This window comes from Durio zibethinus, chromosome 6 (assembly GCF_047325235.1).
Source record: "Durio zibethinus cultivar Kanyao isolate XHJ-2024 chromosome 6, ASM4732523v1, whole genome shotgun sequence".
Classification (NCBI taxonomy): domain Eukaryota; kingdom Viridiplantae; phylum Streptophyta; class Magnoliopsida; order Malvales; family Malvaceae; genus Durio; species Durio zibethinus.
The window spans coordinates 9465038-9532903 of record NC_143167.1 but is presented as its reverse complement, the minus strand read 5'-3'; the positions used below and the strand labels follow the sequence as shown (position 1 = coordinate 9532903).

Below are 67866 nucleotides of genomic sequence, written 5' to 3'. Positions count from 1 at the left end.
TTAACAGAGAATGAAATTGTATGCTAACAGAAAAAAAAAAGTAGAAAAGAGTTCCAGGTGGGAAATGAAATGTGTTTAAAACTCCAATGCTATAGACAAACCTCTTTGACCCTTTGAAAGAGTTTAAAACTTTCATCCATATATTATGGTTCATAGCCAAGATTGGTTAAGTTGCTTATAAATTGCAATTACCTCCTACTTTTAAGATTCATCCAGTATTCCATGTTAGCTTGTTAAAAAAATTAGAAAACAAAGTAGTTCCCAACTAGCTCTACTAAAAACTAATGAAAATGGGCAACTGTTTGTATATCTTATTGCTATGATTGATAAACAAATGGTTAGGAGGCACAATAGGGCTATCACCCAACTCTTGGTTATATAATCTAATTTAGGGCCTAATAATGTAACCTGGGAAGACTATATAGTATTGAACTCACAGTTTATAGATTTTGATCCTTGAAGACAATGATCTGGTAAAGAAAAGGGTATTGTGATAAGCTTGATGAAAAAAAGCAACAGTAGCATGAGTGAGACTATGGCAAAGAATCACTGAAAGATAAGCTAAAAACTTACAACAACATGGATGAATATGAGAAAAAATATAGTGATGTCAATTATTAATCTATTAGTGTCAGTTATTAATATATTGGCTAGGAATACTCTACAACTTTGTATTTTTTACTATTTTAAATTATAGTTCTACAATAGCTGTATTTAAATAATTTCTTTTCTATAATTGATTTTCATAAATGGAACAGACATTTTTTCTTCTTAATCAGTCTTTGTTCTCTTCTTAGTCTCTTCAATTCTCCTTTATTCTCTTCTTAGTTTCTAAAACCCTAACCAAGTCACAACTAAATCATGATATCCTAACACTAGAATAAACTCCGTAATCCTTTTTTCCCTAAAACCCAAAAAAAAAACTTTTTTTTTTGTTAAGTGGTTTATGTTGAATGTTATTTGTTGCTTTTAGGTTATGTTATATTGACCTGGATTGATTCCTCTACTTATTTTCTACATTTTCTCTATGTATGCTTGATTGCTTTTGTTTGCACTTTGTTGTAACCGGATTTGGGTTTGCTAAGTTGATTACATTTCTAGTTTGATTTTTGTCTCTAAGTTTAAAAAAAAAAAAAAAAGAACTCACTACCAAAACTTTTTTTATTTTCAGTTTAATTTTTAGAACTGCTTCTATCCCCTCTATTACTTGTGTTTTTGTTGTTTAAATAGGAGTTTTACTAAAATAAAATTGGATTTTAATAAAATGAAGAAATTATAGTTTGTCAAGACAAATTAAAAGTTAATATTTTTCCTTTCCTGATTTTTTGATTTTAAACTTTGATTTTTTTCATGAGTTTTTTTTATTTGAGAATTCTAAATTTTTCTGATTACGATTTTTTCAAAATTTTCTAGATTTTTTGTTTTCATTTTCCATGATTTTGAATTTTTTTCCCTTTTTAAAGTTTTTTTTTTGCTTTTAAAAAAAGTTTATTAAAAATAAATACTTAAAATAAAATAAATAAAGAAAGAAAGAAAAATAAAATAAAAAAGTAAAAACAATCAAACAGGCCAGTTTTATGTAGGGCTTAAGTTAGCAATTTCGATGCCCAAATAAATAGTTCAAAGCAAATCTTAAAAATTAAAAAATTTAATTTTAAGCTTAATTGAATAAAATTTAATTCTAAATCATGAGAGCCGAATTTAACTTTGATTCTAGATCAAAATAAGCTTGAATTAAATACAATTAACTTAAAATAAAATTGATCTAATCTAATTTAAATTAATCTAAAATTTTTGAAAACATTTTAAAATATTTCAAATAAAATAAAGTGTTTATAATAAATTAAGTACAAGTAGGATTCTATTAAATATATTGCAAAGGCATTTTATTAATCTCCTTCTAAGTATTCCATTTGGGAAAAGTTCTTCTCTATTATTTAAAAGTTAGTGGAAGTTTTCACTGTTTTATCTAAAGGTGATAAATGAATTTCCAACTAAAGTTGTGGTTAAAATTTAATAATTTAAAACTATATATAAAAATTAATTAAATTGATTTGAACAAATATTCACTATAATGCATTTATCTCCCTTAGATGAAGTAGTAGAAGCTTCCACTGATTTGTAAGTAATGGAAAGGATCCTATCCCATTCCATTTATACTTGCATGACATGTTTCTCTAATTACTCTTTCTTTCAATTGTTTGATAACACTAATTAGGCATCATTAATGATCAACAAATTGACCAAAGCTATCAAACCACAAATATCCTTTTAGAAGTATTAATGACAATGCAAGACATATAAATTGTATATAAATGTATGCCATTAAAAATAAAATGGAGAGATTTGCTCTTAGATTTGTAAGCTAATCGGGGTATGATTATAAGTGAAAAAGTGGAGGCTAGATTTATCACAGATAGGATTTGGAGCTTTGATTCTTCCAAATTTTTGTTTACTTACTAAGAAGTAACCTTAATTTCCATGCTCCCTAGTATTTAGACACATATAATATCTTTTATCCTTTGTAACCTATGTTTTTCAAACTTTTTCTCATATCCCTATAAATCCATCCTTCACGTAAAGATTACATTTCTCTTATTCATCACTTGATCACCAATAAGTATCTTCACGAATCCCATAAATATCTGAAAAATATTATCAAATTTTTTGGTATTTAAGTCAATAATCTCAACAAGTAGCACTTATGTTAACTAGTTAATCACTTGGTGATTTTGCTATGGAAACAAGGTGAGTTGCAAGTTGATTATTTCTAGACTTAATCTAAAGCAATTTTTAGCTATTTCACCAACTTTGTCACAAAATTAATAGCCAACCTTGGTTGGAGTTTGAGGATTAGTAGCAAACTTTTTACGTAGCATATCACCGAGAATTTTTTATTACAATCCTACAATTATACAATCATAATAAAAAATTATGTAGGGGTCTACAACTTATGAATGTGAGTTTCACATAAATTTAAATGGTGCCCACACAATTTTAAATTGCGATTGGTTAATTATATTACAATAATTATAGTTGAAATATTCCTTTTTTAGGTACGCTTAAAGCAACAACTAATTAGAAATTAGCAGAATGATCATAAAAAGGTCAAGATTATTGTAGACACTAGTTTTGTCCGGGTCTACTGTTTTCATTTCAATTTAATAATAATAATTTTAATAATAATAATAATAATTTTAAAAAATTAATTTAAAAAAAAAGTGGAAGAGGAGATAAAAACCAAAGGGCTAGTATGGCACCGTTGCCGTCCCGACTAGCCCTGACCAGCTCCCTGTTCAGCCCACCTACAGCCACCCTACAGCCATTCAGATCTCCCTATTTGAAGCTCTTTAAAATCCCAAGCCCCTTTCCCTTTCAGACTCTCTCTAGGAAAAAAAAAAGACCTATTCAACTACCCCCACAAACCCTCGAGCTCAGACGATCTACCCCCTTCAAAACACTCTCAATAGCCCCAAACAGAACCTCATCCCCACACATAAAAAAATATAAATTTCAAACAACCCCCCCAAATACCTAAACAAAAAAATGAAATAGATTTACAAAAAAAAAACACAATCCTCCCCGCAGGGAGAAACCTCAGTGCCACAGCAGCCTGAAACAAAAAGGAGAAGTCATTAGTTTAAGCTGTCCGAAAAAAAAAAAGAGAGATAAAAAACTTTGAAGATCGATTCGCGACTATCAAGGCTCTTTTAGGCCAAATGAAGGTCGGATTAAAAAAAAAGGCATCGAGAGAAATTTCTGACGACTTTCTGACCCTTTTTCAATCACCGACGACCACCAGCGACGATGACCCGCACGACGACTGGTGCAGTGCTCGGCGTCGGATTCTGGAGGAAGCCAGAGAACCCCAAAGCTTTGAAAAAAAAATCTGATTTTTATAAAAAGCATAAGGGCAAAACGACATCGTTTTGAGCATAGGACCAAAACGACGCCATTTCAAGCGTAAAGGATCCGCGCATGGATCGAACCCGACCCGAGATCCGCTTAACCCGACCTGACGATTCGCTTCAGCCAGCCTTGAACCGGTTCAGATGAACTGTCAGTGAATCAGTTCGAACAGTTGGATCGTTGAACCGCTTATTGAACCGTCGAATCGGTCAGATTGACCCAGACTAGTATTGATCGGACCTTGATCGGTCCGGTTCAGGTAAAAAAAATTTTTTTTTTAATTTTCTAATTTCTTTTATATATTATTATTTTTGTTATTTTAAGTTTTTATATTTATGCATGATAAATATCTAAATTTATTAGGATAAATATCTAATTGTTTTTAATAATAATAAAATGAAAACAATATAGGATAATAACTAAAAAAAATATATAAAAAATGTTTAAATAATAGTAATAATGGAATAAGATTTATTTTCCCTGCCTAGATGTTGGAAAGAATAAAAAATATTTTTCTAAACAAATAATTCCGCATAGATGTTGAAAAATTATTATTAATAAATTTTCATAAAAAGAAATATATAAGAAAATTTTAATTAGTTTTCAAAAATTATAAAAAATTGAATTGCTCCAAAAGTCCGCTTAGATGATGGGGATTTTTAGAGATGTTCGCATTTTAATTAAACCCTAAACCCTAAACTTAAACCCTAAAACTTTACGCTAAATCTATTTCAAAACTTTAAAGATACGTGTGAAAATCTCACTTGAAATGGTTTGTTCTCGAATGCTACCTAAATGATAGGGTATTTAGGAAACTTCATTTCATTAAGTTATTCACATGAGTTCTTAACTCACATTAATAATAAGATTAATAAATAAAAAGTATAATAGAAAATTGGGATCTTAAATATAAATAGTCGCACCTAAGCTCTGCCTAGATGTTGAAGAGTCGGGGTGGTCTCATTATACTTAAGAATCCAACTTTTAAATTACATTTCATTTTACATGACATTCATTAGCATACATACGTTAGCATGTTATCATCAATAATTGTCTGCATTATTCTCTATTTAATTTACTGTTTAATGATAAAATATTTTATAATAAAAAAGAATAATACTTTTAAAACTTTTTTTATGATATTATAAAATAAAATAAAAATAACATTCCAAAAGAAATAATTCTTGGTACTTTGCTTAGATGTTGGAGAGTCACTAACAATTATTTTCTATAAAGATTGTTATTTCATTTTAAGGATTATTGTGTTAAATCTTAAGCAAAAATAGTTATTTTAAATTCTGCCTAGATGTTGAAAAATTTTAAGATAATTCTTTAACTTAAAGATTTTCTCAATATTTCTAAATAAAAATTTTAGCAAAATTTTATTTTTTCAAATGAAGGGAATTAATGTTAACTTTCAAATTAAAACCATTTTTATCCAACACCGACAATAACGTGTAATTAAATGGTACCAATTTATGGGCGTTATGGGGGTGTTAATCCTTCCCCAGATGTAACTGACTTTCGGACCTAACCTGATTTTTCGTAGATCAAAATTTATCTTTTTGATAAACTTTAAATCCGTTTTTATAGTTTTATTAAAAAGATAAACTTTTAGGTGGCCAATCACACCCTAACAAAGATTGGTGGTGACTCTCCTCATTTATTTTGATTTTAAAACTTATTTACGTCTGGCGGTCTCAAAACTGTTACGACAATTATTGAAACTTATTGAGGAAAAATGATGTTGTTTAGCAAAATAATGTGCAAAAGGAAGCAAACTATCATAAACAATGTCTTGGTTGTTGGAAATCCTTATAATTTCTTTCAAAGTTCTTTATAGAAATATTGGTTTCCCTAGAATAAACAACAACAGTAATTTCCTTATAAGGTTTTGAAATAATGACATTCAAAGCATGGATAAAAAAGATCATCCTCAGTGGTAGCTGAGTTAACTAATGCCTATTATAAAAAATAGTTTTAAGGTTTTAAAAGTATTTTGAAATAGATTGCTTACCTCTTGGTTAATTAAGCTTGTTTCCAAGACTTATCATGTGAAACCTTGCCTTGTTAGCATATAAGCTTTTGAGTTTCTAACCCCACTTAAAAAGATGTTTAAATAGAATCAAGAAAGGCAACTACAGTTTCTAAGACAAAAGAAATTATTCCAATTAGAGCCAAATTATCTTATCCAAAATTCAAACATGAGATTAGTGTAAAACCAATTTTTGTCATGGTAAATTTTAATTTTTGTTTGGGATTTTGACTTGCGTAATCAAGGCTTGTTTAAATTTTTAATTGGGTTTTGCTAGGCTTAGTTTTATTATGACAATATTTTCAAGCCTAATGATAAAGCCTAAAGCTTTTAAGCTCAAATTTATTAAATTTTATTATTTAAAAATTCTAAAAAAAAAAAAAAAACAGTTTAGTATGGTACCATGCACCCCTATATTGCTCAACCACTTTACCCTAATTTGTAACCAACCTAATATTTCAAAGCAATAAATTTAATAATTTTTCCATTGGCAATAGCATTTCAATCCCTTAAACTAAGGGATTTGCTAAAAAATCAACTAAATAAAACCCCAGCCAAAAATCAATAGGAGAAAGAAAAATGAAAAACGGCTTAGCAAAAACCTGCCAAAACCCATTGCAAACCTTCCATTGTTAAGCAACCAAAAGCCCTAGTATCCTTGCTCAAAAACCTATCATTGCCTTCCATTGAAACCACCAACAACAACACCAAAACCACACAACCCTATCTGAGCCCTAACTTTGCCCACCGAGATCTTCACAGAAACTAGCCATCACTACCCATATCCAAAACTACCACTAGCAGTGTACGCCACCAGACCCAAACTTAAGACTTATCAAGCACCATAACAAAAAAAAAATTCACATCCCCTGGAATTGGGAGAAGTAATGTAGAACAATACTAAAAAACAAGCAAAAAAAAAAAAAGAGGAAAGTAAAAAGAAGGCCAACACCATAGTGACGACAATGGCATAAAGAGAGATAGATGCTCAATAGGCTTTTGAAAGAATTTGTGTAGGTGAAAAAGAAAGATATAAAGAGGAGAATAACAACTAAAAAAGCAGAAGGATCGAATGATTGAAAAAGGAGATTTCATAGTTAATTTGAAGTTTTGGTCTAAATTTTCAGCTCTAGGTAGATTTAGGTCATTTTAGAGAACTCTATGCTCAGATCCATGATGAGGAGGCTAAAAAGAACTAGTAGTGAAAATTTGAGGACGAAAAAGTATCGATCGACAATGACTGATGGTAGCATACAGCAACTATGTGTGGCGGCTCGTCAAATTCTGAAAATCAAAGAAGCTCCTATGATTATGTTTAAAAAGAGTTTTGGAAAAAAATTTTTAAGGAAAGAAAAATTGAATGAATGAAAAAAAACTTTGGATTTTATAGTTTTAAGATAAAAAAAAAAAGAAAGTGAATTGGATCAGATCGACCTGCCCACCTGACTAACTCGATCTTACCCACTATCACTAAACTTGCCTTTATCTCAGCCTGGCATTGATTGAGCCCAGATCAATCGACTTTCTTTGGGCTCTTTTATTGAATTGGGTTTGAACTAAGATTATGGTAAGTTCAATGTAACCCATTTAGGTATTTGTTTATTTTTGCATGCATTTTTTTTAGATATATTTAATTATTTTAAATTATTGATAATAAAATATATATTTTTTAAAATACATATTAAATGGCTAATTATAATTATAATTTTACTTTGTGTAAGTATAATTATTTTAGCATATAAATTCAAAAAAAATGGGTGAAAATCTTCCAATGATGAGATTCAAAGGAAATTCACATATTAATTCCTATGAAATATCAGGTAAAAAGGATTTTTTTTTTTAAATACTATAAACATATTGGAGTATTTGTAATAAATTTTTAATAATAAAAAATTCTTTTTTCTTCAATATAAAGAATGTTTGCATGTAAAAAAAAATTAATAAATAAAATTTTCTAAAAGAAGGATAAATAATTTATAAAAAAAATAGATAAAAATAAAATAAAATATAAATACATAAATAAAAAGTGTACACTAATGCATGAATATGATATTTTATTGTTTGCAATTCATATATATCACTCAATCAGGAAAATATAAATGCAAACCTCTGAAAATGGGATTCTAAAAAAATCCAAGTAACGATTCCTAAGAAATTGCTAAGTGAAATTTTTTTTTTTAATGTTACAAACGTACTGAAACATTTTAAGAGTTTTTCAATAGCAAGATTTTAATTTTTTTTTCAAATAAAAATAGAATAATATTTAATTCAAAAAGGAGAAAATTTTGTGAAAAAAAAATGAAATAATAAAAATGAAAAAAAAAAGCCAAAATTGTGAAGAATAAAGGAAGTCAAGGAAATTATTTTTTAAATACTAAACTTAAGACCTGTTTTATCAGGATTAAATAATAACATATAATTAATTGATACTATTTTTAAACGAGTGTTGTGGGGATACTAATCATTCAGCACACGTAACCGAACACCTAAACCTAAATTATTTTTATAGATTAAAAAATTATTTTTTTAATAAGTTTTAATTAATTTTAAATTTTTATTAAAAAGTTAAGTTTTAATAGATGGTCAATCACACCTAGCTAAAAAATATTGGTGGTGACTCTTTATGTTTTAAAATTCATTGGACGTCTCCAAAATCATTATAACAACTTGTCTACCCCATTGGGGATGCAATTGTTTTTTTAGAGTCAAGCTCAAATTAATATTGTGTTGTTAGCTCAAGTGTAGATAATAGTTCAAGAATGAGGTGAATTGGATTGTTTTCAAATTTTTTCTCAACATTAATTTTCAAGTAAATGTAAATAGGAAATTAAAAATATAATAAATATATGAAAATAAGGCATAAATAAATAACAATGAATATAAAATAGTAGGGATAAAGAAATCAAACACAAAGATTTATAGATGTTTGATTATTCTCCAAAAGCATCTGTGTCATGTCCTTTAGCCTCACTTGCAAAGAAGTTCAATTTACTAATTGAATAGCAATATACAATCCTTGTCTTTCAAGGACAAGATAACAACCTCTTCCTTTTTGTCGGATTCTACTCAATCCTATATAAAACTTTTAAGAGGATACCACACCTCTTGCTCTCTAATCTCCTATACAAAGCTTTTGCAAACTATGAAATACCTCTCAAAAGTTTAGTGTTTATCTAATTTAAGTACAAAGAATGATAGACAAATATTGCTTGGATACAAGAAATATAAACGATATAAAATTTGAAGCATAATTGACTCTAAAACTCTTGATTTATTGAAAGAATGACTATGAGACTTGGTGGTGCTTGCTCTCTTCTTTCATAAGTGTGTTGGAATGCCTAATTTATAGAGAAATTGAGTTTATAGCCATTAGGGATTGATTGAATAAGAAAATACATATTGATCTTTTAAAAAATAGCTGTTGAAAGCTTTTTAGGCAAAAATCGATCAATCCATTTTGCCAAGGGATCGATGCATTTTTGTACCTAATCAATCCATTCTTCTAAAAGATTAATCCATTTTGCAATTTCTAAAGTCTCATGGCTTTTTGCATAAAGAAAAAAAGATTGATCCTTTTTCATACAGGATTGATCCATTTTTGTAATCCTAAAACTGATCAATCCATTTTCAAAAGGGATAGATCCATTTTTGTATTTTCAAACTTGGAAACTTTCTTCCTAAAACATCAATTGATCCCTTTTTTTAAGGGATCGATTCCTTCTTTCTAAAATTGTATAAAATGTGTTTTAAAAAAAAATTGTTTTTGATCTTTGAACATTTATCATGAAAAAAATTACTGAAAAAATTTTCTTTTTGAGTTCGAAGCAATTTATTCTAAGTTTTAGCAAATCAAATATTATTTTGAAAAACATATTATTTATTTAGTACCAAAATAATAAATCATAAGAATATGTACTAAATAAGTCTTTTCAAGTCAAAAAACATTTTTCATTTCAAATTTCACTAGTATTTATTTAGTATTAAAAAATATATTTTAAGAACACATACTAAAAAAATTTTAATAAAAAAATCTTAATCAAGCTTATTTAGTTTAATTTTTTATCATTTAGTAGTAGTAGCAATAATAATAATAAATCACTTGCATTTTATTTTTAACTGTGTCATTTATTCATAATTTATATTATGTTTCTATATATATTATTGTCAATAAATTGTGGGCCATTAGGATATGGATTGTGATGCTATTTTCCTTCACACAAATGATAACAAGTTGTATTTCATACATGAGTTCTATGCCCAAGCTTCGTCTCTTATAGGGAGAAGTAAAGTACCTATGCTTTCATGAGGTGATAACCTTTGTAACGGCAAATGAAATACTTTCACTTAGATTGAACCCTTTCTACTTGTAATTTATCATGAATAGGGATCAGGGTGCGTTATTAGTTCTCCATGGACAATAATGATGAATAATTTGGGAACCTTTTAGTTTCTATCAGATCTTAAACCTTATATATAGTGCACCTTAGGCGTACATCAGATAAAGCTATGGTGGATTTTTAATGAACCATGATTAAGATACATGAAATGCTTTGTTGTATTTGTTTCTGTATGTTTCTTATTAGTCTTTTGTCTCTTTTATATGATGTTGAATTGATTTTGTTTATGATTGTATAAAAATTTTATTTTAATAAAAAAATAAAACAAAAAATAAAAAAACAAAATATTTTCATTATTAGATTTCTATATATCCTTGTCAATAATAAAAAAGGTTTTAGTTTGAAATTATTCACTTGCTACAATGTACAGATTTTAAGTATTTTTACATTCTATAAAAAATGTGATTTTTCTAATTACAAATAAAAGAAAAATGGTTGATTGTATGTATATTGGACACAACACTTTTTTGTGAACATTGTCACATTATTGTGTGAATATGGTTGAAATTCATGTGTGATATCAATCATACATATATGTTGTTGCATTTAACATGCTTCAGTGACCTTGCATACACAATATTTGTCATTCATCATGAACTATGCAAGCCTAAATGTGTAGCTGCCTTTGTAAATAATTTTTGCACCCATCCTGATGAAGGATGATATATTGGTCAATGTATATTTTAAAAGGTAATGAAAATTCTTTTATCTTTTAGAAAAAATGAAAAATTTTGATTTGGTTTAAAATGATTCATTCAACTAACTTTTCTTTTTCATATAGTTTTAAATTTAATTTTTTCCAAGTTGTGTTAATGAAGGGATATTTTATTTTTAGTTTAAGTTTTATAGATATTTCACATTATTTCATGGAAAGACATCTGCATTTGCATGTTAGAAAAGACATTTGCATTTACATCTTAGAAAACACATTTACATTTACATCTCTGCATGATGCATTTGTATCTTTGCAGGTTGCATTTGCATCTTAAAAAGAAATTCACCTTTGCTTAAATACATTTGCATAGTCCATTTACATTGGCATAGGGCATTTACATGAAAAAGACATTGGCATTTTACTTAGTGGTGATATTTGAGTATTCAAGTCTAGATTTCATTAAATTTTCTAGGTTATAGTATTTAAGTTCCCTTCAATGACAATATTTGAAGTCATTTCATTTCTCGATGGTGATATTCATAGACCCTTTTGTGTAAATCCTCAACCTTCGATGTAATCTTGAAGACTTTAGACACAACTCTCGATATGAATCTCGAGAACCTTTTGGTGTAAACATCGAGCTTTCTATGCAACCTCAATGCAAATCTTAAAGACCTTTCAATGTGAATTCTAACCTTTCGATGCAAATCTCGAAAACTTTATATGCAAAAAACTTTGATATGAATCTTGAAAACTTATGGTGCGACTCTGGATGCAAATCTTGAAAACCTTTTGGTGTGAATTTTGAACCTTTGATGTGAATCTCGAATACTTATGATATAGATCAATACGAATCTCGAGAAACTTTTGATGTGAATCTCAAATCTTCAATGTGAATCTCAAAGACTTATGATAATAATCTCGATGCAAATCTTGATAACCTTTTAGTATGAATCTTGAATCTTCGATGTAAATTTTTGAATGAACCCCTAATCTCTTAAGATAATTCTCAAGATAAGAATTTTTAAAATTATCGAGCTTCTATTTAAAGGAGTTTTTTCAAAATTTTAAGTTGTTGAGCTTCTATTTAGAGAATTTTTTTCAAAATTTTAAAATTATGGAACCTCTATTTAGAGAAGCATTTATTGTCAATATTTGTAAGTCCTCTGAGTAGAACTTTTTAAAATTTAAAAAGTTGTTGAGCTTTTGTTTAAATGAGCTTTCAAAATTTAAAGTTGTTAAGCATATATTTAGAACAGCCTTTCAAATTTCAAAAAGTTATCGAGCCTCTATTTAGAAGAGCTTTTCTAATTTTCAAAGAAAAAAGTTTGGGTTAATGGATTTGGACAAAATTGCTATTTATATCTTTGCCTTATGCCTAATTCTTATAAATGTGTAAAAATGGTTAGCTATAGACACCAATTTTTTTGAATAAATTTTAATTTTTGTTCAGGATTTTGATTTACACAATCAAGGCCCATTTAAACTTTTTAATTGGGTTTTACTGGGCTTAGTTTTATTGTGATCATATTTTCAATGATAAGGCCTAAACTTTTAAGCCCAAATTTATTAAATTACATTTATTTAAAAAATCCAAAAATAATAATAAAAAAAGACAATTTAGCATAGGGCCATGCACCTCTATATTGTTCACCACCCTACCCCTATTTGCAATCACCTTAACGTTTCAAACCAACAAATTCAACAAAATTTTCACTCAAAATGAGATTTTAATAATTGAAACTAAAGGATTTGCTAAAAAATAAACTGATAAATCTTAATAAAAAATCAACAAGAGAAAAAAAAACCAAAAAAGGCTCAGCCAAACCTTACCAAAACCCATTGTAGACCCCTCACTATCAAGCAACAAAAAAGCCCCAACATCCTTGCTCGGTAACCAACCCCTGCCTTTCACTAAAACCACCAATAACAACACCACACAACCTTATCCGAGCCCTACCTCTACCCATTAAAACCCCCACCAAAATGGACCATCACTACCTATGTCCAAAATAACCACCACTAATGTACGCCACCAACACCTAAAATCAAAACTTATCAAGCACCTCAACATAAAAAAAAAAAAAAAAATCACACCCATGGAATAGGGAAAAGTAGCATCAAACAATACTAAAAAAAAAAAAATGTATAGGAAAGCAAAAAGAAGGCCAAAACCACAGTGGTTGCGACGATGGTATAAGCAGAGATGATTGTGACAATAGGCTTTTGGGAGAATTCAAGTTGGTAAAAAGGAAGGATATAAGGAGAATAATAACATACTAAAAAAGTAAAAGGATCAGATAGTGGAATGAAGAGATTTTGTGGTTTGAAGTTTTGGTCAAAATTTTTAAATATAGGCAGATTTAGGTCATTTTGGAGAAATCAAAGCTTAGATTTATGGCAAGGAGGTTGAAGAGCGCTAGTAGTAAAATTTGGGGACAAAAAGGTACAAGTCAGTGACAGCATGTGGTAACTGTGTAGTGATGGTTGTTGGGTTTTGAAAATCAAAGGGTCTGTTAGGTTTGTCCATAAAGGAAAGTTTGATTTTTTTTTTTTTTTTTTTAAGGAAGGAAAGATAGAATGAATGAAAAAAAAAAGCTTTGGATTTTATAGGTTAAAGAAAAAAAAAAGGTGAATTGAGTCAAAACAAACCTGCCCGACTGACTAACCTAAATTGACCAAATCTTGCTCACTTTTACTAGACCTGCCTCTATCTCAACCTAGCATTGATTGGGCCTAAATCAATCCACTTGTTTTGGTCTCTTTCATTGAATTGGGTTGGAATCCAATTTATGGTAAATTCAATGTAACCTACTTAGTTATTTGTTTATTTTTGCATGCATTTTTTTATAGATATATTTATTTATTTTAAATTGTTGATAATAAAATATATATTTAAAAAATATATTAAATGGATAAGATTATAATTTTAATTTTACTTTGTGCAAGCATATATATTTCAACATATAAATTTAAAATAAAAAAGTGGGTGAAAATCTTCCAATGATAAGATTATAAGGAAATTTGCATAGTAATTCCTATAAAATATTTAAGTGAGAAAAATCCTTTTACGTATTATCAGCATATTGTAATATTTATAAAAAATTCTCAATAATAAAAATTTCCTTTTTCTTCTATATAAAAAATGCAAAACATGTAAACAAAATTTAATAAATAATTTCTTTAAAAAAAGGACAAATAATTTATAAAAAAAATAAATAGGCATAAATAAAATAATATAAAAATACATAAATAAAGAGTGCACACTAATGCTTGAATATTATTTTTCATTATTTGCATTGCATGTATATCACTTAATCATAAAAAAATAAATGCAAATCTCTGAGGATAAGATTTTAAGGAAATTAAAGTAGTGATTATTAAGAAATCTTTAAGTGAGAAATTTTTTTTCAATGTTACCAACATACTGAAACATTTTAAGAGTTTTTCAATAATAAAGTTCTAATTTATTTTTTAAATAAAATAGAATAATATTTAATTAAAAAATAAAAAGGAGAAAATTTTGTGAAATAATAAAAATGAAAATAAAACAAAAAAAGCCAAAATTGTAATGAATAAAAGAAGTCTAAAATTTTTTTTTTTTTTTAAATACCAAATTTAAGACCTTTTTTGTCAAGATTAAATAATAACACATAATTAATTTTTATCACTTTTAAAAGGAGGCTATGGGGATGTTAATCCTTCCCCACGTATAAACGAATCCTCGAATCCAAACTATTTTCACAAAACAAAAATTTATCTTTTAATAAAGTTTTAATTAATTTTAAGATTTTTTTAAAAAGTTAAATTTTAATAGGAGGCTAATCATACTTAACCCAAAAAAATGGATTCCTTGTATTTTGAAATTTATCTAACTGTCCGTAAAAGCATTATAAGAAAGAGGATTTCTGGTTGATCCTTGTTATATTTACTCATATTTATACAAGTGCACAAATAATATATAGATGTTCACAAGTTCAAATAATAAGATATCTACACTGATTTAAATACAAACTAAACACAAGATTAGGAAGATATTTCTTATTTCTTATTAGATTTCAAATTCAAACCTGATTTTCCTCCAATAAAATGTAGGTTTCATCATAAGCTTTTCTTTAGTTGGCCTATTTGTTTTCTTCCATTATACTAACAAATGGAAATGATTTTTGCCATTTCATGTAGATATTAACTATTAAAAGGTTCAGTTTTCAGAATTCAATATTGTAATACCTCAATTTCTTGTGAATTAATGTTACGAAATTGGGTTTTTAATTTCTGGTTGCTAATAATTATTAAGTTTGTATTATGTGCATTATGTTTTAAGGTTAGGATAAAAAAACTACTGAATTTTGTGCTTAAAATTTTATTTTTGCTTAAGGAAGTCAAGTTGCATTTTTTTTTTGTTTGCATATCTGGGAGCTGGGAGCGCAAGATGACACGTTATCCTTATTTGATGTGTGAATTTATCTTTCTTTCTTCTTCTTTATTCAAAGTTTGAGTTCTCTATTTTCACTTTGCTTCTTAGGTTTTCTTATTTGGCCGTTAGTTATGTTATATATTACTGTCTGAACTTCTATAAATCTTATTACTCTTTTATTTTACAAAATCCGGACACGAAACATTCAAGTTAGAAATATTGTTATCTTAAGCTATGAAAATAGTACTAACTCAATCATAATATCCAATTAAAAGCATAGAAACATGGAAAACTGTGGACATCAGCACTTTTTTATTTGGCTCACAAATTTTCAATATTAGGACTTGTAGTTAAGTTTATATTGCTCGAGTTTATGCATAATTCTCAAGTAAAATGTGTCAAAACCGTAGCTATTAGCAATTGCTCAACCATGGGAGGAATTTAAAGAGAGGGTATGTTAATGAGTTAATTATTTAGCTTCACACATTTAGACATTCACACCTACACAAAATAAAAGTAACAAACTAACAATATTACACGAATGCTAAGAAGCAAGAATTTCATAATCAAATCATGATAGAATAGATGAAAATGAAAAAAATATAATGCAAGTTAAGTATCAGTTACAAAGTAAAACCTTGACTCCTGAGAAAAATCTTCATATCAAAAGGAGCCATTTGTTAGTCCGAAACACATGACAAATCATACATCCAATGATTTCCGACCACAGTAATCCATTTTCTTTTATTCTTTCAACAATGTGAGATGCAAAGCATCCACATCAATATCAAATAAACAAAAGGAGAAAGAAACTTCAAAGCAAGTAGAGAAAATGCTTTTAGATACTATAGTCTGGCTTCCTTAAACCAAGCAAAATTCGTGATTTGGCTTAGTGAAGTAGTGGTAGTGATTTTGAAAAAGAGTTGGTTAAGACTTTTAGTAGTATTGTGGTTAAAGAGATTGAGAACGCGTGGGAAGTGGTGAAGATGTTGGTGGCAAAGACTTGTAGACATAAAGAGGTGGAAGCAAGGGAGATGAAGGAGGTGGGGATTAGTAAACATATGGAGGATGAGATGAATAAGATGGTGGAGGAGGAGACTTGTAAACATAGGATGGAGGAGGTGGGGACTTGTGGACATAGGGAGGAGGTGGTGATGGATATGGCGAGGGTGGAGATTTGTAGACATATGGTGGGAGAGGCTATGGGGATGGTAGTGGTGGGGACTAATAAACATATGGAGGTGGAGGGGGGGACTTGTACTCATAAGGTGGTGGGGGTGATGGGGATGGCGGTGGTGCTGGTGATGGTGGTGATTTGTACACATAAAGTGGTGGCGGTGATGGAGATGGTGGTGGTGGTGACTTATAGACATAAGGAGGTGGAGGTGGGGACTTATACACACACACACACACACACACACATATATATATATATATATTTGTCTCCTGCTAATTCCCAAATGAATTGAAATAATGACTAAACAATATATATTAGAAGGAAATATCACATAAGTATTTTTTTTGGGCACAAATTATCAAATAAGTAGTTATCATGTTAATGATATCCATGTATACCACTGCTTGATAATACTTATTATGTCTCCGCAAGACCATTCTTTCTTAATGAGATTAAGGTAAATTTTGTTACTATTTTATAATTAATAATTGAAATTTTATTGAATTTATCACTTTATTTTCGATTTTGTTAATTTTAGATAAAAATTAACAAAATTAAAATATTCATTCTATTAATGCAAATGTCAAAATTTGTCACTGTAGTTTGAATTTCATTAATTTTTCAGGAAAAAGTAACAGAATTGAAATATGTTCATGGAATATTATGTTAATGCATTTGATAAATTTTCATCAATGTCATTATTCCATATTAAAAAATCAACAAATTAAAATTAAATTACAAAATTCAAAGAAGGCAAATTACAATAACAAAATTCAATATTGAATCATACTGCAATAGACAGTTTTGAGCTTAATGTCTTTTTTAATTTTAGGAAGGAAGAATTAGTCAAATGATACTAACTCACTGAATTAACATAAAAACTAAATTATATCATAGTAAATGTATATAATAAAGGATATACATATCATTTAATATAAAATTTAATTATTTATTAATTTTATTTTGAAAATATTCAAACATAGTTGAAAAGCTACCCAATACTAACTGTAACTTCCTTTTTTACCTATTTTTCTTATATTTTAACTTATTTTTTCCTTTCACTCACGTAGTGTTGTGTCAAAATCTAATGTGTGTGTGTGTATATATATATATATATATATATATATATATATATATATATATAGATAAACTTAATATACCAAGTGCCTTCCAACATAATATTTAATTTCGTGTCACATCTTGATTTGTCAAAATTTTCATTAAGCTGGGGCTTTTCGTATAACCATAATATTGCACCTTGATTGGTTAGGCCCAAAACAGACATATAAGAATGAATGACGTATACAATTATTGTTTCTCATGACACATTCCATAGGATGAAAGTATTGGGTGGAGAAACATCTTCCTATCCCGTCTCTTATCGTGCTGGATATGAATTAATATCACGTCTAAATTCGAATGTCATTTAGACAAATAGTTTTATTAAATTTTTTTTTAAAGGATATCATGTTCAAGGGTCATGTCGTATTACAATCCCATGCGTATTTATTTTCTTAATTGCACAGTTTGTATTTTTATTCAAAATAATTACGTGACAATGTTACATCAATGATGGCGTAACTAGAAACTACGCCTGCAATGGTATAAATGAATAGCAACAGCAACTGCCATCTCAAACACTAAGCTTAGGATGGAAATCAGAGCTTATGAATGGTGCTTTAAATTCATCAAGACAAGCAATCTTGATTCGCTCAGGTGTTGTAGGATTATCAAGCGGAAACCACTCGGTATGCCCTGTTTCTGCTCTAGAAGCTATGATGGCATCTTTGATGGCGAATAAAACAGCTGAAGCCAGAAAAAATGGAGGCTCACCAGCTGCTTTAGATGAATAAATGGCTTTTACATTTGGATTACCCTGTCCACCAAATAAACATGTAAACAACGACTTTAAATTATCTAGAATTGAATAAGAGCTAAATCTGAAATCATATCCTATGCTGAAAAACCATTAATTCCTCCTCTTCCATCATCTACGATGTTTAGGATAATATTAAATCAACTAAGTAGTTTTTTTATCTATTTTATTATCCATAATATTGTCTAAAAAATAATAAAATTTCTTAAACAAACATGTATTTTGCGTCCACAATATGCTCTAACAATCTTTAAATTTTTTGTGTGAAAGGGAAAATTACAGTGCTAGCCGCTACGCCATGGATTGTATATGGTTAAGCACAGATAGACAACTCTCACTAGTTCTACCATCCCTTTAAACCTTTGTAGCGACGACTAGCATCCTTAAACAGTAACAATTTCTCTTGCCTCACATCTAATGGCCAGTCTGGCTTCCCGATGCAACTCATTCTTCCCTGATATCTTACTTTATACCATATGATTTATATGGTGGTAATGGCGGTAATGGTAAGTAACTCACACAACAAAATTAAAGAGAGAGAGAGAGAGAGACAAAGGGTTGGGGAGGGAACAAAGTGAACAATAATAAGATACCAGTTCATACCGACATATTAAGGCAGGGTGACTACTTTAGAAGCTGCTAGCAGCAACGTTACCTTCAATAGAGAAACATTGAACTTGAATGGTACATCATTTAAAAAAGGAATTTTGTAACTTCCAGGTCCATATGTGTACAAGCGACCAGGTGGAATCCACTTATGAGCTGAATCTCCCCACTTAAGTTCTTCCAAGGCAACCCAACCCAGACCTCGAATAAATGTTCCTTCAACCTGCATTAAAAATTTGTATAACATACAAAAACATTAGCTTGTCAAAAAGAAAAAGTTACAGACCGGAAGTTATTGACCTGTAATTAAACAAATACTCATGCCCCAACCAGACTATTTGTTTTTTGTCTCTCATTTTGATTAGGGATTTCATGCTATCCGAGGGTACTTTTTTTTAGAGATTATTATCCTAGAACATCATGTTTTAATTAGCCTGCCTTGCCAGAAACAGCATTACTAATTTTTTTAATAAAAAGAAGCACATAGAACACTAGTAATTACTTCTAGGCTCGATCCATATCTGAATGACTATTTCTTCCCTTTATACATATATAAGTACAATCATATATGCTTACATGTATTAAATTACTTCTTGAAAACAATATTCTTAATAAATGACATGAACTTTCAGAATCTCAGAACAATTACATATCTGATAAAAGCTCAGGGGACGCTCATATTAGCGTTCTTTTCTTGCAGTTCTCAAGGTTAATAAACATTACACCTTGGAAAGTACAATTAAGTTCAAATCACAGTCTAATTAAAAGGAAGAAAGGGAATAACCTGACCAACATCAATTGCTGGATTGAAAGAATATCCCAGATCCATGAATATATTTGTTGTTCTTGTGTGGAAATCTCCAGTCAATGTGTCAATTTCAACCTCAGTGAATGCAGCCCCATTTGTAAAATAATTGATTGGCTTTCCTCTACCGACGCTCCAATCAAAGCCAATATCAGGCGTAATATAAAATCCATGGGCAGAAAGGTCTATTCGCTCCAAGTAACATGCGGTGGCCAGCTAGGTAAAATTATAAGGAAAGCAAAACAATATTGTCACATGCAAAGCTCATAACTAAAGAGGATCCTATCATATTCTTGTAAATATAAAGAACCCGAGTGATGAATAGTGAAAACTTATCAATCTGTGCAATGAAAAATATGGCACTCTTTATTAAATTTATTTAAATTAGAAATAAATAACTTATGCTTTCGTTACCTTTAGACAGAAGAGCAGTTGTACATTAGCAGTTTTAATAAAATGATCAAACATATGCCACTAGCTCAGTTTCCTTTCTAAAAATCAACCACCTCAATATTGACTTGCATTTCTTTACTAAATAACCATGTCAGCCAATGTCCACTAAGGGCCAAATAACCTTAATAAACTGAAAAAAATTATAAATCCCAATGCCCACTACTCCAAAACACACATATGGATATAAGAGCTCGTACAATTTGTAGAATGATAAATGAAAGACCAAAACCAAAAATTTGTAACATCAACTTTCCCTACAAAATAAATCATTCTGGACATACTAATCTTAGCTTAACTTTTGGCCTCAATAACTATGGAATCAAGTAAAGTGTACCAAAGTTAATGAATGCCAATCATGGTAAAGCCCACATTATTAACTCCATCATAGTAACAATTTTCTTACAAAAAGCAGCAAGAGAAGGAATTAAACTATCAATTTTCTCCACAACCTCCCTCCATAAATGTTTGCCACTATTCAATGGAAGTAGTTCGGGAATATAGAGTTCTAAAGAAAAGAAACTGTGTTTATAAAAATGTAGAATGTTGACAATAATATGCAGTAATTTATATGCAGAATTACAGAAAAAACAATGCCTCACCAAATGAACTAAAATTACGTTGAGAAGCAATAGACTCCATCCGTGCCTTTATCTGCTCACATGCATCCAAAACTGCAGCTGCATACATATCAGAACTAGCAGAAGCTGTTGTTGGAGAAGCATTCGGAACCTAACCAGCAGAAGACAGATGCAATAAGACATCAGGCAATAGTTTATCATGAAAATGGTTATTTAATGTTCGAAAGATAGATGACTAACATAAACAGAAACTAATATCATCTAATGATGAGAGAACACAATTCTTAATTGAAAAGCAAAGCTTTTATGTATTCTCTGAAATTAGCGATAATGCAAATTTTAATTTTCTAGATTAGTTTTTAACCCACATCTTAATATATCATTTCATGTTTTAACTACAAAACTGGTGATTAAAATATATATGGCAGTTGATGGTAATGCAAGGACTTAAATACTCTATTGGAATGGATCGACAGAAAAAGACCCCGAAATATTTCAAGCAGGGGAAACAAAGAGAAATCTCTCTTCATATTAGGGTGCTATTAAAATTTATATCATCAATTCCTTGGTGACACCACTGACCCCTCCTAAAATATATCCACAATTTTTGCTCTCACAAACACATGATACATAGGCCTGCTTTCTAAATTGTATTAGATTCAGTCTTAGTAATTTCTTATTCCATGGTTCAATTGTCTTGCTGAGGCCAAGGAACCATGGAGGGCTACCACGTAGATAAACAAGCTTGTGAAGACCAGCCACCAATAATAAGGCAATGTTTGCACCAAATAGTTAGCAAATGGTAAATCTTCAGTAAATCACCAAAAGAAAGAAGTGCCACATTCCAATATTAGCTTACTACCTTGTCAGTACTAGTCTCTGATATAAAGACAGAACTGAGAGAGATATTGAAGGCAGTTGCAGCAACTTGAGCAACTTTTGTATGTAAACCTTGCCTCATCTCAACGCCTCCATGTGTAACTAGAACAGTTCCATCAGTGTAGACATTAACAAGAGCTCCTGCCTACAGTGATTAAGAAGATATTTACACAATCAAAATTCTGACCATTAACATGATTCTGAAAGAAATAAATTGTCATAAAGAAAACTGTAATACACAGAAAACACATCTGGCATCTCTCGTATATTATGTAAATATATAGCTTTTTTATTTTGTATATCGTTTTCCTTTTAAGCAGAAAAACTGTACTCTCATGCCAAGAAACAGAAATACATGTTCGTGTACATCAAAACAGATGGGACAAAGACTAAGTTGTCCATTGTACACTTACCATATCCCTGAAATGTCTAAAGTTCAAATCAGGAATTCAGGACCCAATCATATTTCCAAGACATTGTAAGCCTTTCAATTCTATTATTCCATTTAAAATTGAGCAAAAAATAAGAAATTATCAGGAATGAAACTTTGAAAAGTTGCACTGCACACAAAATTATATTTCCTAGCTACATGTATTAAAGTGGTGATGAAGAAAATCCTCTATCGTTTAAATTTGAGGTACCCTGGTCACATAAATATAACAAGGGCCTCTCCACCTATAGCCAATTGATTTTAAGTTTGATGCCTATCCTAAAATTTAACATGTAGAAACATAGTTGAAACTGAGAGACTGATTCTTGGAATCAACCATATCAGCAGTCTTTGAAAGTTAACAAAGACATTTATCAGCTTAAAATACTGTAAAAAAAAAATCCATGACTGAACCAAAATTCTGCGTAAAGAGAAAGTTAGGAGTAAGAAAAAGGGAGGGGGGGGGGGGCAGGTGAGAATTATGATGAATCAGGTGGCAGCAGATTCACTTATGATTCATAACAGGGACTCTTACGTTTTACTGTCCATGATATATGAATCTATTACAAAGATGTATGCTTAAAATGTGCTTTACATCCACCATCTACTGCTGCTCCCTGCTATGCATTAGTGGCAGATTAAACAACATACACACACATTATTCCTCAATATATCAATGAAACAAATATAGTTCAGCAAAAATCATAGATGCAAAAGCCCACAGAAGAGACAACCCTTAATAAATAATTTCAAATGTTACCTAATTCATGAACTTAGTTGTAAAGGATATGCCAAATTTTGTTGGAAACATAGCAAGACCATGCTTCTTCCGCCAATTGAAAAGATTAAATTCATCGACTTCTTCTCAAACCTTCAGAAAGCCACAAGATAATTTCAGCTCATTCCACATCTGAGCCTGAGTACAGTGTTCTAGTTGTTGACCATAATGCAATATTGATCCTTCACCTTAAAAGTTAATCTCCTGATCAAATTTCCAATAATGAGCCCTGACGTCATTTTTGAACTGCAATACTATTGGCAGTAATAAAGTAACATAAATATAAAAACTTACCCTAATCTCTTCCGGACTCTTGATAAGTTCAAAAGCAATTCTTTAAATCCAATTCTCAGCTATAAGTATACCTTGAGGACCACCAAACCCCAGGAATGCAGTGTTACTTAGAAAATTAGTAAAGCAGACACTTCCAAAAATTCTGACATTTGGCATCTCATAGACATTGTCTGAGTGAAACTTAGCACGTTCAAGTACAACAAGAGACAGATCAAGTGAATTTCCAGCATTATTGTAGATTGAAGATCGAAAGCCAGCACTTTTTCCTTTTTTGTAAACCCAACCTAGATGAAGTAATTTTATTCTACTGTTATGCTACTCCATGATAAAAATGATGACAAGCTCATAAACATGCAAACATAATGCATGTAACTGATGGAAGTCAGCTGAGTCAAAAATTGATGTTAGGAACAACTGGTAATATATTCAAAGATGTTCTGGCCATAAGGCCTTTCCCCTTCCTATTTTTTTGACAATTAAAATATATAAACACAAACCGAAAAAAAAAAAAAGAAAAATAAATATACCAAACTAATACAATATTGAAATGTTTCCATAGACTGATCCACCAAGTTAATCCACTTAGTAGTCAGTACCTTGTACTTTCCAAGAAAGCTATGGTGCTGCCTTGATGTCATCATGTCTATATCTCTATCTTGTGTTAGTTTCACTGGCCTATTCATCAGATAAGATGGGACAGCAGCAGCAGAAGCAAGGAAAGCTGATCGAGTCTCCTTTCCACTAAATCCACCACCAATCCATTTAGTTTTACAAACTACTTTCGACATTGGAAGACCAAGAACATGAGAAACATATTTCTGGTGCTTCCAAGGGGCCTGCATACAAATAGTGACAAAATTACATTATTCCCCCCAAAAATAATAAAAAGATAAAAAATAGAAAACATTAGATAAAGCATGTACTCCATAGAGACACTTGACAAAGCATCCTACAAAACTTTTAGGTTAGGAACTATAACAATTGTTTAATAAATTTGTTAAACATAGGAATAAACAAGGGCCACCATGAGCAAAACATACAAAATGAACACAGATATTCGGAAAAAAATAACAAATACACATGGGAAAACCAAATAAGACAAGCACGCCAAATGGGACATAACTACAAGCTTGATATCTAACCAAAACACACTCAAATTTAGGACCTGTAACTGTTAAATAGACACACCAAATAGAAACATGACCTGAAGCTGGGAAGTGCAAAAAATTAACTCTGCATTAGAACCTCTGTCCAAAGAGTTAGGAACTAGAGCAGTATGGCATTTAGTCGAGCATGGTTCTGAAATATCAGTCATATTGAAACTCAGACAGACCTCTGAAGTCACAAGTATTCCTACATTCTACTGAGTTCTATATCTTGAATTTGGTGGCTCTACATGTTGAGGAGAATTGGTGGTTTTATGAGTCAGTATATAGGCACAACAGTGGCAACCAACATGACTCAGTAAACAATTGCTGACCAAAAGTAGTGATCACCAATCAACAATATCCATGCCTATCGTTTCATGCTAAGTCATAGAAAATTGATGCATTGGTTCAAAATTTACAATGGCCTAACAACATTAAATGGTATATAATAAGTCATTTCTGAACCTTGCAGCTATTTTTTTTTTCCAAATTTCCCCTACTGTCATCCACACTTCCACCTATATGAATTCCCAGTATTTCGAATAATCTAAATCAGTAACTCTCATAATGAAATATTAAATTTTATACACAATTTGAGTTGAGATAGGGACTCGTATGAGTTTATCATATTTTATCTAATCCAATCAAACCAAGGCAGATGAATAAAAGAAATATAGGAAATTAATTTCTAAGTTTTGGTATTCTTACTTGAGTGGATGAAATCATATGAACATCATTGCCACCATCCATGGTCCAAACTAAGCTGCTCTGGGGCTCCAAGTAGAAGTGCTCCTGACCACCCACTTGAACTTTTCCCACTATGATCTTTTCACATTGATCTGATTGAAAACAGAGATCTATATCCCCTTTTCTCAGAAGCTTCTCCGAATTGGGAGCTCTTCATATTCCACATGAACTTTTCCGGCTCCTAGTTTTGCATTTTCATGCGTATCAGCCACAACAACTCCTATAACCTGTATAAATTAGCAATGTGTTTACAAAACATATCAAGAAATTGATTTGACTCTCCCTGCATTATGGATGAGTTGATTATTGAATTTTAGCCAAAAAAAGTTGTCTCAAGCCTCCCCCAGTAATTGCATGGATGTCACATCTTCTGATGTACATCTAGTAATAAAAGGTTGAAGTTTGGTTTCAATTGCTTTCTTAAGCACATAAGCAACCCTTTCTGCTCTCTCAAGGTTTGCCAAGTTTTGCCACTAACAATGGTTTAACTATATATATATATATATATATATAGTTGTGGAAAAACTAAGAAATAAATCAGTGTGAAAACTGAATGTATATTGAAAAACTGCTTATTCAGAATTATACAAGAATCTTAGGTTTATATACAACTAACTAGGGATTAAATTAGGAAACTAAATCTTCCTAAAAAACTAATCCTATAATTGAGGGATTGTCTATCCTAATTTTACAGATACAAATACTTAATTCTAAAGATACAAATATAAATATACAGATTACAAGATTACAACCAGCTGTAAATAAGTTTTTCCCACACTCCCCCTCAAGCTGATGAATAGGTGTTTTCCATTCCCAACTTGGAAATAATTTCTTGAAATGTGGCACTACTGAGACCTTTAGTCAACACATCTGCAAGTTGACCCTTGGTTGATACATAAGGTGTACAAATCAACCCACTGTCTAGTTTCTCCTTTATGAAATGCCGGTCTACTTCAATGTGTTTTGTTCTGTCATGTTGCAAAAGATTGTGTACAATGCTTATTGCAGACTTGTTATCATAGTAGAGTCTTATTGGTCCATCCCACTTGATCTTCAAGTCTTATAGGATAATCTTTAACCATAGTAGTTCACAAATTCCTTGAGCCATTGCTCTGAACTCTGCTTCAGCACTTGATCTTGCCACCACATTCTGTTTTTTACTCCTCCAAGTCACAAGATTACCACCTAAGAAAGTGCAGTAGCCTGAGGTGGATCTTCTATCAGTTACTGAACCTGCATAATCAGCATTTGTATATACTTTTAGAACTAACCCCGAATTTCTTTTGAATAAGATACCTCTCTCAGGATTGGCCTTCAAATAGTGCAATATACGGTAGACAGCCTGTAGGTGCACTTTTTTAGGACTATGCATAAATTGACTTACCATACTCACAGCATATGCTATATCAGGTCTAGTATGTGAGAGATAAATGAGTCTTCCAACTAGTCTTTAGTACATCTCTCTATTTACAGCAGCATCTTCATTAGCTTCTCCAATTTTATGATTAGGATCTATAAGAGTATTTGCAGGTTTACATGCAAGCTTCCCAGTTTCCTTCAGAAGATCCATCACATATTTCTATTGTGAGATGAAAATACCATGCCGTGAGTGAGCTACTTCAATTCCTAGGAAGTATTTCAATCTCCCTAGCTCTTTTATCTCAAATTCTCTAGCCAAATACTGTTTTAGAGATTCTCTCTCTTTTTCATCATCTCCAGTTACAATTACATCATCAACATACACTAATAGAACTGTGACTCTCCCTGAATTAGAGTGCTTGATAAACAATGTGTGATCTCATTGGCTCTGTTTATATCCCATTGCTAGCATCACTTTGGCAAATCTCCCGAACCAAGCTCTAAGAGACTGTTTAAGGCCATATAAAGCTTTTTTCAGCTTACATACTTTGTTTGCTTCTAGATGACCTCCAAATCCCGGTGGAACCTTTATATATATTTCTTCTTCCAAATCACCATGTAGAAAAGCATTCTTTACATCAAATTGTTGAAGCTACCAATTGTAATTTGCAGCCAATGATAACAAAATCGTAACTGTATTCATCTTGGCAACTGGAGCAAAGGTTTCCTGGTAATCCACTCCATAGGTTTGAGTGTAGCCCTTAGCCACTAACCTGGCTTTATACCTTTCAATAGTACCATCTATCTTGTATTTTATAGTGAAAACCCATTTACACCACTGAATTTTTTCTTTTAGGCAACTCTACCAGTTTCCATGTCTGATTTTTCTCTAAGGCCTCCATTTCTATTTTCATGGCTTGCCTCCATTTCTCACTAGATAATGCCTCGGATAATATAGTTGGAATAGAAATAGTGTTTAGGCTCACAAGAAAATTTTTATGGGATGGTGAGAATTTTTCAAATGACATAAAATTAGAAATTGGGTATAATGGATGCTTGGTACATTCTCTGGTTCATTTCCTAATGGCAATAGGCAGATCATAATCACTAGTTATAGTTTTAGGAGATTCATGCTCATTTTGAGAAACAAAGTCAAAAACTGTAGTTACCTCATTTTCAGAGTTAGGATCAGGTTCTTGGACTGGCATTGGTTCAGGATCTGAAACTTTCCTTCTTGAGTACACCTGTAATTCTTTCATAGAATCTAGAACAATATTATCCTTTGTCACATCTTTCGTATTTGGAATGGGTTCAGACTTAAATTTAGCGTTTGACTTGGTCTCAGCAGAAACAGGTTTTGACTTAGAAGAATTAATGGGTGTAAATGTTGAAGAATGGGGCAAATCAAGCAAAAAGAAGTCTTTATCCTTATCTTCCATGAATGAAGTCTCCCCCTGAAGATAAGGTTGAGTAAAAAATGGTTTATTTTTTTCAAAAATGACATCTACAGACAGAATTTTTTGGTAGGAGGATGATAGCACTTATATCCTTTTTGAGTTGAAGAATACCCCCACAAAAATACACTTAATCGCTCTTGGATCCAACTTTCTCCTGTTATGACTGTGAACATGAACAAATGATGTACAACCAAATATCCTAGGTGTGAGATTGTTTGTGGTATTGAGGTTGGGATAAAATTGTGAGAGTAGTTCCATAGGAGTTTTAAATCCTAAAACTCTTGAAGGTAACCTATTTATAATGTGTGTGGCAGTGAGAACAGCTTCCTCCCAGTAAGATTTAGGGACATTTGCTTGAAAAAGAAAGGCTTAGGTTGTGGCTAGTAAATGGCTATTTTTCCTCTCTGTCACTCCATTCTGCTGTGGAATATTAACACAAGATGACTTATGGATAATCCCCTCTTTTTGGAAATAGGTGGATAGACTTGAAAAAGAAAGGCTCAGGTTGTGGCTAGTAAATGGCTATTTTTTCTCTCTGCCACTCCATTCTGCTGTGGAGTATTAACACAAGATGACTTATGGATAATCCCCTCTTTTTGGAAATAGGTGGATAGACTCTGGTTGAAGTAGTCTCTTGCATTATCAGACCTAAATCTCTTGATTCTCACTCCAAATTGATTTTGGATCATGTTTTGAAAGCTTAAAAACACACTATTCACATCTGATTTAGATTTAAGTAAAAAAACCCAAGAGACCCTGGTACAATCATCTATGAATGAAACAAACCATCTCGCACTAGAAATATTAGAAATTGTAAAAGGACCCCAAATGTCACTATGAATCAAGTAAAGGGGAGTAGAACTTTTTTTGTTATTGATTGAAAAAGACACACGTCTATACTTTGCAAGTTCGCAAACATCACAATGAAAATCTTCAACATTTAATCTTTTGAACAAAGAAGAAAACATATTTCTCAAGGTTTCAAAAGAAGGATGTCCAAGACGAAAATGATAAAGCCAAATTTTGTCTTTATTGGAAGATTTTTCAGAAAGAAATGACAAAGGTAAACTATTCTTGATACTACTTGTGTTATTTGATGTCTCAAGATAGTATAGTCCATCCTTCTCCTTAGCAAGTCCAATCATCTTTCCCAAACTCTAGTCCTAAAATTCACAATAAGAGGGATAAAAAGTTACTTTGCAATTCATATCTCTAGTAAGTTTTTGTATAAATATCAGATTAGTAGACAATCCAAGAACATGAAGAATATTTTTTAGAACAAACGAGGGATTAACTTGAACATCTCCTAATTCTGCTACTATGGTAAGTGAACCATCTGCAACAATAATTTTTTTATTACTAGGACACAGATTATATGTACTAAACTTTTGTGAGGAATGTATCATGTGGTCTGTGGCTCTTGAGTCAATGACCTAAGAACTCGTAATAAACTTAGCCGAGACATTTAATCCATGAGAACCGAAAGCTTTACCTGAATTAGAAACCTTACCCAAAGAACATACCATAGTAGGCTTTTCAAGGATTTTCAATAAGTTTCTCAACTTTTCAATCTTTTCCCTGTCGAACTCTCCTTGTTTCTGAGACATCTGTAGTACTCCAGTGATTTTCCCAGTTAACATTTCCTCAAATTGAGTGATAGTGATATCTTTCTTTGAAAGGGTTCGGCAATGAAGGCCTAAACAGGATTCGACAATGAAGGCCTAAAAAAGTCAGCAATGAAGATTGAAAATTTTGCTTCCCAAGAAAAGCCTAAAGCTCTCATACTATGTGGAAAAACTAAGAAATAAATCAGTGTGGAAACTGAATGTATATTGGAAAACTGCTTATTAAGAATTATACAAGAATCTTAGGTTTATATAGGGGTTAAACTAGGAAACTAAATCTTCCTAAAAAACTAATCATATAATTGAGAGATTGTCTATCCTAATTTTAGAGATACAAATACTTAATTCTAGAGATACAAATATAAATATACAGATTACAAGATTACAACCAGCTGTAAATAAGTGTTTTCCCACAATAGTATCCAATAAGCTTTTTACCTGCCCCACAGAAGTGACAAATTCTGAAGCAAATAGCTCCTCATCCATAACAACTGGTCCAATTTTATTATTACCAGGAACATCCTTGGCAAAGAAGATGCCAGCAAATCCAGGTGAAGACTTGGCACCTGAATCATCTATGGATAATATTCAAGCATGAGGCTTTTTGCTCAAAATTAGTGCTGCATGCAAACCATTAGGAGGCATCGGTGTATCATCAGTATATTCTGCCTCTCCGGTAACCTGGAAAACATGATACATAAACAATTGCATGAAGATAATCTTGTAGACAAAACTCAACCAAAGAATAAGCATCAGAAGCACTTAGTCAATATCTGTTAACAATTAGGAGATGTGTAACAGTGGGAAAGAATATTATCCAACCCATTGAGGACTAATGATATGTCAAAATGACCTGAGTACAAAAAAAAAGAAAGAAAAAAAAAAAAACCAAAAACTTGACATGGTAGGTGATCATCTCAGCCATTAACCAGTACAACAAGAAAAATTTTCATATACATAGGTTAACGCATGCGAGCATCAACAGCAGAGGTACACACATGTGAACAGTAGCAAAACACCAGAAACAAGCATAACTTTAAAAGAAAAAGTAACACCCTTAATTTTGAACTCTCCACTTAAAACCGGTTTAAAATATCCTTGAAATTACAAAACCAGTACCATGGATTATAGCATTGTGAATTCACATACCTGAAGCCTGGAAGATAGATGAACCTCTGGTGAACCTACAGATGTTCCATGTTTCTTGATTTCATAGTCCTGACTTGCAACTAGTGGTATTATAGCTGACAAATGTGATGATGATACATCTTGCTTAATAGATTTATTTCCATGAATTTGATGTGAAACCAAAAGGAAAAATTTAAAGAAGAAGCTAAGGGTCAAAGATTTTTGAACTCCACCATCCCACCGGAAGCATCTTCCTTGTGCACAATATCGGTTCATAAGACATTCAAAGCACCCTGTTGCACATCCTGGTTCCATTTCTTTCCAATTAAAAATTCTTTTGTTTTAATTGCACATAAAGAGAGAGGTGCCACCCCACCATAAGCAACTGATGCATCTGAAACAACCCACTCTTCACCTTCTTCTTCCAGCCAGACATGCATTCCAGCATTCACAATGGCAATATCAGCATCCCTTCTATGAGATTGTTTAAATTCTTTGACATATTCAAAAGGCCTACTCGAGGGTAAGAATACTGCCAATAATATTTCATCCCCTGCCAAATCCACTTTACGGTAGCCAAGGAAGAAATTTTCTGCCAGAGCAGTTCTAATATTCCCATTGCAATTAATGATTTGAAACTTTGCTCTTGCAGCCATCCAAAGAAGGTTTAAGTCTGAAATTGGACTAGCCGTACACACATTTCCTCCAACAGATGCAACATTTTTTATTTGAGTCCCAGCAAACTACTTCAACTGTTTAATGAAGGCTTTGCATGCTGATGTTTCATTAGCAGGATGTTGAGTTACAACCTCTCTAAATAAATTCAAGAGTTCAGTCAGTCTTACTGCTGCACCTATCTCTATCCCATCTTCATTGACATTTAACATGTTGAGTTCAGGAACATGTGCAACAGAGATCAAAACTTGATATGGCATTCTCTTCAGTCTCATCTCAATACCAACCTCAGTATTATCTATCAACAATTTCGCTTTTGGGTATTTCTGCTTCAATTCAAGCACGTGTTTAACCATTAAGGGATGATACCATTTAAGCCCTCCCATTCCACTCAAATTTAAAGGAGTTAATTTCCTTAGTAACAGCTGAGGAGGAAATATAAGTTCTTTATCTGTATATGTGCTTCCATCTACCTCACTGTACAAGATAGGTTTATACCTAGTACTACAAAGAGTTTGGCCATTGGTGTCTATATCCTTTACAGTTTGTGATCAACATGAACAGGGTTTACCCATTGAAAGACAAACAAACTCACCATCCTGAAGGCTAAGTGAAGATATATCTGTATATAGTGCATCATTGGTTTTGGAAAAAACTTGAAATGCATCAACAATTGGTCTATAACCAGTGCAGCGACATAAGTTTCCAGCAAGAGATTCTTCGATTTGCTCTTCATTAGGAGGTATTTGACTAGACCACAACAATGCATACAATGACACGATAAATCCAGGAGTGCAAAATCTACATTGGGAGCCATGAGAACGAGCCAACGACTCCTGCAGAAAAATTAAAGCCACAAAATATGAAGAACACATATAAGGAACAACATAACATAGGAGAGGCAAGATGGAGAAAGAAATATTAGGAAGCAAAGAGTCAATTTGAAGAGGGAAGAAGAAAACTTAATAAATTGCATTTTCTCTTATTAGAGACAAAAGGGCACAAAACAAATTAGTTGACCATTCTTCATTGAAGGATTATTGTTGGTTTTTATAGCATACTTCATATTTAAGTTCATATCATTCGAACCATCTATTCATTCTTCTCATCTTTCCCGTGACTTTAACAAGATTTTCTTCATGTCTAAGTTTTATGAAAAAACAGAATTTAGAAGCATCATGGTTTTATAGTTTATCCAATTAGACATCTAATGAAATAGTAAGATTCAAGTTTTATAAATAGCTTGTGTATATTGATTTTGTAATTAAAATGCAATCAGCAACCTTGATTGCAATTGAAAAGTTCAAGTAAGACTCTGAAGAATAGCACAGTATACACCCCAAGACAACAGATGAATACTGAATATTCTCACATTTGCCACAAGCAATCAAAATAGTCATTCACTCTATCAATACCATCTAGGAGCCATACAACCAAAATAGAGTTCCTCACAAGATTTAAGCCAATGAAATATATTAAAAAAATAAAAGGCACCATTAAGAGCAATCCCAAAAAAGAAGAAGCAAATATTACTTGTATGGGATGCAAGCCACTTTTGCGGTTCCCAACTCCCTCCACTGTAATAACATTCCTTCTACTGAATAAAGAGGAGCCAAGCATGCATTGACAGCATAATGCCCGAAATAAGATTTTCAAAACGTCTATCTTATGCAGATTCTGGGAAATGATGGAAAGCATTTAAATTATAGCATTATAAAAATTTGAAAGAAAGAAGGGGATAGAAAGACTCATACATTTCTTCAACTTTCTATCATAACGAGAAATAATCACTAAACAAGCCCCACAACCACCTTCACCACAGCCAAGCTTTGTTCCTGTCAATCCAATGTCTTTACCAACAAAATGAACTCAGATTAGTTTTTGCTACTCTACTACCATGTGACAACACTAAAAGAAAAACACATAAAAAAAAAAAAAAAGAAAAGAAAAGAGAATGGTGAAAAAAGAAAACCTTGAACATCCTACACAAGAATCTAGTCCTTACAAGCATTAAAATTTCAATTAAACAGAAAAAATAAAAAAATAAAAAAATAAAAACGGAAACCAAATATAAATGTTTGCCACCAAATAACTTCAAGTTCAGTCAGAGGATAATGCAAAGTTAGCCAAAAGAAAGTTGATGACCTCAATAGAAAGAAACGAACTCAGAAAACCATCATTTGTAAAGTACATAAAGCTGGTAGTAACCACAAACCAAAGCTAAATCTCATATGATAAGTTTCCACAAAGAAAAAAAAATTAGGTAATTTCTAAAATAGGTTTCTTAAATAAATTAATGTTCTAAAGATAAATTGCTTTTTGCAGTTCCACTAACAGAACCACACTTGACATCAGATATGCGTAAAAGTTGATATTTAAAAGTGAAGAACATACATATCTCAAATTAAAGAACCATTAAAAGTCAGAACACTAACTTCTCCTCCAAAAGAAAACCGATTATCTGTTAGAAGGTAATTCTCAACTCATGGAAAATATTAGAAGCTTATGACAGAGCACAACAGAAGCAGAATAACAAGGAAAGTTAGGATTGACTTGAGTTATTGAGTTGGTTTACTTATTTGTTAAGTGAAAGAAGTAGAGGTCAATGTGGCTTTTACTCTTAGGTGTATCCAGTAAACTTGAACATGAGCTGGCAATTAAACTGTCTAGTAATAACGGTCTAGAAGTCCTATCCATAAGTGTATCTTGTATTTTGTTATTCTGGAATGAAGTATTTCCCTGCATCCCAACAATATCGACTTGGTGAATACGAAACAGAGTTTGAACATTAACTTCCCGATAAAATGCTCGATGAATTGAAAGTACACATAGCAAAACACTTTATAGACAAGTCGAAATAAAGGAAAAAGTCAACAAAAACAAAAAAGGAAAAAGCCCAACCAGATCTTTTAGCTTGTCAGTAACTGAAGATTCAAAGTATATACTCATTTTAACACCTCTCTCCCTCACTCCAGTTTATAGGCAATCTAACATATTTCATTGACTAAATCTAGATTTCAAGTGAAAAAGTGAGGAAGACAATAATTAATTGGTGAAACAAAGCAGGCCTATCCTCAATGGCCTAATCCGTTAAATGTAGCAAGGTTTCTAGGATTTTCATTCACTCCATGCTCTTGGAAACCAAAAACATTTCATATACTTGGTTCAAGGAAACAACTAATTCTTACAAAAAAAATTTTTTTGGTAGATTGATTAACTAAGCCCTACGCCCCTACCAATCTTATGATTAACTATGCTTTAGAATATGAGTGTAATCGGAATTAATTATATTTTTTGAACTTCGTCTTTTTTCTTTTTTTCAATTTCCTCTATTTTCTTGGAAACTACCAACACGTCACTAATTGAAATTAAGTTCAATAACTTTTATTCATCTATCGGGGCTCCAAAAGTTTCAAACTTTATTTGCGTTGTTCTCATTCCTTTTCCTACATTTCCAATAGAGCTAAACAAAGTTCAATACTGAAATAAAGCAATCCAACACCAATCACAATACTAGAAAGATTGATGGATGCATTGAGAAAGGCTAACACAGAAGAAGTAGTACGCTTGAATAACTTAAATCCACCTCTCAAAAAACTGAAAAAAAAAAATGAAAAACACAAAACCAAAAGTAAGTTTGACCCCACAAAATACCCAAACTTCAAGTGAGCTGAGCTTGCAAGATTGTGAAAAGCCTTTCTGATCTTTTCTCTGACAATACTTTCAAAGAAACAAACAAAATCCAACAAAAATATTATTACCTCTGAGGTACTCAAGTAAACTCAAGTGAGCCAATCCATCAGGCAACACTTTGCGGACTCCATTAACGTATACAACAGCCTCCTCGGATTCCTCCACAATATGGCCCGTTTCTCTTTCGTTCTTCAAAGACCCCGTCTCTTATGCTTCTCTAAAGACAACCCAGAAACAATATTAACCCAAGATACTTGGTTGATTCAACAAAAAAATTTTAGATTCAAATTTTATTGATAATCACTTATTAAAATTATCTGCATAACTTAAAATTATTTGTTTTTAAGTTATTAAATATCACACATTTTACTTTAACCCATAAAATTGAGCAACCTCAAATTTTTTCTTATTAAAAAAAATATATTAACCCAAGATAAAATAAAAAAAATAAAAAAAAAACAAAATATTAATAGGGTTCAAATTCAATTCAATTGCTAGATCGAGGTCAAAACATAAACTTTTCAGTTTTCTGACAGAACCGTACTTTTCAACTGAATAATTGGAAGATTCTCCACCAATCGGCTAAGTAAGGGGCGTAGCAGTGACATCATCGCATGCAAAAGAATTGCTATGTCCTCCTACTGCATCCTTTATATATATATATATATATATAAAACCTGGGCTGAGCCTCGTTGCTGGTGGCTGGGTAACAAATGTAACAGTGAAAAAGCGTCATGCTTTTTTCTTTTTTCTCTATTTTTCCTTTGTAGTTCAAATTAAAAACAAAAATTAAGAAAACAAAGACAAATAAAAGGAAAATGTCCAAAACTTAAAAAAACTAAAAAATACAAAGTCCAAAAAATGACAGTTCAAAACATGTCATTTTTTAAAATTTTAAAATATAAACTTTGCTCATAAAGTTTTAATATTTGATATTTTTAAAAGTTTTTCTAAGTTATATTTTCTTGAAACAAATATATATAACAAAAACGAAACATAGAGAAATGCAACATGAAACATGAAAAACCAAATAAGGATAATGAAATTAATTCATATTTTTGTTTATTATTTTTACTTTTATATAAATTTAGTAACTCGTGACATGTGAGATGCACTAATTAATTAATTAATTTATTTTAAAATTATAATTAAAAAATAATATTAAATTTTAAACAAATATATCAACAAAATATAAAATTATTATTAAAAAATATTATTTTTTTTTGAATTTTTATAAAAATATAAATGATTGATCTCTATATAAATTATTTTTAAATTTAATGTAATTATCACATTTAAACTTAAAAATAATGCATTTAAATTTATAAAATGATGGAAAATTTTGAACAATAAATATTTTCTTAAATTTAAGGATATAAATTGAATAATACTTAAAAATATAATGAAGTACAAATTAATTAAATTATCATTCATAATTAAAAATACATAATTTTATTTTCACTTTAATTTTTTTATCGTTTATATTTGAATATTCATATCTGATGAAAAAATTCTTATATTACAAAATTTAAAAAATAATATTTTTTATTATTTGAATAATTTGATTAAAAAGATTAAAAAAAGTTGTAAATATTATAAATAATTGTCTTGAAAAATCTTGTATAAAAAAAAAAAAAACTTTTCATCTCCGTCTCAATGTAAAGTTATTAATATAAAATGATAAAGTTTAATAGCAAAGTAGATATATTTATCATCTTATAAAGATTAATATTGTCAATAAATAAAAAGAAGTGGTATTATATCATTGTCATTGTCATAGTTTAATTTCTTACTTCTAACACAATGGAGTACCCCAACTCAATCTTTTCATTTTTGCATTTTATGGATACAATAGTTAGTAATACGTAACAAACAAAGAAAGCTCACATAAAATTATTTTATTGTTATATTATAAAGATCAAAAGTGCCTTAAGCTTTAACATCAAAGCAAACATACCTCAATTCTTACTTTTTATAATAATTTAATTAAACAAAATGCAATATTTAAATATTGTCATTATAATTTTTATTGATTTTTACCTTATAAAACTATTGTTTTGCTGATAGAACGAAATTGATAAAGAATTTTTGTCACATTGGTATTCTTTATAGGGAATATCAATTACTAATGAAAACTCTCAAAATTCTAGGCTAGGTGTTTTGTAATTAACATTCCTTTCAATCATTAAATATCTGTTAAGAATAAAAATAATAGTTTTCTCAAAATCAAAAAAGAATATATGCAACTGGTAGTAAATGAAAGAGATGAAGATAATATTTTATTTGATACAAGTACGACGAATACCTTAGAAATGTGCAATTGATGGACTAAATGAGTAATAAAAAAAATTCAGCATAAGAATATTTCATCAAGGTTGAAGATGACATCTATTAAATAGTAAAATAAAATGCTATTTGATCTTTTAAAATTTATTAGGAAATTTATAAAAATAAATTTATATTTAAAATTTTTAAATTTAAAATAGATATATCTAGATTATTAAAGATATATTTAAATTATATATTTTTTTAAAAAGAAATCATATATCTAGATTGTAGAGATATATCTAAATTATATATATTTTTAAATTTGAAAAGAGATATATAGATGGTTTAATAGTTCACTTTTAAAAAGAAATAACAAAATTATTGATTTTATTCTAAATGTATTTGAAAAAAATGAGTTTGGAATAAATTTCATCTGATTTAAATTAAAATAGAACTCTTGAAAATTAAAATAAATCTAATTTTTAAACTCTCAAATATTTTTTAAAATGAAATAATTATTAAATGGGATTATTTGGTTAAAAATTTAAATAAAATTATTATCTTAAATGTAAAAAATATAAATTATTCACGTAAGTATCTACGTGACATACCTTATCAGATATCTATACATTCTGTAATATAATATGCATTAGGTTTGTCTTCCTTATCCATCTCTTTAAAAAAAAAAAGAGTTCCAAATATTTTTGTTCAATTTAAAAAAACAAATTAACTAAAAATTTTCTTATATCATTCTAAATTATATTTTTTAAAAAAATATTTTAAAACAAAAAAAATGTAAATGTAAGGAATAAAAAAATTATAAAAATAAAAAAAATCAATAATTTTATATTCAATTCTTTTTACTATAATCTTATACTTATATAATCATAATAAAGATAATATAAAAGTCTATCACTTATAAATATAAATTTTATATAAAATTTTAATAGTAATCACAAAATTTTGAATTATAATTAATTAATTATTCTATAATTGTTATAAATTATTTCTCTAAAAAACCAAAATTATTTTTGTAAATTTTTTTTCTTGCCTTTTTTCAAACTTTTTTTCAAAATCCTTTCTTTATTTTGCTTTCTTGCCCTTTTTTTCATTTTTTCTTTATTTTTCATTTACCTTAAAAAAAAACCCTAAAAACCAATTAAACCTCACAAAATAATTTGATAATTTAATTTGATATTTCCCTTCATTTTTCCTTTACCTTCATAGATAAAAGTATCCTTAAAACCAATTAATTCTCTTTAGAGTAATTAGATAATTTACTTTAAAAAAATTTTACATATTTAAAATTTAGAAATTAGATTCCAATCATCAAAAACATTAACGTGTAAGTGGGCATGGGTCCCAATAGGGTGTGGGAACCCCAATAACATACGAAGGAAGGAAACTACAATCACCGCGCCTTTTATACAAGACGAAGATAAAATCGAGTGACATCGGACTTGACAAGGATATCAGCGCAAAGTATTACCTGGGCAAAGACAAAGCACATTGATTGTCATCTGCAATCATCACTGAGGGAACTCAATTAGTGGTTGGCACACTATTTTCCATTAGATGTTTAGCAACTTGGGAGACAATAATATTGTTTAACCCAATGCCGGGCAGAAGTTTGTAGTCGTTCTCAAATCGCCAATAGTTCGACATTAAAGAGGGCATTTGGTTGCGCTAGGAGCTCCACTGCTCTGTGCAATTGGAGTCTCCAACTGAACCGAAATGACATTTGGGTAACATGGGTGTCGCTTGTTGGATTATCCTACCATGCTGCACCATTCGTTTACTCAAGGATCCAGTAGTATTTATGGTTCAGTTGTATCATCGGTGAAACTATTTTTGTTAAGATTAAAAATTATAATAGTGGTGAAATTAGTTAATATCGTAGTAAAATTATTTATTATAATGGTCAGATTAAAATTAATTGTAATATGTAGTTTTGATGCAAATATAATAATGATAATGATAGAAAAATGTAGTTAAAAGAAAAAATTATTATTAAAGATATTAGATTAAAGTTTGTACTTGCATATATTTCATATTTGTAAAATTATATTAAAAATTATTAAAATTATTTTATATTAAATAATATTTTTGCTAATAAATTAAAAATTACTAAAACTATTTTTATATCAAATAATTTTTGCTATTAAATATTTAAAAATTATTTTATATAGTTTTTAATGTTATTAACATTTATAATTTTTAAAGTTTAATTTAATAAATAATGATACAATATTTTATATTACAATAATATATTTAGAATTTTAAGTAATAAAAATTTTAATAATTATATGTTGAAATATAGAATAATAGTTTATATATAAACTTATATATATATATATAATATAAGCTTATCTATACTTTTCCGTTAAAATGATGTTATCCCACATCTTATAGTTTTATATTCAGGTTAAGCCCATTCATTTTTAGCTAATCAGTTTTAAGTTGGATACGTAACATAGTATAAGAGTCAAGATTTTCTTTTATTGGCCTTTTTTAGTTTGTCAGTTGGAAGGCTTTTTCAATCTCCGCTTCATGTGATTAGAGCTTGTTAATATAGTGTTATCCTACATTTAATAAATATATAATTTTTTGTAGTCTTATATTCAAGTTATGTTAAATATCCAATTAAAAATCAATTGACCATAAAATGGAGCGGTCCAACTTAAATATAAGATTATAGGAAATTGAATATTTATTAGATATAGAATAACACTACCTTAATAGGCCTCTGTCATATGTAGGTAAAGATAGAAGAATCTTACTACTTGATAAATTTGAAAAGAGCAACAAAAAAAAATCTTGATTCTGATATCATATAAACTCTAACTTAAAACAAATTGGCTGTAAGTGGAGAAATCCAACTTAAATATAAGACTACAAGAAATTTGATATACCTGAAAAAGAAATGAAGCATCAAGTTTCAAAGAGAAGTTAATTACGGAAGTTGATTGCTTGACCAATGGTAGTTAACTATCATGTTTGAAAATGAAGTAGTCAAATGTTTGATCAAAAACAATCAACTACTATAATTAAAAAGTTTTTGTTTTATTTTTACACAAAAACAATTAAATACCTTAAATGGGGAAGTCTACTTCTCTAACCTAAAAAAATATTATGAAACAAATTTACATAGAGGAACAACATAATATTTACTAGTATGTTGTGGGTTATTGAAATGAAAGATAGCAAAGAAGATAGCTATGTTGTGGCCTTGTTTAAGTTATGAACATAAAGGTTTTTTTATATGAAAAAAAGTTACAGATCCATAAAATTTTGTGTATCATCAAGGTAAAGCCTCAACTTGACAGGGATGGTAATAGGCACCAAGTTAAGTTTATTTTCATTTTTCACTTGGTGAAAGTTAAGGCAAGAGACATCATTTCAATGTTAAGTACAATATTCCAAAATGTCTTGTTAAAGAAGAAACAAACTTCTAAATTAATAACTATCTAGCCTTCTTTTGTAATTGAAAAGGGAAAACCATAACTAAGCCAATGCAAGACAAGTAACCACTTTTGAAATGATATAAAATTGAATAATGTGAAAAATGAAAGTGAAGATTAGTGCAATATCTTAGTATTTCTCTACCTTGACCTATGATTTTGGGGATGTGAACAACTTTGAATTTGTTATTATCTTATAGTTTTATTTTTATTCATTGGAGATTAAGATTTTTAGGGTGCCAACCATTTTTATTGGCTCTTGTCTCCTAAAGTTTGAAAATAAAAAATACCAATGGCCGCATGAGGTATTGGTAAAGTGCTAAACTTTAAATAATCATGATTAAAATTATGATATAACTTTATTTTATGCATTGTAAAAGTTAGATGTATCAATTGATGAACACATAATTTATGTATATTAAATATTGAATCATATAGTTTTTAAATGAAAATTATTGATTGAAATGTCTTTTCCAATATGGCTTTTATGTGGAATTGCATGTACAAGTTGTTTGTACATTAAAAGTGTTTGCAATTGTTTATAGTTCTTCTCTATTCTCTTTGATTGGCTAATTTCACAATTGAAAAAAATAGATGAAAAAGGGCACTTATAGCTTTGGTGTCAGTGGCAACAGCAGTAATCATAAATATGAGATTGAAGCTAATAATAAACTCTAAAGTAAAAGCTTAACCAAATCCCCTTAAAGAAATTGTCACTTCTCTCCCAAAATTGTATGAAATACTCATTTTAGTGCAAATGTAGCACATAATGATGTCATTACTTGTGCTCCAACGTATATTGGTACCTGTCCAAAATTAGAACGCAAAGATGTTATTTAAAAGAAATAGTAAAGTTTTCATAAGAACTTAAAAGAAAATATAAAAATGGAAAAGCTGGAAGTTTAGTTGTATATGTTTCCAAGAAAAGTGTTTGAATGTAGCAAACGTAATGGTGACTGTTGGATTGAGATGTGCTTTTGAAAAGTGACCAATTGAGAGTATGACAATCATGACAGCAAGGCCAGTGGAGGCAACCAAGCTAATAAGAGTTTCAAAACCTTGTGTTTTTTGGTTTACAATGGTTGTGGCTGTCCCAGCAGAGATTAGAATGAAAGTGCCTATGAACTCAGCTCCCACCTAATTTTGCAACAAAAATTAAAAATTAGGACAACTTTGAAAATCCCTTAATTGAATTTTCAACCTATATGTTGGACTAAGCCATAAAGAACAGCACAACAACTTAAAACATTATCTTTTTTTGATCAAGTCATTGAGAATTTTCATATAGCAAATTCTAAATTAAAAGACATCTTGTTATTATTGGTATCTTTTTCATGCCTTTCTTATGAATGAGACTGGATGAGGTGGTAATGAATAAGAGACATAAGGTAATCACCCTTCTTCCGTGGATCATTTTTCCACAAAGAACAGTTGTAGCTTTGAAGATGGGATTTTCTATTGATTCCACCTTTTTTTATATTTCTTGAACCCCTTTAAAAAAGGGTGCACAAGTAGTCCCTAATGTTGGAGAGGTTGAAGGAGATAATGGAACATCTTCATTATTAAGCACAACATTCCAAAATGGCTTGTTGGAAAAGAAACGGACTTTCAAATTAATAACTATCTAACCTTTTTTTGTAATTGAAAAAGAAAAATCATAACTCAACCAATGCAAGATAGGCAAAAGAAAACATGTAATTGGAAAAATAGCACCCTTAAGTTTTCTAAATCTTTATTAATATTAAAAAAAAGACATATCTGGTTGATTTAGACAATAACTCTTCCAATAAAACCCTTGAGCCAAAATAAACACATATCTAAAGCACATGAATTCCCTTAGACATAGAAAATGAAGTATGCACATACATGGATGTAGGTGTACACACATGAAATAATGAATTAAAAAACATGGAATTTCAATATTTTATCCATCTAATGCACTGAGGCATCCAGAATTTAGCTACGGCTTTATTGATTTAAGGTTCATTTCAAGCTTAGGGTAGGAATGGATAGGATAATTTCTTATTTAATGATATATTTATCTGTGAATAGAATGACCAAACAATTAGTTGGATGAATTATCTTATATGAATAGGATTAAACAACCCTATGAAAAGCTAAAATAATTGTATAATCACACATGAACAATGTTACATAAAATAAGATGAGAGCATTTGAGTTACAAAATAAAGACAACTTATTGATCAATGTTGTCTTATTTTATCCTAGACCCTATTTAAAGTCCTTTACATCAAATGAAACCTAAATGTATAGATGAATATAAAAGAACCCAAAGAATTCTTACGAAGTGAAATAATATTTTCAAATGTCCAAAACATACCTCATGACAACACTCTCACAGATGCACTTATGTTATATTGCAATGACTTAATTAAGGAGCCTTGCTTTCCAATTAAATTGATTGCTTGTTTAAATGCTACCCAAAACTAGATTAAACAAAATACAGCTTCAGTTGTATTAGCATCCCCAACATTATTAGGCAATCCAGAGATAGTTTGAAAACTCTTATAATAGCATCCATTGCAGGGGAAAATAGTACCTCTAATTCTTCTTTTCAATAATTAAAACCTACAAAAAAATCCAATTAATTCAAAGAACTGCTAAAAGGGTTTAAAAAAAAAGGATATTTAACACTAATATCTTATTAACTTAGTCGTTACTTTTGACTATTTACTTTGTCTTTCCAAAAAGGCATAAAGTAGTTTTTAGGTTTGAATTTTTGTCATATTTGACCTTTCAACTCATTTTTTTAAGAAGCATACTGTATATCAACTAAAGAGAACGAAACCCAAAATCAGAAACTAACAATTATAGAATTTTTTGGAAATTTTGTTCCAAAGTAAAAAAAAAAGTTACAATGCGATCAGGAGTGCCAATAACACTATAAAATACATGAATGTAGGCATGGGTTTCCTCGCACATATTCTTGATGAGTAACCATTACGGCCAATTATGCTACCCACTTTTAAAATTGGCACAATCAACTGAAACATGAAATGTCCTAGTCATCCAGGCCACTTTTTTACTATTGGATTAACGATGGTTGCTTCTGAAGGGTTTTGTGCTGATGCAGTTGTTGTGGCCATAATGGTTGATGGCTAGGTTTTTGTCGAACCATTTTTCATAGCTTTTGTGATTTCCATGGGAGGATTTACTATCAAATATAAAATTATCCCTAATTACTAACCTAAAAAAATTAAAAAAAAAAACATAGATTAACAAAAAAAATACCATGCATGAAAAAAAAAATCTAAACACAAAGTCAAAATCTAGAAACCACAAAATGAACACTATGTATAATGCATGAAAAACAAAAACAATAAAAACAAACAATAAACATGTACACAAACAACAATGTCAAAACAACTTAAATTGTCAGTTAAAATACATTGAATTTCATCATCCAGGAAAAAAACCTAAAACAATGAAAAAAAAAAAAAGCTAGGATAGTTATAGAAGCAGAGTTAAAAGACGGTGTTGTTGAAAGTTAAAGTAGAGTTTGGGGTGTCAAAGAAGATGTTTTCTTGGATAATAGTTTTGGTGTGAAATGGGAAAAAAAAATTAGAGAGTTTTTGATATAATCTCCCTCTAAAACCTTTTGGGTTTGATTTGTAAAATGGTGTTACTCTAATCTATTCTCAAATTATTTTTTTGTGACATTCATTATTACACGGATATGAAATTGGAGTCTTGGGACTCCTTTTATATATAGGTATAGATTTGAAAAAAATAATAAATTTACAAATCTCAAAATAAAAGTTATTAATATTTATTTACTTTATTATTTATATAGTAATTTATTTTAGTTAATTATTTAATTATAAAAATGTTTTTTTTCACTTATTGTAATTTATTTTATAATAAAATTATTTATTTATGTATTTATTATTTTTATATATTTATTTATTAATTAGTTTATATATAAATGATTTTTATTTATTATAACAAGTTATTTGAAAACTTTAAAATAAAAGAAAAATGAAATAACAAAAAAATAATAGAAAGAAAAGTCAAATAATGGTTTTAATTGGTAAGGATATTTTTATCATTGCAATATAAGTATGGGGTAGAAAAAAAATAACCCATGGGAAATTATGGAATAAAGAGTTGCGGTGGGATGCTTTTTTCTGACGATGATATAAATATATGATGAAAAAAAAAATGGTGCAGCACGGTGGAGATAGCATTCATTGTGTCACACCTTGGTACCCAACCAAATGGGTACTAGTGTGGCTGGGATGCAAATCGCACCACATTAAGTGTTCAGTGTCTAAATGCACCCTTAAATCCTTCCAACCTTTTTTTTTTAACTTATTTATTTTTTATTTAAAAATATTTATTTATTTATAATAATAAATAAATATATAATTATATATAATATTATATTACAACATACCTAAAAACATAATTAAATTTATTTATGTGGATACTTAAATGAACAATTTATATTATTGACACGTAAGATGATTCTAAATAATTTAATTTAATTAATTATTCAATTTTTAAAAATTTTAAAGTTTCAAAATTTACATTTAGCCAAATCTTTCAAAATATATAAGTTTTATCATAATTTAAATCCAAAAAATATATCTCATACCTTACTCTTATTCATATATGAAATACAAAATTCAAATAGTTTTTAAAGGTTAAATTCCTAAATTTTAAGAATTATAAAAAATCATATAACATTTAAATCAATATTCACATAAATTTAAGTAAATAAAGTTTGTGATTGAATCACTATTATTTACCAATTTTTTTTATCTTTATTTTCCTATGTTGTAAAATAAAAGAGAAATATATTTTATATCAATTTAAAATTACACATTTAAATTTAAAATTATATTTTGATCAAATTATTTACAATTTTATCTAATAGTTAAAATCATAAATCTTAATTTAAACCTACAATCATATTACAAAATAGTACGTTTCTTCTTAGAATAAAATAAAATAAAATAAACATTTATCATGCAATAATTTAATATATAAGCATGTAATCACAATTCATATAAGCCACTTTCTTTTGAAAAATTTGGAGTTTGAATATTATTTATGTTGGTTTTGAAATGTTAAATTTAATTATGAATATTGTGAATCTATTTGATTTGTATAAAAAATTTTGAATTCAAAATCATATAAATAATAATCTTTACCTCCATTAATTGGATGGTAAATCCTAATTTTAGGCTAAATTTCTTTTTATTTTCAATGAAATTTCAAATTAAAATTTATAAATTTACTACCCAAAAAGTTTTAAAGAAAAACAAAATTAAAGTTTTCAACCTATAAATATATGGCACACATTTAAATATTAGTTTCCACACTAAAGTAATATATACTTTTAAGAGTATATGTAATTATAAATAACAGATTGACTTTTTTTTATCAAGTTTAGTATGTAATTTTACTTTCACAATTAAAAGAAAATTTATTGAAATTAATTTTTTCAAAACTTGCATAACGCTTATTTGGATTCTTTCATAATAATTTATATATAGACAATTTTTGTAATTTTTTACTACAAGTTATAAATGATTATGAATATTTTTATTTGTATATAATATAAAAATTAATATTAATTAAAATTTTAAATTAAAAAAAATATGATAAAAATTTCTTGCATGGCACAGGCAAAAAACTTAGTTATATAATATTACAAATAAATAAGTAAATAACAACACATTATAATTGTTAATGTTTGAAGTCCTAATTATTATTTTAATATAAAATAATGTGCCAAAATAAAATTTTCAAAATTTTAAAAGTTAAATAACATTAAAATATATGTAAATAGTTTTTAATATATTTTTTTATTGATATCTTAAATGATATATATTTTTTCATTTTTATCCCACAACCATTGTAATTTTTACCAATCACATATTTTGTACTATTGATCATAATTTCATCTGTTACTTTTAATTTCATTGAAATAAATTTTGTTACTATAGACACCAAATTTGTTTGAAATTTTAATCGGATCTTGGTTTAATATTTGCTTGATAACAGGTTCTTAGGTTGAGGCCTGATTTTGAGTCAATCGGATCGAGGCTTGATTTCAATTCAATCATACCAAAGCTCAATTTTGTTCATTTGGGCCTAAGCCCGGTTTCATTCTTTAGGCCCAAGCTTGCTTTTATTTTTATTTTATTTTATTTATTTTTTAGTACAATGATATTAATTTATTAATTAAACAGAATATAAAAAAACAAACAAAAAAATACAAAAAAAAGAAAAAAACAAATGGGCAAGGGGTGCTTGGGTGTACAGCACTATTAGCACCACCCATCCCTACAAGGAACTGTACCACCTACTCAGACATAGGGCCAAGGCCAGATAAAGCAGAAAAAACAAAAAGGCAGGGGGAAGCTGGTGCCTTGGTGCCATACACAGCATCACCCACCCCTGCAAGGCCCTATGCCATCTACCTAGGCATAAGACCACAGCCGGAACTCCATAAATAAAGCTTTATGGCAAATCCCAATGGGAGAATGGATAAACCCTGTTAAAAAAATTATTAGATTAAAAGAAAAAACAAAAAAACTTCTTGTAAAAAAAAACTTTCCACAAAAATTTTAGAAAAACTCACTGCAAAAAAAAAAAAGAGGAAAACCAAAACCAAGCAACATAGTCCCTTAGGAACGAGGAACCCAGCGCCATCATGAAAAATATAAAAACACAAAAAAAAAATGATTTGGCCAAAACTTTGAAGGTTGATTTAAGCCGTTTGGGACTCTTTCTGGTGAAAGCGATGCTAAACTCAAAAAAGGAAGGCAAGAGGAGTTTGTGGGTAAGTTTTGAGATTTTTGACAACTAGCACAGTGATCGATGACCAGCAACAGTGGTTGACATGATGAACGATGATCGACTGATCGACCTAGAGAGAGAAGGTTTGAGAGAGAAAGAGAGGTAGAAAGAAAAAGAAAAGAGAAAAATGAACTAAAAAAATTTTGGGCTTTTGTAGTTGTGCTAAAAGATAAAATGATACAATTTTAATAAGGATCAGAACGATGTCGTTTTGACACCTGCAAGATGTGTGTGCTACCCTTGATCCGACCTAAGGTCCGCGCACCTAACCTGCGACCCATCTGTACCCCAAACATAGGCCAATCCAGTTGAACCAATAGTGAACAGTCATAAACTTGGTTTGAACCATCAAATTGTTAAACCCATTCAGACTAGACCGTTGACTGATCCGGTTCAAGTAAAAACAAATTTTTAAAATTTTTAAAATTATTTTTTAATATTATTTTTGTTATTTTAAATTTTACTATTAATATTTATGTATGTTAAAATGTTTAAGTGTATCAAAATAAACTATGTTGTTTTTATAATAATTAATAAAAATAAAATAAATAAATAATGAGTATATTGTTAAAATTTTTGATAATTTTGTTAATTTTAAAAAATAATAATTAAAATAATAAAATAATAAGAAAAAATATAAGAAAAGAAAATTTTTATCCGATGATGAGATTCAAAGGTACTCAAAGTAGTGACACCTAAAAAATTTTAGGTGAGAAATTTTTTTAAATACTACTAACACATTGGAGTATTTAATAAAAGTTTCAATACAATAAAAATCTTTTTTTTTCTTTGTTATAAAGTTGATAATAAAATGAATAAAAATGAAGAAAGAAGAAATTTTTTACGATGATGGGATTCTAAAAGTATTCCGGGTAGTGATGCTTTATAAAATCCATAAGTGAGAAGATTTTTTTTTAATATTATCAATATATTATAGTATTTATAAAAAATCTTCAACATGATAAAATTTTATCTTTTCTTTAAAATTTTAAATAATAATTCAATAAAAAAAGCAATAAAGTTTCTAAAAATAAAAATAAAAATAAAATGTGTGCATCAACATATTATCATTTGCATTGCATGCATGACATATTTTTTACGAAAAGTGAATCTGAACCTCTGAAGATGAGATTTTAAAGTATTCTAAGAAGCGATGCCTAAGAAATCTATAGGTAAGAAAAAGTTCTCTCAATATTATTAACATATTAAAACATTTTAAGAATTATTTCAATAAAAAGTTTTCAATTTATTTTTTTCAAAATAACAAAATAAATAAATAATAAAATTTTAATAGAAAAAAAAACAAATTCCAATAAGAAAAATCAGGAAAATTATTTTTTAAATACCGAAAATATGACTACTTTTATCAAAATCAATGGATAGTAATTAATCAGTACCATTTTAAATGGGCGTTGTGGGGATGCTAATCTTTTTCCATGCGTAACTAACTCTTGGACCTAGATTGTTTCACATACCCTAAAATTATCTTTTTCATAAATTTTTATTAATTTTAAGATTTTTATTAAAAGGATAAATTTTAATAGGTGGCTAATCACACATAACTAAAAAAGATTGATGACGGCTCCATTTTTTGTTTTTTTAATTTCATCTCCAAATTCATCAAGCGACTTTAAAATCATTATGATAGCTTGGTGACTCCATTGGGAACATCATTTTTTTTAAGAGTTAGGCCAAAATTAACCACATGTTATCCTCAATTTTTAATTTAAACAATCTTAATTGGTTTTAATTTTAATTTCCTATATTTTAATTTTATTTTTTAAATCAATAAAAAATAAAAAATAAATAAAAAAAGAAAAGAAAAAATTTCACATGCATTTCTTTTATTGTTTTTTTTTCTATAGGTATTATTCTCAATAAATTAGGAAACATATGCATACACGATGACACATTGCACCTCATGTATGAACTCTATATCCGAGCTCTATCCCTTATAGGAGGAAGTAAAGTATTTATGTCATCATGAGATGATAACCTTCGTAATGGCAAGTGAAATATTTTAACTCAAATTGAACTCTTTCCATTCGTAGCCTGTAATGGATGAGGATCAGGTTGTCTTATTAGCTCAATATAGACGACAATGAGGAATAATTTGAGAATTTTTAAATGAGTGTTAATCCAAACTAAACATATAATAAGCTATAGAAAACCAACTTTAGGTAGAGCTTTGCTAACCCTTTTGTAAAAAATACCAAAGTCCAAATTGTGTAAGAATACAAAACAAAGCTCAACAAACAACAAAACAAAAAATGAAAAATCTCAAAAAAAAAAATTTTCAACTTTAAACCACATCCTTATACTAACTCAATTTTGTTTTCTTTTTTTTTTCTTTTTACATTAATCATATAATATAGTTCTATATCAAGGTATTTATTTTAGAAAATCTTTCTCTCAGGAAGTTTTCATGGATCTTGCAACTCTATAGATCTATTTGTCTTTCGTTAATGTCCCATGTAAGCCATATAATAAAATATGTGTTTGGTCAAAGGAAGCCTAGCAAAAAAATAGAGATTGCTTGTCTATCGGTTATGTTTCGAAGTTACCTAAGAAGGTGCATTTGGATCTTACACTGAATGATTTAGAAGATTTAACTGCAATCCAAGGTCAGTGTAAGTGAAAAAAGAAAAGAAATCTTTTACAAGAAGTATGACAGACTGTATCATTCATTCTAGTAGTGGTTGATGAACAGTTGATCAGGATAGTTATACAGTTTTAGGATCCATCCTATAGATATTTTACTTTTAATCAGGAAGATTTAGGGTCAACTATTGAAGAGTATTCAGTTTTATATGGGATAGAACTACAGTGTCCGAATAAAGTGTTTACCCAAAAGTCAAAATCAGGTTATCGTAAAAAGTTGATCAAGCTATGGGGGTTAAAGTGAAAACCATAAATTACTTTGTAAAGCCTAAAGATAAATATCTTCATATTCATTAGAACTTTTTTCAAAATTTTATTCAAGGGTATCTAAATGATGATTAAGGCATGGCTGTGTTAGCTTTAACATTATATGGCATGGTAATCTTCTCGAATTCTTTAGGTTACATTGAGATAACTATGGTGGATTTTTTTGAGCAAACTAAAACTTAAGCAATTAATCTTACACCAGCAGTCTTAGCTGAAACCATTTGGTCATTAGATTTTTATCGACATAATGGAAAAAAAATTATTCATAAAGTGTGCACTGCTATTGTATGTGTGGATCAAAAGTCATTTCAAGTGTGAAAAGAGTACATTTTCAAAGTCGTATCTTCAAAACAAGGCACCAATTGAAATGTTTTGCAAAAGCCAATGGTCGACAATGTAGACTAAGGAAGAATGGGTTCTATTTTTGTGAAAGCTTACCAGGGATGAAATAGAATGGATGGTGTCTTGGATGCCTTATGTGCCTATGTTGCATTTTGAAAGAAGTGAACCATGGATACCATTGTTAGGACTATGGGGTGTTGTAAATTACACCCCATTGATGGTGCCTAGGTAATTTGGTGCAAAGTATTTTGTTCCTGTCACTCATGGTCTGGTCCAAGTAGAATTTATTTATGGGGAATCAAATCCACCAAAAACATCAAAGCAATTAATCCAAGCATGGAAGAAAATGCAAAGAATAAGACTAGGGCCTCTTTTTGACAAATTCGCTCTTGATTATCATATTTGAAAAGCGAAGCAATTTAGAAACATAGTACTCTCTCCTGATAATGGCTCATATCAATTAGCTAACCTTTCGATAGAAGTGCAATTATCAGAAGTCAAGCTTGTTAGGAAATAATTAAAAGCTTAAAAAGAGAAAATAAGAAGAGAAAATTTGAAACTTTGTAAAAAGATGGGACAATTAAAATATAAAGCAAAAGTAAAAATGAGCAGATTGTTAAAGGTTATAAAAGAATGGGATATGATCAATAATGATTTGAAAGATCTGCACCAAGAAAATAAGAGATTATGAGTCCAATTCAAGATTGAAAATATCACCAAGTCTTACCTTAGTTGACAACATGAAATAGATGAGCTTCGAGATGAAATGAACCAATGAAAAAGTAAAGTTCAAGAAAAACAAAAAGAGGTCATAGAATTTCTCAAGAATGTTAGAATTAGGAAGGATTATACTCTACAGTTTCAGCAAGATTGGTTGAGTGCCAAAAAAAAAAAGAAAAAGCTAAAGGCTATGCTTGTAAAAAAAAGAAAAAAGCACTTTAAAGTGCTAAACGAAAAAGAATCAATTCATCAAGTGATCCAAGGGTTGGAGTTGCAATTGTAAGACCACAAAAACCATATTTAGCAATAATAGATAAATGATAGATAAGAAAAAAAGATTGGATTTTCATATGTGATTCTAAAAAAGATGCTTGCATGAGATGATAAGCAGAAGCTTAAGGAGGCAACAATACATAGAGCACCTGATCAATCAAGTTTGCAAGGCCCTGTAAAAAGAATGAGAGATAGTTGAAAAGGTAGAGGTGTTAAGATAAGAAGTTAATCTAGTAGAAGAATATGGACAGCACCTAGTGAACTTTTTAGATGAGGCTAAAAACTATTATGAACAAGTTAAACACTTTTATGGATATAATTTTAGGATGATAAATCTCATGTAACAAAAGTTGTATGAAATCAATGAAAATTTCTAGTGCTAAATTTTGTCCAAGAGCAAATATCTACCATTTGCATTCGTGTATCATGTGCATCATTTTTGTTTTCTTTAAAAAAATCATAAAAATCAAAAATAAAATTTTCAACACATAACATTTTGATCTTTAAAAATTTGTGGTAATAAAGGTTCAAAAATAGCTTGCCTATTCGTCATTCATACAACACCAGAGCTTAAACAAGAATTATAGAACAAGAATAGGCTAGTCAATTTGAAAGAATTGAAAAAGCTCAAGAAAAAGTAAAAGGGGATCTTAGTAAGATAATGAACATGCTCAAAAATCTTGACAAAGAAAAAATGATGGAAAGAAATCCAAGCTTTTAAGAGCAATTGCCAAGCATAGTGGATCCTATATACCCTATAAGGTTTGAGCCATGACCAACCCAACCTATCCAATGCAAACACCTACTTCTTGAGGATATTTCAATTCTTATCTAGGAATGACATTCACACCTGCTTTAGGCCAGTTTTAAAATTTTGCTAATCTTGTTATGATGAAAAAATCATCTAAGCCAATATTGGTTTTCAATTTGGATGATCTCAAAGAGAGAGAAAAGCTATGATAAATATACCTGAGAAAGTGAAAGATACTAGTGCCTAGTAAAAGATGAAATTATTAAAAAAAAACTTAAGACCATAAAAAGAATGAACTTTTATGGCTCTACTGATGCAGCTAAGTTTTGTTTGGTTTCAGACGTGATCATTTTACTTAAATTCAAGATTCTAAAATTTAAAAAATATAATGGCACAAAATTTCTAATGACTCATGTTACCATGTATTATCGTAAGATGATGACATATGCTCATGACGAGAAGCTGTTGATGCATATATTTCAAGATAGCCTGACGGGTTTTATAGCCAAATGATATGTTTAACTAGATAAGACTCATATTTAGCCCTGATAAAAGCTCACACGGGCATTTTTTACATAATATCAACATGTCATAGATCTAACTTTAAATCATTTATCTCTACAGAGCATAAAAAAAAAAGACAACAGAAAGCTTTAAAAAGTATGCACAAAGATAGAGAGATATGATTGCATAATTATAACTTTCCCTTACTGAGAAAAAGATAGCTGTCTTATTTATGAACATCCTAAAAGCACATTACTATGAAAAACTGATAGGCAATGCAACTAAAAATTTTATAGATATGATGATATGATGAGAGATTATTGAAAACACCATAAAAATGACAAGCTCGATGTAAGAAAGACAAGCAAAAAAAAATGAAGCTCAAGCAATGAACTATGTGGGGCAACAGTTTAAAGGTTTTACGCTATATCCTACACCAGTGTACCAAACCCATTACCCTCCCACAAACAATATTACATCTATCCCTCATCCGTATCAGCCTATCAGCTACTATAATAACTAGCTTATCCACCCTATTTTTAGCCATCTTTTCAGACACTTACCTATTCATACAACCATCTTTCTACACTTACCATATCAAAATGAAGACCTAATCCAAATAGTGGTTCCCCAAAAAATACCTAAAAAAAATCATTTTTGACCCTATTATCATGATATATATAGATTTGTATCATCGACTTGTTAAGAAACATTTACTAGCTCCTATTATTGTTAAACCTTTGAAACCTTCATTTTTTAAATGGTATAATCGCAATACGCATTATGATTATTATTATAGAAACCTAGGTCATTCTACTAAGAACTGTATTATTCTTAAGCGTAAAAAATAATGGTTAATCAATGAAAAGGTGTTAAATTTTTATATTAGCTAACGAGGGATCCCAAACATTAATAGGAACGTTTTATCAAATCATACTAGATCATCAATAATGTTTTGATTAATGGATAAGTAAGCTACATAATGAGGGAGATAGATAAAGTCAAAACCCCGATGGCCAAGATGTTTAAGGTTTTAGTCAAAGTTGGTATATTAAAGTTAACAGAATCTTAGAATTGCTCTGAAACAATTAATTCAATTGAAAGTTACAACAATCACAAAGGTACTTTGGGACATTCTATCGAGAATTACAATTAATTCTATCAAGAGGTGCAAAAGTTAATGGATGTGGGTTGGATAGAGTTTTATAAAAAAAAAAAAAGATTCAATGAAAGCTAAAGTGTTTACCATTGATTCAAAAAATAAGTTTATATGTAGACCAATAACTATTTACTATGATGAAAAGCTGACTTCAAGGCCAGAAAAGCCCATTTCCTAACCTATAGTGACAATTAAAGTTCATGTCTTTTTCTTATATCAGAATGATAAAAGCAATATCATGAAAGTACGATTGTAATATTATAGTTAATTTAGATAATAAAAACATAACAGGCACACAAGGTATAACTTAGAGTGGGAGATGTGACACTTCAAAAACACTAGAGAAAGTTAGAAAAAAAAGTAAAGGTAAGAGAAAAAGAGAGAAGTCAAAGTAATCCTATAGTAGTCTTAGATAAAGGATGTCAAAAATCGATCTTTGAGAATAAAGCTTGTGAATTTTTAAAGCTGATAAAACATAATGAGTATAGCATGGTAAAATAGTTGAACAAGATGCCAACTAGAATTTCACTATTATCATTATTATTAAGCTTATAGTCACACTATAATGCTTTACTGAAGATGCTGAATTAAACATATATATCTTATAATGTTTCTATTGAATATGTAAAACTTGTCTGTAATTTGATAATCTTAAATTACATCACTTTTAGCGATAAAGAGATTTCTTATAAAGGTAAAAAAGTACAAAAGCTCTCCACATTTCGTAAAATGCTAGAGTCATATAATAGCTAAAGTTTTGATCGATAATGGCTCATCCATTAATGTTATACCTATGATTACTTTAGTGAAACTACATATTAATGGATCTTACATGAAGCCTAGTTATATGAGTTTAAGCCTTCGATGGGATCAAAAAAAAGTTTTGAGAGATATAAAAATGCCATTATAGATTGGCTCATGCACTTTCAATGTGAAATTTTAAGTTATAAATATCTCTTCCTTATACAATTGCTTGTTGGGAAAGCTATAGATTCATATTGTTAGTGCTATTCCATCATTCTTACATCAAAAAGTTAAATTCATTATTGATGAAAAGCTAACATACATGGTAAAAGAAGAAGATTTACTGGTAACCTAACCAGTAAATACTTTTTATATGAAATCAACAGATAAAGCACTAAAGTACTCTTATAGATCTTTCAAGATTGCCAATGTAACATATATGGTTGAAATATCTAAATTATATTCACTACACCTATCTAAGATTACTAAAATAGTCATAAAATAACTTACCGAGATGGGATGGCAGCCTGAAGCTAGACTTGAAAAAAAATCTACAAGGAATCGCGAATCCATCGACATTATATGAAAAAAAAAAGATAGATTCAACTTAGGTTATAAATCAATAAAAGGGGACAAAATGAAAGTGGTGAATGAGAAGAAAGAAAATAGAACGACTAATTTTGGGGATATGAGCCACAGTTAGAACCCATGGTCATTTTATACTTTTATGATTCTTTTTATTCGAAAAGATGTATCTACCCAAATTCATTTGAAGCTTTAAATGTAAAATTGGTGAAAGAGTTTTCAGAGCTAGCCATCAAATGATGGATGATGAAGAAAAAAAGAGTCCAAATGAAGAGCAATTTATACACCATTGTCTTTCAAATTTTAAGCTAGATAATTGAAAAGCCATAGAGTTGCCTATTGTCTTTAAAACTTTTAAAAAGTAATGTATTGTAGAACTTTAAATCTCTAATTGCTCTTTATGAGCATTAGGAAATCTTTTGTGACATGTTTGTATTTGTTGTTTTAATAAAAAACTTAAAAGATGCATCCGTATTTCTTCTATTCGCTTTCACTTTCATTCATTTAAATCATTTCTCTTTCCATTCTACTTTAATTATTTGCTTGTCATCCCATTTTTCATGTGCTAATATTCTCTTCTCACCCCTTGTAGGGTCTCAAATAATAAACATGAAGATAATCATAATAATAATTTCATATTCGATTCCAAAATTGTAACTCATATTGACAAACTTAATAATAAAAAAAAATTCAGATAATTACACAATACCTCTTTATTTGTTAAAATTAATAGAATATGAAGATAAGCCAATTGAACCCCACTAAAAATTACTGAATTAGTAAATTTGAAAGATGAAAATAGAAAAAAGGTGAAAGTTAGTACATTTTTTTCACCAACTGATAAGCAAAAGCTAGAAGAATTACTTTGAGAATCTATGGACATGTTTGCATGATCTTATCAAGATATGCTAGGACTCAACATTGATATTGTAGAGCATAAATTACTTTAAAAATTGGAATGCATATGGGTACAGCAAAAGCTGAGATGTATGAAACCAAAAATGCTGCTAAAAACTAAATAAGAGTTGAAAAAGCAATTTGATGCTAGATTTTTGGAGGTGGCAAAGTATCCAAAATGGTTAGCCAATATAGTATCAGTTCCCAAAAAAGACAAAAAGGTGGGAATGTGTATCAATTATTGAAACCTAAATAAAGCAAGTCTCAAAGATAACTTTTTTTTTCTTATACCGATACCCTAATGGATAACATTGCCAGGCATTCTACATTTTCCTTTATGGATGGATTTTCAGGTCATAATAAAATCAAAATGGCTCGAGATGATATGGAAAAGACAATATTTGTTACCATGTCGAAAATGTTCTATTACAAAGTTTGCCTTTTGGGTTGAAAAATATTACTTATCAAAGAGCAATGGTGACTCTATTTCATGACATGATGCATAAAGAGATAGAAATGTATATGGATGATATGATTGCAAAATCTTATAAAAGAAAAAATCATGTAGTTAATCTCAAAAAGTTATTCGATAGGCTGAGAAGATTCTAACTAAAATTGAATCCTATCAAATGTACATTTGATACTAAATTAAGAAAACCATTAGGCTTTGAGGTCAATGAAAGAGAAATCAAAGTGGATCTGGATAAGATACATGCCATTCATAACTTATTTTCTTTTTTTACCTCATAAAAAGTGCTAAGCTTTTTAGAGAGATTGAATTATATTACTCATTTTATATCTCAACTCACATACTAGTGTGATCTTATTTTCAAGCTTTTTAAAAAATATAATCCAAGAGAATGGAATGATGAATGCTAAGTTTTTTATAAGATCATAAAATACTTGTCAAATTTACCTGTGTTGGTGTCGTCAATTCTTGGAAAGCCTTTAATTTTGTACTTAACAGTACATAAAAATTTAATGGGATGTGTACTGAAGCAAAGAGATGAAACTAACAGGAAAAAACAAGTAATTTACTATTTGAGCAAGAAGTTCACTCATTATGAGTCCAAGTATTCACCATTAAGAAGACATGTTATGCATTGACCAAAATAGCTCGAAGGCTCAAACAATATATGCTTTATCATACTACTTGGCTTATAGCAAAGTTGGATCATATTAAGTATATCTTCGAGAAGCCTTCATTAACAGAAAGAATAATGTGGTGGCAAATTATGCTTTCAGAATATGATATTATTCATGTGACTTAAAAAGTTATTAAAAGGAGTGCAATAGCCAAGTTCTTTGCCAATCGTGTAGCCGAAGATTATAAGCCAATGAAACTGAATTTTTTTGGATGAAGATGTGATAGCTATTAAAAAAAATAAACCTATTGGGAAATCTTGGAGAATGTATTTTGATAGAGCTGTTAATGTTTTCGGTCATGGTATTAGGGCAATTTTAATATCTTTCGATGGATACTATTATCCTATCATGGCTAGATTGAATTTTAATTGCACAATGTGGCTGAATACGAAACTTATGTTATGAGTCTACAAGTAATAATAAAAAAAAGATCAAGGTGCTAGATGTGTTTAAAGATTCAGCCCTGGTCATATATCAATTATGAAGTGAATGAGAAATGAGAGATTTTAAGTTGATCCAGTATCATAAATATATTTTTAAGTTGGTCAAGTAATTTGAAAAAATTCAGTTTAAGCATCTGCCTAGAGAGAAAAACTAAATTATTGATGCAATGGCTACCCTAACTGCAATGATCAAAATAGATACAATTATCGAATCCAACCTATCAAGCTAGATGTGAAGGATGTATCAGCGCATTGCTCAAGTGTCGAAGAATAAGTTGATGGGAAGCCATGGAATCATGACATTATGTAATACATAAAAAAATCAGCAATACCCGAATCATGCAACCAAAAATGATAAAATGACTATCAAATGATTGGCTATAAGTTTCTTTTTTTATGGAGATGTCCTCTATAAAAAAGTTGAGATCAAGTGTTTTTAAGTTATGTGAGTGCAGCTAAAGCAAAAAAGATTATTAAAAAAGTATATAAAAGAGTTTGTGGGACACATATAAATGGTCATATGATAGCTAGACAAATCATGAGTGTTGACTATTATTAGTTGACAATGAAAAGTAACTGTGTTGATTATGTTAGGAGATGTCATAAATATCATATTTATATTGCCAAAATTCACCCTCTATTATCAGCATTGCACGTTTTGGCTCTTTCATGGCCATTCTCTATGTAGGACATGGAAGTCATTGGTCCTATCACTCTAAAAGCTTCGAATAAATATAGATTCTTCTTTGTGATGATTGATTACTTCACGAAGTAGGTAAAAGTTGCATCATATGCTAGTGTGACCTAATCTATGATATGCAAGTTCATAAAAAAAAAGATAATATACAGATATGGGCTTTTAAAGATGATTATTTCTAATAATGCCAAAAACTTGAACAACAAAATGATGAATAAAGTATGCACACAGTTCAAAATCTATCATCATAATTTTGCACCATATCATTTGAAAATAAATTAGGTAGTAAAGCTGTAAACAAGAATATTAAAAGAAACCTAGAGAAAATGACTAATACTTATAAAGATTGGTATGAAAGTTATCTTTTACTGTGTATACTTGTAGAACATCAGTTTAAACATCTATTAGGGCCACCCTATTCTTTTTGGTTTACGAAATGAAAGCTGTGCTAACAGTTGAAGTGAAAATTCTCTCGTTAAAGGTCTTGATAGAAGTAAAGTTAGAAGAAGCAGAAAAGGTTCGAAATCACTACGAGTAGTTGAACCTTATTGAAGAAAAAAGACTTATAGTGCTTTGCCATGGTTAATTATACCAAAAAAAGATGATAAAAGCACATGATAAGAAGATTCACCATCATTGCTTTAGAGAAGAAGACTTATTGTTGATAATGATCTTTCCAAATCAACATGATAATCGAAAAAAATAGACACCAAATTGGAAGGGCTCGTACATGGTGAAAAAGACCTTTTCTTGTAAGGCATTGATTTTGGTATAAATGAATGAAAATGATTTATTTAATTTGATAAATTTAGATGTTGTAAAAAATTATTTTGCTTGAAAAAAAATAAAAAAGTTTTAAAAAATAATGACATATCTAAGCTGTAAACTTGTAAAAAATGACTTAGATGTGAAGGAGAAGCATCATCAAGAGATGACCTTACAACATAGGAGCAAGTCATTTCATTCAATTTTTTAAAAAAAATATGAAAATATTTTGTTTATGACTATCTTGTAATCATTATTTAGGTACCTTTGTTTTAACCCTAACACTTTTGTTAACATGCACTTATTATCAGTCTAATGAAGTATGTTTTTTTTTTCTTTTGAAAATAATGCCTATCTATTATTTCATCTTATTCGATATCTTTGTTCATTTTACAAATGAATAGTAAAAATGTGTAATTACATTTTGTTTGTCTTAAACTTAAAATGATGAAAAAAAAGAAAAAAAAATAGATGATCTCAACATTACTTTTTTAAAAAGTTGATAAAGTCAAATGAAAAAGGACAAGAAAAGATGTCAAGACATTGATGTTGCAGATTTTTGGAAAAAAAAATATTATTGAGAAAGAATATAATAGTCAAACATTAAAAACAGATTGGTCATATGACGATTGTTGGGAATTTTGATAAAAGAAGCAAAAAGGTGAGAAATTTCAAGAACCTTTTTACCATAATTGAAAATAAATAATTTTGATTACATTATATACATTATATCTAGAGCATTCAGTACATGCATCCATGAATGGTTATAACAATGATAAGGATCGTTCATTCCCTAACAAGAAATAGAATTTTGGTTTTCGTATAAGGATAATGATCAAAGAAAATACTTACAAAAAAGAAGAAATTTGTTTTTTTCAAAGATGAGATCTTGATTTCAAGAAAAGATGAGAATTTTAAAGTCATTAAGCTTCTACCTAAAAGGACCTTTTCTTAGATGAGAATTTTTTAAAGTTATTGAGCCACTACCTAAAGAAGCTTTTTTTCATATAAAGATTTTTTAAGTTGTTGAGCCTCTATCTAAAGAAACATTTTCCAAGATGAGAATTTTTTTTAAAGTTGTTGAGCCTTTACCTAGAGGAACCTTTTTCAAGATAAGAATTTTTAAAGTTATTGAGCCTCTACCTAGAGAAGCATTTTTCAAGATGAGATTCTTTTCTTTTAAGTTGTTGAGCCTTTACCTAAAGGAGTATTTTTCAAGATGAGATTATCTTCTTTTAAGTTATTTAGTCTCTACTTAGATAAGCTATTTTAAGTTTTCAAAATTTGTTAAGCCTTGAGAAAGAAGAGCATTTTGATTTGATCTTTAAAGTTTTTTAGTCGTTAATGAAATGAGCCTTTCAATTAGTTTGAATCGATTTTAAAAAATAAATCATTTTAGACTCTAGTCAAAATTGTCATCTTGGTCTATGTCACATTTCTAATTCTCAGTAATGCGAAAAGAAGGGTAGTTGTAGACACCAAACTTGTTTAAGATTTTAATCAGGTCTTGATTTAATATTTGCCTTATATCGAGTTTTTAGGTTAAGGCTTGATTTCGAATCAATTGGGCTAAGCCTTGATTTCGATTCAATCGGGTTAAAGCCCAATTTTGATTCATTCAGGCCCGAGGCTCAGTTTCATTCTTTAGGCCCAAGCTTGCTTTATTTTTATTTTATTTACTTTTTAGTACATTAATATTAATTTATTAATTAAATAAAATATAAAAAAAATAAAAAAACAAAGAGGCAGGGAGGTGCCTGGGTGCACGGCACCACCACCCACCCCTACAAAGCCTTGTGTCGTTTACCCAAGCACAAGGCCAAGGCTGGGCAAAGTAAAAAAAAAAAGGCAGGGGGAGGCTAGTGCCTAGGTGCCGTACATGGCACCACCTATCTAGGCACGAGGCTATGACTGGAGCTCTATAAATAAAGCTCCATGTTGGATCCCATGCGGAAAGTGGAGAAACCCTAAAAAAAAAGTTTGTCAGATTGAAAAACAACCCAAAAAAAAAAAGCTTTTTGTCAAAAAAACTTTTAGAAAAACTCAACCAAAAAAAAAAAAGAGAAAACCAAAACCAAGCAACACAGTCCCCTAGGAACAGGGAATCCAGCACAATAAAGAAAAATACAAAATACAAAAAAAAGGTATATCGAAACTTTGAAGGTAGATCTAAGTCATTTAAGACTCTTTTTTGGTGAAAGAGAGGCTAGATCTGAAAAGAAAGAGATGAAAGAAATTTGTGGATAAGTTTTGAAATTTTTTGATGACTAGCACAGCAATTGATGATCAACAATGACGGTCAACACGATGGATGACCGTCAGTTAATCGGCCTAGAGAGAGAAGGCTTGAAAGAAAGAGAGAGGTAGAAAAAGAGAGAAAAGAGAAAAATGAACTAAAAATTTTTTTACACTTTTATAGTTATGCCAAAAGTAAAAATGGCGTTGTTTCAATAAATACTAGAAAGACATCATTTTGACCTTTATAGGATCTGGGTGCCACCTTTGACCTAACCTAGGATCCTTGCATTGACCCGCGACCCGTCTCTACCCTAGACATAGACTGATCCAGTTGAACCGGTAATGAACTGTTAAAAACTTGGTTTGAACTACCAAATCGTTAAACCCACTCAAACCTGACCAAATCGATATTGATTGGTCTGGTTTAGGTAAAAAAAAATTTTTTTATTTTTTTTATTTTTTTAATATTATTTTTGTTATTTAAATTTTACTATTAATATTTATGCATGTTAAAATGTTTAAGTATGTCAAAATAAACTTTGTTGTTTTTATAATAATAATTAATAAAAACAAAATAAATATATAATGAGTATATAGTTAAAATTTTTAATAATTTTGTTAATTTTAAAATAATAATAATTAAAATAATAAAATAATAATAAAAAATGTAAGATAAGGAAATTTTTATTCGATGATGAAATTCAAAGGTACTCTAAGTAGTGACACCTAAAAAATCATTAAGTAATAAGATTTTTTTTAAATACCACCAGTATATTAGAGTATTTATAAAAAGTTTCAATACAATAACAAATTTTCTTTTCTTTATTATAAAGTTGATAATAAAATAAATAAAAATGAAGAAAAAAGAAATTTTCTTCAATGATGGGATTCTAAAAGTATTTCGAATAGTGATACTTTACAAAATCCCTTGGTGAGAAGATTTCTTTTAATATTATCAGTGTATTGAAATATTTATAAAAAATCTTCAATATGATAAAAATTTCTCTTTTTTCAAAAATTAAATAATAATTCAATAAAAAAAGCAATAAAGTTTTTAAAAATAAAAATAAAATATATGCATCAATATATTATCATTTACATTGCATGTGTGAAATATTTTTTGCAAAAAGTGAATCTGAGCCTCTGAGGATAAGATTTTAAAGTATTTCGAGAAGCGATGCCTAAGAAATCTATATATGAGAAAAAGTTCTTTCAATGTTATCAATATACTAGAACATTTTAAGAATTATTTCAATAAAAAGATTCCAATTTATTTTTCTCGGAATAACAAAAGAAATAAATAATAAAATTTTAATAGAAAAAAGCCAATTTCACTAAGAAAAATCAAAAAAATTATTTTTCAAATACCAAAAATAAAACTATTTTTATTAAAATCAATGAATACCACATAATTAATTGATACAATTTTAAATGGGCACTGTAGGGGTGCTAATCTTTTTTCGCACAATCAACTATCGGATCTAGATTGTTTCGTAAACCCTAAAATTATATTTTTAATAAATTTTAATTAATTTTAAGATTTTATTTAAAGGATAAATTTTAATATGAGGCTAATTGCACCTAACTAAAAAAGATTGATTGCGACTTCATTTTCTATTCTTTTAATTTCATCTCTAAATTCGTCAGACGGCTTCAAAATCGTTATGATAGTTACCTATCCAAATGAATCATTCTAGTGATGAGATTGGAGTTGTAATGATGAGAAAATAAATGTTTGGTAAAAATAATAATGATGTTAAGGTGAAAATAAAAATTGATTATTAAAGACTTTAATCTAAAAATTTATTAATAAATTATATATATTAACTTTATTGACATATATTATTTTATATTAAAATTCATCATATATTTAATAGTACTTTATTCAATTACTTGTTGATTTATTTATGTATTTATATAATTATGTACTTTTCATTCTTATGTTTGTATTTATGCATTTATAATGTTGTAGATAACTATTTATATACAATTAATTATGTGTAATTACTTTATGTAACTAATTATATGCATGAACATTTATTCATATTTTTATTATTAGGAGAAATTCAATAGCTCAAAATACTTAAAAGGTCTAATAAAAGAATTAATGTTAGGAATAACATAAAAACTATAATGAAATATTCAATATGATGCTTAAATTTTAAAAATATCTAATATAATGCTGAACTTAACCCTTATGTAGATAGTTCCAAATAATGACATGAATAAATAATTTCTCAAATACTACATCAATTAATAGTTTCATAATTCAATTCCATATAAAAAAATTCCAAAATTCACATATTATATTAAACATATTAAGAGTAGTTTAGCAACATTATTAACCCTAAAACAAAAAAAAAGTACAACATAATAGAAGCCATCTCGCTTGACTACAAAAGTAAGATTAAGTTGAATCCAGTGCCTGCTGAAACTCGTTTCACCAAGTGTAACTTCAAGAAAATTCCTACTAATCCTACCATAGCCTCGCTCATTTCAAGTTTGATGGCCCCCAAGATCTCGTTACTTTTTCTTTCATTTTTTATTGATGCAACGAATAATTCCATTGGTGATAATAATGTTGTCATTGATTTATCTTCCATGGATGAATGCATTTTAGTGATGAGAGATGATTTCCTCAAGAATTGGCTTAAGTTTGTTAACTAGAACACTGGCTGCAATTTTATAAGAGACATTGCAAATTAAGACTTAAAGGCTTATATATAGTGATTTAGATCTAGTTTCAAGGTAGTTAGTTTTTGGGTATAAGGGTGATAAATGTGTTGTTTAGTTCTTGAAGCAAAAAATGGGAATTGAGGAAGGCCAGGACTACCTCAATGGTTACAGGGCCAACGATGTCTCCATTATGTAGGTAAAAAATGTTTTGTTTTCTATCTACATCTGAGGCTTACCATTTTTGTCTCATTTATCCTAAATATTTTTTTATTATTATTACTACTACTATTTTCATTTTTTTTTCTTTCTCTTCTTTTCTGGTCTTTTTTGGCTAAAAGTTGCCATACATTAAATGCACCGAAAGTATCACTGCTATAATCACTTAACACTCATGCCGAATTTGGTAGTGTGGATTTTGATCACCAAAAGTCTATTAAACTGGTTAAAAATATGAGATTTGAATCCCAGAAAGTTTTATAAATAAAGCTCATTTTCTGCAAGAAAAAGAATACACAAAAGAGAGGAAAAACCTGCTAGTATACCCAAAAAAAAATCAAAATTCTTTAAAAGGAAAAAAAAAACCTAAAAACACAAAAATAAAAAGCAGTCCCTCCGGTAAAGGAACCCAATGCCGGATTCAACAGAAATATCAAGATCCATAAAAAAAAGGTTCATTAAACCGAAGGGTTTTAAGATAGATTCAAAGAGATTATGAGGCTTTTGGTAAAAATAGGGGTTAAATTTGGAGAGAGGAAATTAAGGAGAGCATTTGGGTTTTTGCAATCATCGACGATGGCGACCGATGACCACAAGTCGTGAAGGCATAGTGGTAGGCTTGGCTACATGGTGCCAGATTCTGACAATGGAAAAGGGCCTTAGGAGTTTTTTTTTTTAGCTAGGAAATTTTTTTTTTGCAAAAGGGAGGAAACATAATGAAAAAAAAGTAGCATTTTATAATAAATAGAATAACCAAAACAATGCCATTTGGATAAGAGCCAAAATGATGACATTTTGACCTTGAGGATCTATGCGTTTGAAGATGGTTCAGAGTTGGCATAAGTTGGTCTAGAGAAGGTGATCAATGCTAATTTTTACGAGAACCAAAGTAGGCCTCGAAGGAGGTTTGGACGTATTGTTCAAGCTATTGAAGGGTCAAACTTGAACTTTTCCACTAGTATGCACCACCAGATCACCGAGCAGATCAAACGAGTAAATAAACTATTAGAGGTTTACCTCAGGCACTATGCGAGCGCCATATAGCGGGATTGGCCTAAGTTACTTGATATCGCCTAGTTCTCATACAACTTACAGTGGAGTGAAGTAATGGACCAGAGCTCTTTTGAGATGTGACAAGACAGCAGCCACTAATACTAGGTTTAATTATAACAGGTTACATAAGGCCAACCCAATAGTATATAAATTCGTTAAGGCTTGGTAGGAGCAAATCGACCTAGCCAGAGTTTGTCTACATAAAGCAGTAAAAAAGTCCAAGAAACGGGCAGGCCAAAAAAAGAAGGACATGTAGTTCCAAGTGGAAGACTTAGTTTTGGTGAAGTTACACCCCATCATGCATAACAAAAATCTACATAAGGGCCTAGTCCAAAGGTACGAGAGACCTTTCAAAGTTTTTTAAAAGGGTAGACAAGGTTGCCTACAAGCCAGATATGCCACCAAAATTGAAAGTACATTCAATTTTTCATGTTAACATGCTTAAGCCATTCCATGAGGACCAAAAGGATCCAAGGTGGAGAAAGTCAAGGCATGCAACATTGAGAGCCAGAGCTTAATATGAGAAAAAAGTCCAATTCATTCTTATTGATCAGGTTGTGAGGCGACAGAGTTATAAACCAAGATAGGAGTACTTGGTGTAATGGAAAAGACTTTCAAATAGTGAAACAAGTTAGGAACCAGCTGAAGACCTATGGTAGTTCCAAAACCAAATCAGGCAGTTCCACATAGAAGATGCGATGAAGACATCGCAAAATCAGGTGAATGAAAATGTCATGCCTCGGACGGGTGCACCAGAAGCTAAGAACTACGCCTCAACGGCCAAGGCTCGAGCATTAGGGATAGAGGCAAATATTCATGCAATAATCATGGTAAAAGCATCAGAACTGCCCTTCTGACAATCAGTCCTACTTGTAGCACCAGGACCATGCCACACATGCTTGCACTATACCTAGGTGGGCCCAAGAAAGTGATACTGACCCAGAAGCATCTAAAAGCATCCAAGAATTGTAGCACACACATAGAATAGAGGAAAACCTAATCAATCCTTAGAATTAGGGATGTAATTTGTATTTTTGAATTTAAAAATGTAATCTCTTGATATTAGGAACTATCATACCAGAGCTGGGGCTTTAACTATAAATAAAAAGCATTCCAGCATTCTTTTGTGTTCTTAAGCTTTCATATTCTGCCTTTTAGTGTTAGATTTGTGCTCGCACATTTATTTCGTAGGCTAACTTAGGCATATAGAGTCCATTCCTAGTTTAAGACCACATGGAGTTTGGCTTAAGACTGAAGCCTGTGATAGATGTCACAGTTCGTGGAAAGGACTAGGTCCAATGGTTTTCACTAGGATAGGGAACGATTTTAAGGCAATTGGGACCAAGTCAGAAAACAAGGGAAACTAGGCTTAAAGGCGCAATAGAGGTCTTAGGGGCAAGACCATGACCCAAAATAGATGCACAGGCGTTGAAACGAGCTTAGAGAGCTCAAGCTAAGGGATTCGATTTGATAGCTTTCAAACAAACCCAGGCGCGGGTGTAAGAGTAAACCCAAGCATAGGCAGAACCACACTAGGCTCAAGCCAAGAGAAAGGCCCCACTGAGCACTACTGAAGAAGGACTCCAAACTGGTTCAAACGCTTTTCTAATAAAGTCCATATAAAATTAGAACTCTTTAATGTAATCCTATTGTAATATTTTATATATGTTGGACTCTTTGTAAGCCCTGAGATAGAAACTATGTCAGCCGTTGACTCAAGAGGGACTTGGCTATAAATAAGAGGTATCTCCATCCTCATTGTACATGCACCACAACTTGAGTAATACAAGTTTACTCTTGCTTATCTCTTTTGCTCTCTTTAGCTTTCCATCAAACAATTTGCGCAGCCTTATCTAGCAGCAGCTTAAGGTGGCTGGCCTTGGAGTTTCGAATGTGGATGCACTGATTCGGTTGAACATCGGATGAATTCATTTTTGGGTCTTGAAACCACGTGAGCTTAGAGCTTGAGTGTAGGTCGACTTGCAACATAATTTGACCAACAGAAAATATAGCATGCTGAAATACCTTATACCTTTGGCCAAAAAACA

General features: G+C 29.8%; 2 protein-coding genes and 2 pseudogenes across 3 annotated transcripts in view; 1 reads left to right on the top strand and 3 right to left on the bottom strand.

Annotated features, from left to right (window-relative positions):
* Positions 1 to 17971: 17971 nt before the first annotated feature.
* Positions 17972 to 21932, bottom strand: LOC149518414 (xanthine dehydrogenase 1-like). Its single transcript, XM_089762097.1, has 5 exons — positions 21771 to 21932; positions 20925 to 21059; positions 19857 to 20093; positions 19122 to 19295; positions 17972 to 18466 (listed from the first exon to the last, which is right to left on the bottom strand). Exons 1-5 carry the CDS (start codon positions 21867 to 21869, stop codon positions 18224 to 18226), a joined length of 888 nt encoding a protein of 295 aa, XP_089618223.1. The 5' UTR covers positions 21870 to 21932; the 3' UTR covers positions 17972 to 18223.
* A 904-nt stretch (positions 21933 to 22836) lies between these two features.
* On the bottom strand, positions 22837 to 35729 carry LOC111284318 (xanthine dehydrogenase 1-like; annotated as a pseudogene). Its single transcript, XR_016342576.1, has 8 exons — positions 35666 to 35729; positions 35190 to 35327; positions 33179 to 33278; positions 32962 to 33066; positions 30775 to 32264; positions 30064 to 30306; positions 25146 to 25411; positions 22837 to 24125 (listed from the first exon to the last, which is right to left on the bottom strand). The product of XR_016342576.1 is annotated as a xanthine dehydrogenase 1-like (transcript).
* Positions 35730 to 41402: 5673 nt separating this feature from the next.
* Positions 41403 to 47962, bottom strand: LOC111284317 (aquaporin NIP6-1-like; annotated as a pseudogene).
* A 19689-nt stretch (positions 47963 to 67651) lies between these two features.
* The window catches only part of LOC111285225 (Tetratricopeptide repeat (TPR)-like superfamily protein), a 2985-nt gene continuing 2770 nt past the window's right edge, over positions 67652 to 67866 (top strand). Inside the window, exon 1 of the mRNA XM_022874549.2 lies at positions 67652 to 67866. This exon is cut by the window's right edge and continues 238 nt beyond it. The gene's annotated coding sequence lies outside the window, so the exon portion shown is untranslated.

Excerpts from the sequence above, each read along its gene's own strand:
- LOC149518414 (XM_089762097.1), bottom strand. The coding sequence starts at position 21,869 with ATGAGGCAAGGTTTACATACAAAAGTTGCTCAAGTTGCTGCAACTGCC. Across the intron at positions 20,094-20,924 it reads ATTTTAGTTCATTTGGTGAG|CTGGCCACCGCATGTTACTT; the intron begins GCATTGTTTTTT and ends AATTTTACCTAG. Across the intron at positions 18,467-19,121 it reads TCAATGTTTCTCTATTGAAG|GGTAATCCAAATGTAAAAGC; the intron begins GTAACGTTGCTG and ends TTTGGTGGACAG.